Source organism: Nomascus leucogenys, chromosome 18, assembly GCF_006542625.1.
Source record: "Nomascus leucogenys isolate Asia chromosome 18, Asia_NLE_v1, whole genome shotgun sequence".
Lineage (NCBI taxonomy): Eukaryota > Metazoa > Chordata > Mammalia > Primates > Hylobatidae > Nomascus > Nomascus leucogenys.
Window position 1 is genome coordinate 1,603,387 of NC_044398.1, and position 72,089 is coordinate 1,675,475.

Here is a 72,089-nt window from a genome sequence, read left to right on the forward strand (position 1 = left end):
AACAGGTGCTGGAGAGGATGTGGAGAAATAGGAACACTTTTACACTGTTGGTGGGACTGTAAACTAGTTCAACCATTGTGGAAGTCAGTGTGGTGATTCCTCAGTCATCTAGAACTAGAAATACCATTTGACCCAGCCATCCCATTACTGGGTATATACCCAAAGGACTATAAATCATGCTGCTATAAAGACACATGCACACGTATGTTTATTGCGGCACTATTCACAATAGCAAAGACTTGGAACCAACCCAAATGTTCAACAACGATAGACTGGATTAAGAAAATGTGGCACATATACACCATGGAATACTATGCAGCCATAAAAAATGATGAGTTCATGTCCTTTGTAGGGACATGGATGAAACTGGAAACCATCATTCTCCGTAAACTGTCGCAAGGACAAAAAACCAAACACCGCATGTTCTCACTCATAGGTGGGAACTGAACAATGAGAACTCATGGACACAGGAAGGGGAACATCACACTCCGGGGACTGTTGTGGGGTGGGGGTGGGGGGGGAGGGACAGCATTAGGAGATATACCTAATGCTAAATGACGAGTTAATGGGTGCAGCAAACCAACATGGCACATGGATACATATGTAACAAACCTGCACATTGTGCACATGTACCCTAAAACCTAAAGTATAATAATAAAAAAAAGAAAGAAAAAAAGAAAAAGAAATTGCTCTCTCAATGATCACTGTCAAACTCTTAATTCCAAAGTCATTGACCTTAGTTTCTATGAAATTTGCCTCTTTGGTGGCATTTAATATAACTCACCAACATCTCATTCTTGGAACTCTGTTTTCTTGAACACATTTTTGTCTGGTCACCCCTTCTGAAACATCCTCTCACTAGTTTTCCTCTTTATTCCTAAAGGAGGAGATTCCCTAAGGTTCCTAAATTCTTTTTACCTCTGCTCATGATTGTTCATTTCACCAGCTCTCACAGCATTATACATATATCACTGACTTCCAAGTCCCATCTCCTCCTGAGAACTTTCAATTCGTAAATTGTTTTGTCATTAACACCATTTGTTAGGGACACTACAGGAAAAAAGGAAAACATGCCCTCAGGAGCAGATTATAGAAATTTACAAAACATTTGTATGACCATTAAACCTTCATGTTTTATGGGCATTATCTCAGCATTCCCCAAGTTGCTAAAATCACCTTTCTCCTTAAACTTTATTTGCTTTTTGAGTCCAGTATCAGTTAAAAGTACCATCATCTACATTGAAACTATCTGACTCCTCACTTTCCTTTATCGCCCATACCTGGCCAATATCCAAGTCTCTTTGTTTCTGTAAAAACATGTCTCACATGCATCTCCTTTCCTCACGGCCGATGCCTTGTGTCATGTTCTCATCTATGCTGTAGTAGATTGTAGTATATAATAGACTGCAGTATATTACTACCTGCTTTTCCATTCTTTTCTCCATCTATCTTTCACAGTGTTGTCTGACTTATTTCCTGATATTTAAGATTTAATATTTAAAGTCACAACATTACTCTGCTTAAAAACACTCAAATAAACAAATGAAACACTTTAATACTCCACAGTGCCCACAAAGACAAAATTCATAAATGAAACACTTAAAATTCTAAATGTAGCTTTACATTCACCTTTCCCACACATACGCTGGGCTGTGGTGGAAGGCATCAAGGCTCCATCTATCCTGTTGCTGTGCTTTACATGGCCTCCATTTCCAAGACAGCTAAACATAGGAAGCAATTATGTCCACTTTCCAGTTATTTTCCCTTCAGGAGGCTTCCCACAAGTTGTCACACTGAGGTAGCTTAGAGAGGGTGATCACAGCCTCCCTTAAAGGGGCACAAACTTGCCGTAATGATGGAGAGAGCAAACTGCTCAACAGTGCATAAACTGCACCCTGAGTTTGTGGCTAGAACATCCGCAACAAGGGAGTAAAAGAGCAGAAGGGAAATCCTCATATTCACGCAAGTACAGAAGTCCCTGATTAGTCTCCTTGGGCTGACCTATGCTCACTATAATAATAAAAAACACACCCCTGGGTGGAGAATTAAAATGTTAATGAGACATGTCATCTATGTACTAGTATGTACAGCAATATCACATGCACATCCAGGAGACCACCCACAATATGCTTAACAACAATGCCCATTTCCATCCCTTTATGAATAATCATGCAAGATTCCCATAAAGGAAGTTTCCTCAGTGCCAGATGGTATTGTCTCATTCTAGAACAGTCTGCTCTGACCAAACTATCAGAATGTATTTTCACTTTGCAATAAACTTCTTTACCTACCTTCACTTTGGACTTGCTCTCAAATTTTGTGTGGTGAAGAACCTGAACCAGGCCACTGAAAAAAGCACGTCTGCTAATATCCTATCGTCCAGAATTTAGTGCATGACTGCAGCAACTGCAAGGAATCTGAGAAATGTAATTTCTATTCCAGGAGTTATGAGTTCAGCTAAAGATTACAGGTTCCGATACTAAGGAAGAAGGAGGAATAAAAGGTGCAAGACCATCAGCATCCTCTTACCCAGTGTTTCAAGCTTCTATTCTCAGAGAAATTCCCTAATACACAGTCTCAGTCTCACTCTCCAACAATACATAAAGGAAGCATTTCTGTATTTGAAAGATAAGTGCCCCTCCCACATCAGCATTTTACTGTCAGAGTAGAAAATACCTTAGAGATCATCTCCAGAGATAGTCTACAAACGGTTTGTTACTAGTGCATAAAGAGGTAAGATCAAAAGTTGAGAATAAACACTTAAAAATTCACAGAAATTTTACATTTCTGTAACATCTAAGCTCATGATCAGTATACTTACCTCGTTGAATAGAGTACATACCAGTTTGAGTGTAATCTAATTCTCTCGGTAAATCATATGTGGCACAAGCTGTGTGTAAGTCATGTATACTAGGACCATGTATCAGTCCAAAAAGAATTGGAAATTTTTTAAATTAGTCCTTGACAGAGAGTTTGAGAAGCATGGATCTAAGCCAACTTAAGGGAAGATCTGGGGCCAGAACGTGGGGTTTCTGACTTCTGGACCAGCATTAGCTGTCAGGTTCTTAACTCTTCAGATTCTGGCATTGGTGCCACCAATCCACATCTCTGACCACCTGAGGGTTCCATAGCCATTCCTCATCAGAGCTCTAAACCTACTGTGGGTACTTCTGAAATTTGATTGGCTTCTTTATATCCAGACTTCAGTGCTCCTGGGATGGGTCTTGCACACCTGAGTTCTATGGGATACATTCCCCAGCATTTGCCTCCACTCCTATCTCTTACCTTCAACACCATTCTAGATCCTTCCCCAAATTGCATAAACTGTAGAAAATTACGACTCCCCTACCCAGCTTTACAAATTTCCACTGCCTAAATGACACCCCTGCAATATTCCCCCTTCCGTAACACACACACACACACACACACACACACACACGTGAAAAAAGCAGTTTGGACACAATCCACTCTCATTTGAATCAACAGTCACCCTTTACTGGTCTGACCAAGTTGTTAAGTAACTAATTCACTGAATTGTTATTGATTTTTTTCAAAATGTTAGTTTTAGTGATTGTTCACATCAGTAGTTTTCACAGATGATTTCATAGGTCTGTTCAGTTCAATGTCAATTTCCCATGTGATTCACATTTCAGATGCTGAAGCATTTTTCCAGGACTTAACATTTAAAACATGAGCAGACAAGCTTTCCTTTAAGTACAGTTTACAGCCTTCTCTTTTCCCAGTGGCATATGCCCCATCCTTGCCTCTATTTCTGCTAGTGAGAAGCCTTTTAAAGCTCTCTTCTTTCTGGTAAAAAGTATTTCCTGGATGGTTACCCTGCAATTGGTAATTTGGCAAATTGATTTTCAGACAAAACTGATCTAGAGCCACCACCAAGGGCTACCTCCTCTCATAGTTAAATTATGTCTTTATTCACAAAGCAAATGTTTTCAGCATCCTGGAAGCAAATGTTTGGTGGAAAAATTATTCACCAGAATTACTGTTTTTACATATATTCAGGATGCCAAATAGCATATCAAAAACTTCTCACCTCCATCCCACCTCCATAAAATGTGTTGCTTCCTGTTGGCTTCTTCCATGTGCTGAAATGAAGGGTCACAGCAGTTTGTGTGTGGATGTAGGGGTGTGGAGGGGGGAAAGGAGAAAGCAGAGAGGAGAGAATGACATGAAGTACAAGAGTAAGGCCTCTCCTTGCCTTTACTTTATGTGGCACTTTACCATCCTAAAGCACTTTCAAATAGAGTCTCATCCAACCTGCACAGTCAGTTAATGCATTTGCCAGGGCCCACATTACACTCTTCACTCTTCATTTGAGGAAATGGAGGCTCATAAAAGTTAAAGAACTTACCCAAAGTCATACAGGTAGTAAGTGAAAGAATCTGTACCAGAAATAACCTCTCAATTCTTATGGCTTGCTTTGCCCTGACTCCTACTTGGACACTTTTTGACATTTTTCCCTAAAAGAATATTAGCCAAATATTTTTACCTACATTTCCTCTAGGTATTATCATTGGTTTGCCTCTGACTATGCTTTCCTTGCTTTATTAGTAGAGTTAACTGATATTTTATTTACCATACAGTTTACTTGGCTATAAACTCCTGAAGGCCAAGGCCACATCTTCTCTGTGGTCAGTACAGTTTGTAACATGTATCTCCTGTCACTCGGTGGATCTCCATTAAATTATTTTATTTGGCTAGAGGTTTCCTTAGGTGCTTTCAATATGGCCAGTGAACATTAGCCAATCAAGCAATTTATAAGATTCTGGAGGACTTCTAAGACTCCCATACAAGTTCAGAAATAAGAATAATGTTAAGCTATTTTAAACAATAAATGCAATTGTTCTAAAAACAGACAACACAGATGTTTTTCTAGTCTCTTTGACCCAATACAGATTAGCTTGCAATGTCCATTTTCTCTCCTAGAATAGAAAGATTTCTAGTTTTCTTCTCTGCTGTCCTTATCATCTGGAAAATTTGATGGTACTGGTGTTGAACCAACTATCCTAAATGGTATTACAATATACTGTTCAGTGAGAAGGTAAAATGCAAGACTGCAATGGAAAAAAAAAACTCAACAAGAACACTGCAACCACTTTAGAAGTATAAAGCTCCTTCCACAGGGTAGTTGGGACACTAAAACTTCCATCAAAGCACATGACAATAACATCAGTGGTCTGTTATCCTCTCATAAATTAACCAGACCTGAGCAAAGACATTAGAGCAATGTCAGCCCTTGTCAAACCAATAACAAGATTTGACATTTGTTACATCATTAAAGATACAAATAAAGTGTTAACCAAGACAAAGTTTGAAGAGCAAGTGCTGATAGCATGTATTAGGACTAAAAGTAAAAGACCAGAAAAGAGGTGATCAAATCCTGGATTCTGGAATATCACTACAGCTTGTTGGCAAAACTTTCCCAAGTTTCAAGTCACTGGCAACTACTTTGGTAAGAAAAAGACTATGGGAATCTGTAATAAAATGGCTCTGGGGGCTTTTAACACTGATATGGCTGTTACCACAATAAGCGGGTATCCCTTAGTTCTTCACATCCGCATCTTCCTGCAGGCACTTTGTTTCAATTCCATGAAATATATTTCTCCCCGACCTCAAAGAGAACTTTGTCCTTGAACCAGTTCCATAAGTGCAAAGCCAAATAATGGCCTATAGCACTCCACCTAGTTTTTACACCTGATTCAACAGTAGATTCTACTTTCTCTGTCATTTGAGTCCAGGGGCATACTGGCCTTGGTGTTTCTCCAGCACAGAAAAGAGAAAAGTTTCCCTTTAAAACTTATAACAGACAGAAAGCTAGGTAATCATCGAATTGCTTTATTTCCTTTTTCCTGGGCACAAAGAAATGCTACATTTCTCCAGATTCTTCTGCAGGTACATGGGGCTTTGGGGATGACGTCTTGCCAGTAGAATGTGAACAGAAGTTACAATGTCACTTCCAGGCTGAGGTAATTAAGAACAGGTGCACTTTCTCTATACTCTTTCCTCCCTTTCCACTGCAAACATGGAAGTCAAGTTCCAAATGGCATAGCCACAAAAAGGAGTTAAGTTCTGGGTCCCTGAGTCACCAGTTGAAAGAAGGATGCACAGAAGAGCCACCTGATTCACTCGGCTCTTAAGTGAGAAGAAAACTATTGAGTTATTCCAGTTATTCAGGGATCATGTTATATTGCGGTTAGCATTAATTTTGATGACTAATAAATAACTGCTAGAATGTTGATAGTTTCTAAAATAAATAATCCTAAGATTTACAAGATAAATGTACTGAAAATCTACCATATAAAGATTTAGATGATACATGGATGGGAATAAACATACATCCAATTGAGCTCAAGGAAACCTAACTGGCCTGAAGGGGAACAGAGATCAGCTTCCATGTGTCAATACATTTAGATTCCTACAGCTACAAGGAGAGGTACAAAGGAAGTACTATTTCACATCATACCCCACCACACCCTTGGACCTGGCAGTCAAGGAAAGATCTTCAGCAAGAATAGCCAGAGTGTGTTAGCTCACTGAAAAGGACTTTCACTGCCGTGTGGGGATGGGGCTGGGAAGGGAGAAGCAGGAGAACCCAGAGCAGAAGAGAAAGGCAACAAAACTGGACCACTTTAGTGATGCCTCCAACATGCAAGATCCAAGCTCGAACCCAGGCTCAGCAATGGGAAATTGGTTTGACCATGGAGATGGCATCAGTAACAGAGGCAACTGCAAAGTTCAGCAACTTGGTAGCATTCAGCAGTAACAGCAGAAGCCCCAGAAGCACCAATCTTCTAGGGAAAAAGTGTGTGAATTCTGGGCCAGCTGGCCTAGGCTGAGGCTCTGGGTTGGCTACAGCATAAAAGGCTGCTTGGGGGAATTTCAGTTTAAGGTGAGTATAAGGGCCTGATGGAGGCAGGGCTGCAGTCCAAAAGACCTCACCAGTAGAAGCAGCAAAAAAAAAAAAAAAAAAAAAAAAAAAAAAAAAAAAAAAAAAAGACTCTTTATAGGGATTTATTGTAACTTCTCTTAGCAAGATTACTCTAAAGATCTAAAGAGCAGTCTACTGGTTATTCTGGAATCCATTACAGAAGAGGAATCTAGAGACATACATTTCAAACAGAGTAGAGCTGTCCATTTTAAATCTCCATTTCCCTGGGAGAGTTTTACAGAGTTGGCAAATATGGCCAAGGAAACCACGCCACAGGAATAGGCAGGCCTCTCTGTCTGCCCATACTGGGGACTAGGAAGACACAACTCAATACCCACTACCTATCTTCATCAGATGAGAAAAAGTTTCCCCCCATGTGTCTTTCTCCTTTCTGCCATCATAAAGCCTGCTTCTTTTCTACCACATTCTATACATTAGCTCAGGGAAAGAGCTGAATAATTGTTCTAGACCATTCGGCCTGTACCCTTCAAACAAAAATAACAAGCACAAGCATGACTGTATATACCCTGGCTGACACGGAGACAAGACAGTAATACTTGACAAAGAAGGAGCCTATGTATGCCAGTGCCCCCAAAGTCTAGCTGTCTCTGCCAAACAATGGGAGAGTGTTAGCTTGCTCTCTAATTATTTTTAATTTTTTGAAGCAGGGTCTTGCTCTGTCATACAGGATGAAGTGCACTGGTGCAGTCATGGTTCACTGCAGCCTCAACTTCCTCAGCTCAAGCGATCCTCCCACCTCAGCCTTCCGAGTAGTTGAAACTACAAATGCATGCCACCACAACCAGCTACTTTTTTGAAAAAACAGAGACAGGGTCTCACTATGTAGCCCAGGCAGATCTCCAACTCCTGGGCTCAAGCAATCTTCCTGCCTCAGGCTCTCAAAGTGCTGGGATTACAGGTGAGAGCCACTGTGCCCAGCCACTGCCCTCTTTTTATACCAAATTAGTGTATGTTATAAAGAGTCAGATTTTATTCACTCAAAACTACTTATTGAGCACAGTTGTGCAAAACACAGAGCTAACTCTTTTGGAAACACTGATGTAGACACCTGTCCTGAACTCATGGGGCTTATGCCTAACAGAGAAGATAAGAAATAGTTTGCAATCACTATAATACAAGGTAGGAGTGCTATATCCCTTAAAAGAGGAAGACAGAAAATGCCATGGCAGTTAATTCAGAGAAAGATGAAGTCACTCTCAGCTATAAAGTGGATTCAGGACCATAAAATGTTGGTGCTATGTGTCACCATTGAGATCATCTTGTCTAAATACTTCAGGTAGAAGCTCAGGATGTTGAGTAGTTACTCAAATTCATAGAGCCAGTGACACAGCCAACAAGCCTTGGGCACCCTCTTCTGACTCCAACTCCTTGTCCTCCCTGCTATGTCATGTGGCTTCTTGGAAGTTTAGTCATGGGGCTGCATCAAGCTGAAACAAATTATCTGCTGTTCTAGATTTGGCCAATCAGTACATAAACATCATGAGGTTTCTGACCTTAGGAAGCTTACAATCTACTAGAATACATCAAACATGCACATATACTTCTCCATACTTTTCTAAGATACCGCTAACCTTGGGAAATATAATATAGGGTCTTAGATACACTGGATTGATAGCTAATCTATTATCAACCCACAAGTTTTTGCAGGAAGAGAAGGTTAAGAGTTTAGTGGATGCTTAGCAGGTGAAAGAAGGGAAGACAGAAGAGGAACAAAAACAGAAGACCTCTCTGGAGGCCAATTGACTGGATAGTCTTAGGTGATAGATCCAGAACAGAGAACTTGTCTCCATAAAACCTAGCACCACTGCTGGGTCTTAGCAAGTACTCAGTTTAAAAGCACTACACAGGAAGTGGCAGGATGAGGAAGGATTGGGGGAAGAGAGTGTGACCTTTTTTAGGCTCCCCCAAATCCCCAGTACTGAATACTTTAAAAGAATATTGGCTTTCTGTAGTGACATGCAAAACCTCCCACTCCAAAATAATATTCTTTACCTTCTTTTGGATATACTTACCTCCTTTTGGAACTAATTCATGGCATGACCTATCCCAATATTAAGGTGATTCAGCCAGCTACCATCCCCACTGGCGACTAGGAGTGACTACAGAGAGCAGTCAGGGACTAGCCCACTCCTGTACTTGCTGATCTAAGGCACATCTTACCAGCACTCACTGCTCTCTCCCAGAAACTGTCTCCACTCTTTAACCACTACAGACAAGCAGGGAGGGTGAGGGAGCTCAGAGATCTTGCTCATCTGTACTGACAGGTCTTGGAGCTCAAATTTTAGCATTCTCTTTTGCTCTGAGGCCCAAAAGAAGAAGTACCCTTGAATGCAATGAAATTGTGAAAAAGGAGGAAGGAAATTAACATTTGTGGTACATTGATGACAATCAAAACAACAATAATAGCCTAACACTTATAAAAAGTTTCTGACATGTCAGGCTATAGAATAGTCTGTCTTTCAGCTAATAGGGGAGAGAGAGAGAGAGATTGAGAGAGAGAGATGAAGTGATTTGCCAAGGGTTACAGCAGAGCAGGAAGTTGGCATTCAATCCAGGTCTGTCTGATTCCAAAATTCAGACAGCAAACTGCCTCTCTATAGAGAAGCAGCTTTAATCTATGTGTAACAAAGTAAAAATAGCCCAGAAAGAACAGCTGTGTGTGTCGAGGTGAGGCAGGGACAGTTGGTTTCCCGAACAGAGCAGCATATTAAACATACTATTGCTACTGCAGCAAATATCATATCGTCCTCATCATCACCATCATCACCACCACCACCTTAGGGAATATATTGCTTTCTGTAAGTAACCGATATGATTTCTTCTTGTCTTTTGATAGGGTCATGTTTTGCTTTTTACTTTTGCTGCTAGGAAGCTCTGAGACAAATTTAAAGTTCCTCTTTAACAACTATCTAGTATTTTCCATGCATATCAGAGTTCTTATTTTCTTCTAATCTTGACTCTGGATTGTGATTTCAGTTTTACCCGGTTTTAATCATTTACTCACCATTTACATATTTATTGTATGTATTCTCCAGAGACTTCTCAAAACCTTAGTGGAATAAGGTAAGGTATGCATGACATTAAAAAGAAAAGTAATTTACCTGGGTAGGGCTTTCATCTGTAGCATCACACAGATTCTTTAATCCTTTGAATTCTATTGCTAAAAAAATTCTAAAGAAAAATCAAGACACCATCTGGCTGCCTTTGGAAAGACAGAGGTAATTCGGGTCTTTGATCTGTTCTGCACATGGATTGGGAGAGGGAGAGAGGACCAAATCTCCCTGACACAGACAATCGTTTGCTTTATTAAACAAGTGTCTTGTATTACACACAGAGAGTATGCATTATGTGGATGCACACAAAAAAATACGATGAAAAGTAGATACTGAGCATACTGAGTACTTTGGGTTTTGAATCATTAACATCACAGCTGTTTCTAATAATTTTTCCCTAAATGCAAGCTTATTTCCACAACATGTACTAATGTAACTGTAACTGCCCCAAAATGTTTCATTTTGTTAAAAATGAAGTCTTAGAAACAACTATGCAACTGAGAGTCCGTAAGCAGTTTAGATCACCACCCTATATGCCTTTATTTTGTTTTTTGTTTGTTTGTTTTTTGGTCAGCTATCATTCAAGATGGGGGCAGTTTGAAACAGTTATTCACTGATAAACTTGTGAAATGTGCCTTTCTAAACAAACAAACAAAAAAAGAGAGGGGGCAAAAATAACTTCACTAATGAGAGAAGTCAAAGTTACAGGGGGAGTGCCCTGGGATTTTAAATGGAAATGCAGTGGAGGAGTTGCTCATTCATCAACCACTATATGGAGCGATGATAACGGTAACGGGTCTTGGGCACTTGACTGGGAAATATCCCTCAGCTGGCCAGGGCTTGAGGCTACTTGGCATTTTTGTTTGTCGGTTGGTTCGTTTGTTCCATTAAAATTCTGAGGTTTAGACAGACCTCTTCATTCATAAAATAAAATCTGGGGTTGCCTCACACTGAAGCGCAAAGAGCATTTACGTTAATATTCCTTTCAGGTCCCTCCTCCTAATTACCTTTTATTTTTAATTGTTTCCCTCCATCCATGCGGTTGCTCGCTTTTCCAGATGGCTTCATATTTTTGTAAACCGTTGGGAGACTTAGAGTCTATCTCGCGGAGGTTCGGCACACAGAGGCCGGTGGTGCCTTTTTTAGGTCGCTTCTGGGCGACTCCAGACGGCCTCCCTCGAGTCCACAGACAGGGCTCCCCTTTCAGTCTGGGTTGCCATGGGGCACAGCTCCTGCTCCCGCCCAGAGTCTCCCAGGGCTGCTGCCTTCAGCCAGGTGGAGGGGTCGGCGCGGAGCCAGGTACAGAGCCTGAGGCGGCGGGAGGTGCCGGGCTAGGCTGCGCCTCCCCGGGCAGGACGCCAGGCAGTGCGGCGGACGGTCCCCAGAGGGCGCCACGTGCCCCCGCCCGCAGCCCGCGGAGTCCAGCGGAACCTAATTGCCCAGGAACCCCTTTCTGCGGGGTCTGGAGAGGGGGCGCAGGCCGGGGTCCGAATACCCCTCACCCCACCCCTAAATCTGGGCGGACTGTGAACAGCCACACAGCGGGGCAGTTAAGGGTCTCTGCCAAGCCCGGTCCTTCCCCTACCGGGATATATTACCCGCCACCATCCGACAGGCCGGCCGGGGATTATTATCCCCGTTGTAACGCAGAGGAAGTTACGGCCGGGACGCGGTCAGGGTCACGAAATAAAAACCTGTGGACCCACGTCGCGAGCGGAGCTCTGCCGGCCTACCCCGCCCCCGAATCCTGTCAAGCCGGACTGGCCGCCGGCCGGGGCGAGGCCGAGGCCAAGGCCGGGGCGTATTCGGGTTTACGTCTGCGGGAGAAGGCGGTGGGTGGTGCGGCTGGCGAAGTCAGTGAGGGACCGGAGACAGCCGGGCCCGGAGAGAGCCGGGACCGGAGAATCGGGGTGCGGGCGCCGCAGAGGCTCTCGGAGCCGCAAGGAGGCCCAGGCTCCCCGGGGCGCGGCCCCTGTACCTCCATAGCCAAAGCGGCGGGCGCCCAAGGCCAGAGCGCTAACGACGAGAAAGCCGGGGCCGCGCCGCCCGGGAACTAGAGCTCCTCGCGGGGACTTTTAAGTTTTCACTCAGTTGGCTCTGAACCTATTTTTAAAAAGCAATTCTTTATTCAACTATCTAGAAGACAATGCATGGCAGCTCCTTCTCCCCAACACCATTCCCGCCGGAGCTGCCCGGGTACGCCACACCTACCGCCTGGGGCGAATCTGCGGGGCACGCACGCACGCACGCCCGCCGCGCGCAGTCTCCGGGTCGGCCTCGCCTCACAGGCTGCCGGTGCAGTGCGGGAGCGCTGCCCGGGACACCGTTTGCGCGGTGGTGCGGTCTTATGGGTTCCAGGGTTTCTGAGGCTTTTGGTGAGCGTTACGAGTTCCCCTTAGAGGAGTCGGGCGCCTTGCGGGGCTAGTGGCGCGTGGTGGCCATGGCTGCGTGCCCTTCTCGCGCGCCCTTCTCGGCCGGCGCTCGGAGGCGGAGGCGCAGGCGCGGCGCGGACGCCGGCACTAAGCTATAACCCTTGACGGGCTCTGAAACGCAGGGGGCTGAGAGGCCTTTTCCAGACAGCCGCCCCGGGAGATGATGTATTTATTCTTCGCACTTACTGTGCACTTAGCACCGAGAGGGCTGTACTTTGCACTTATCAACAGAAACCCGCGTTCCGCGGTCCCTGACTCCCCGTGGCCGCCGAATGACGTGCCGCCGCCGCTGGCGCGGTTCTTGGACCTGAGCTTTCCAACAGGTGGAGAGAGCTGGAAGCGACCGGTCGGACGAGCCTCGCTTAGCCTGACACCCACGCCTCGGGGGTTCGGGGGCGCGGCCGGCCAGGTCTTTCCAGGGAAGGGGGCGCGGGCTGGGCTGGAGCCGGGATTCCGGAGCGGGGGCTTACACTGGAAAGTGAATGTGCAGGCGGCCTCAGAACTCCAGGAAGCCGCATTGTAGAGCTTCCCTAGGCGCCTTCTTTGATCTCTCTTAAAAAGGGTATCATTGTTAATCGCTGAGACGAATCTCCTTTTCTAGTGACTTAAGCAATCAGAGGGACTCCTCTGGGATCCAGAGAAGTTGGGAATTGTTTCGCCTTCCTCATTGTTCCCCACCCAAGTTTGCCTCCCAAGTCTTTTTTGGTTTTACACGCACACACACACACACACACCCCACTGGAGAATTCTCGATGATGAATTAATTAGGAGGTCGCTCCTGCGTGGGCTTGCCTTTCTCTCCCAACACGCCCTTTCCCCAGAAGACTCCGAACCCCTGGCAGAGTCCGATTCCTGCCCGGGCTCCCGCAGCGGAGCCCCGCTCTCTCGGACTGGGCGAACCCAGAGGCAGCTGAGTGCGCCTCCGAGCGCTCAGCTTCCCGACGCCACCGCGACGCTGATTTATGGTCCAGTCGCTCGCTTGAACCCCAACGTTTTGGCTGGGTTAATTTTTGTCGATTGTTCCTCATCACACTCAGATAGTTTGTAGCTTGAGACGGATTTTATTTATCACCCTGCACATGTGAAATACAGTCAGACATAAAAATAACTGACTCTGGGACTCTGGCACAATATTGGAGCCGTCGGGGAATAATTTGGCTAACCGATTTAGACGTTTCACCTTCTAAACAGAAATGCAACTCTCAGTCAAACTGTAAATCAGATTGTCTTCGGCAATGTAAAAAAAAAGCACCAAAACCAGAAAGAACAAAAACTAAATGAAAGAAAACGCAAATATTGCCCAAAACAATATGATCTTCAGAAACCCAGACTGGATTTTAATTTCAGGTGTGGAACTTCACCGGAAATACGAATTCCTTAGTATTTTACCAGTGGGAACCGCCCCCAGGGATTTTAGGCTGTCCCCGGAAACTGGACTGACTTCTTTCTTTTTACTTTATTGAGAGTTTTGTTACTAATATCAAGTAATAAATGCTACATAAAAAATTAATAATCCCGAACTAAGCTTACTCTCGGATGGAGTCAGGTTGGGGCCCCCTTACAAAGTCCTAATTATAAGGGGAAACAAGGGAACGTGGAATGGCCTGGACAGGGCCGGACAGGAGCTCAAGAAGCAAAAAAACTTGGAAAATAAAAAAATCAGAAATTTCTGCAGCGCTCTCCTTGTTTCCACCTTTCCGTAGGCAAATGGAAAAGAAGCTGATAGGTTTTTCTGCGCCTCATTCGTCTCCCTCATCTTTCTGGAAGCCCATAATATGAAACGCTCGATACCTCAGTGTCTCACAGAGACCGAGTGATCCAAAGCCTGGCCAGGGGGAGCCCTGGGCAAGGCAGGAACTGGGAAAGAAGAGAAAACCGATACAGGCGACAACTCGATTGATCGCAAAGGGGAAATTCAAAACACAACCAAATAAAACTGCCTGGGTGGGGAACTTCTGCTGTAATTTTACATTATTCTCACCGCAAATCCATTTCATTCTTCTACAACAAAGTGGAGACCAATCTTGCGTGTTTCCCTATGCCTCCACGATGGAAATCTAAAGATGGTTTTCTTGAAGCGAACTCACAGCAAACTTACCTGTAGGTACCTACCTACTTTCAGGGTATTTATTTGTTTGAACCCATTTTTGACCAAGACCATTTAGATAACTTGCTTCAAACATTTCTCCAAATAAACTGAAACAAGAGAGCTCTGACTCTTAAAATCTACAAAATTAAATATAAATTTAAAGATAACGGTGCCACAGGTAGAAAATTAGAGTGATTATTTTTTAATCACTTTGAAGGTGAAGGGAAGATGTCCTGGTAGTTGATAGTACTTGATATCCATTGATAATACTGAATATGTAGTATTACATTATTATTGCAATCAAAATGTGGTTTCAAACGTGTTAAATGAAATAATTAAATTGAATATTTTGATGGAAAATAAATCAGCAAGCACTTGGAATTTTTTCTCAAAAGCAAGTTTAATTGGTGTGTTTTTGACATTTGCATGGTCCAGATCTTAATCTGATGGTTTTTGTATCAGCCCCAAGCTGGCTTTCCTCAACTGATATCTCTGCTTCTTTGTATAGGGAACTCAATATACAGCACGCTCTGCTGACGGGTACCTCCCGTGTTGTGAGTAATTCTTTGCCAATAGATGGCCTGATGTCCTTTTCAGTATAACAAGCTGAGAAATAAAAGAAAAATGTTTGCCACTCCACATATTTATTTTTATTTGTTAGGGTTTTTTTCTTGATTTTTTAAAATACAACAAGATGAGTTCTTTATCTTAGAATCTCAAACCACAAATATCTCAAAAAACATATATTTCAAAAATTAAATCTACAGATGTAATACATACTGTGAACCCTATAAAATGCGTTTACAATGCTGACTTAAAGAAAGAAATTTATAACTTTCATATGTACCTTCCTTGTGCAATAGGCAACTGCCATATGTTTCCGACTTCCATAATTCAGTTTTCCTGGACATCTGTAGCAGGTAGTGAGTGCTTCTTAAAGTACATTTTATGTAATTTGAGAAGGAACCGGCACTGAAGACTAGAGGTGAACATTAAAAAGCACAAGACTTTCTAGAAATGCTAGTTATTCTAAATTTACATCACCTGTCATGCATGGCCTGCGGTAGTTTTTTTTTTTATTATTATTATTCCCTTTTCTTCATGTGACTGAATTTGGAAATTCCAAAACATGTAAGTGTGTTGGTAGAGTTCCTCTCATTACGACTACTCTTTAGCCTTTTACTTGAGCATTCTCGTTTGACTATTTCTGATAATTCAGCTTGGAAATATATTCCAGTATGATTATTGTATTTGAAATAAATTTTAAGAATTCTATATTGAAGTGGGAAAAAACCCTAAGCTCTTTCATTTTTTTCATTTTTTCTTAATTGTTTATGATACACTTTTTAAAGGACAGAAGAGTTTACACAATTTAAAGTGAAGACAAAAGCAAACCAAAAGTCATGCTGAAAAGTCATAACTTCTTGTCAAACTTTTGCTCGTGTGTTTAAATGCAGGGTTCATTCCTAATGCTAATACTATTTTTTAATTTTTCAATAGCATATTTCTTTTTGCATAATTCCAGTGCTGGCTTTAAATTAATCCATTAAAAATCCTTTCATTCAGCTGAAACTGAAATGCCTCATCTGTCAGTACAAAAATATGAATAAATTCCAGCCACGTTTTTCATTGTTTATACTTTCAGCAGATTATATGAATGTGCACAAAATTTCCACTGTTTAAGAACTGTCGGTATCTACAGATGTAAAATATGAGAACAGGACCTAATTTACAGCCAATTAGAGGGTGCAATAATTTTTATTAAAAGCTAAACACTAAATCTGGTGACTCTTAAATGGGGCCTAAACGGGAACATTTCGTTCCATTTTCAATTCATTTTGTAAAACCAGCAGACTCAAGGTAACTTTTTGTCTATAAGGAAAAATAACATTAAATATTTAATTCAAAGAATAGGAAGCTGTGTATTTTAAATATCAATTTAAACATGTTTTTATATAGCATAGACTATTAAAATGCTCATTATAACTAATTAGAGAATATTAGTTAGCTTCCCTATTCAATAGTTTGCTTTATGTCCAAATTGATCTGTTGCAATGTTGGTATTAGCAATGTCCAGCTACGCATCTTCGGGTATTCATTTACATCTGGGTGTTAATCTCAGTACCTCCTTCAAGCCGTCTTATATGTCACATATTAGTGTTAAAGACAAGTATGGCCTTCTCGGACATTTCTGTTACTGATCCCTCCACACTGTAGTTTCGTGGGAAGAGTGTGAGTCAATAAATGAGGGAGATAGGGCAGCGGTTTTTCACCCACGGGGTGAAAAAAAATAATTGCAGTAGTGTTTGGAGGTAGAGCAGGTACTGCAGGAGATACACCATGCATGAATACGGAAGCTCATTCTCCCAGAGGGTGAATTTTCTTCTGGACGCATCACAGATTCATTACTTCCTCAATGTCCCTCGACTTGGTGGACCAGAAGACCCCTACTCCCCTTCCTTTCTCCAAGCTGGAAAACTGGGGGGGTGAAGGGAGAGAGGAATGAAGACAAGCTTACCCTGGGAGTATACTCTCATTTGACACTCCAGAAACCGAGCACCTCCCTTGAGCCGCAATGAGAAATGATCACTGATTTTTAAAAAATCAACACTTAAAGAGAAACCCCGCGGGCTCAGACCTGATTCTGATTCTTCTACCTGAGAACTGCGGAGTTGTTCCGTAGGCTGCACAGGTCCTTTGTAGAGGGCCTCAGTCTCAGCTAATCGGAATTGAGAAGGACGAATTGTTGGGGGAAGAATGGAAAACAGTCGCCAACAAGTGAGGAGGCGATGTCTGTGTGTGCAAGTCAGCCACAGGAGTGAGCAGGGAGGAATTGCAGCTCCGGATCGCTTTCTTCACGGGGCCTGGGTTTGCATCTGCAGCACCAGACCCGGCAGAGAAATCCGCAAGAGTGCAGTCGTTGAGCTCTGGGACTCCTGAATTTACTCCCGTAGCCTTTATAAACTTGCACAAGTTAAAATATTTTCATTAACCCAGATCAGGAGAGGCGAGAAGAAGAGTATGTGCAAAGAGAAGAAAGAGAGTGGGAAGGAGTAGGGACAGGAATCGCGGAAAGAGGAAGCCCTAGCGCATTTGTGCGGCGCTGCCTGGTGACTCAGAGCGGAGGCTGATGTTCACGGTCTCCAATTAGGCTATGGCTCCTTCCCAGATTAAACTATAGAGGAACGCAGCCAAATAAGTACCCCTCTTGGTGTTTGGATTTGGCCCTTGCCCACCCCTACTCTCCCTCCCATTTCTGCTTCTAGCTCACTTAATCTTTTACTAATAATAAACTTCTCTAGGTGTGGCAAAGAAGTCTGGGTCCGGATTATTTGGAGACTCGGGGACCATTTGATGTGCCCTGAGATGGGGCAAAGAACAGACTCTTGTCTGAACAGACTCAGGGCTTACCTAATCGAGTCTGAGAAATCAAATATAGGGGTTAAATACAGCGAGTGTCAAGTGTAAAAGAAAAAAAAATCAGTCTTTCGAAAGAATGAAGACTGGACGCATAGAGCTTTAACAATTATAACTTAAAAAAGAAACAATTGTTTATAAATAAAAGGTAAGTATCTTACAAATCAGGTAAGATGAAATAGCAAACTATACACAACTGGCCATGTATCAATGCTATGTAAACAGGCTCCAGGTTAAAAAGCAGAGTGGAAGCCGACAGAGAATGAGTTTAAAACAATAACAACAAAAAAAACACTATTTCGGAACTGTCCAATTTTAAACTGCACCAAGAAAAATAAAGAAGAGACCGGATATGCTTTTTAAAAGTCCAACTCCCGCCCCTGCACGCCTCCTCCCACCAGTTAGTGTTGCTGTCCGGCAGGACGTGGATTCCACTGTATATCGTTGTCCCAGATGTGGGATCTCAAGGATCTTTTGCCCTTCCCTCTCTCCCCAAGTCCCTGAGACTGATTCATTCTGACAATATTCTCCTCTGACTGGCTTTTATTTAACATAGAATCCGGCTGGTCTTGAGAGAGGCCTGACAGTTTATTTCAGTTTTGTTTCTTCAATGTAGCTCAATACTGGGAAAAGACATTTTAATCTCCTAAAGCAACAGAAGACACACATTCTCAGGTACTTAGACCCCAACTGCCAACAGACACATTTACACTTGAGCAGGTGCACACGCTCACGCACACATGCACATACAGACACGTGCAGACGCGCGACCGGACGTTGCGATTACGCGCCCTGTCCCCGCTTTCTTTGCTGTCTTGACTTGCAAAGTGCCAGGGCCTGGCGCTCTCCTCGCAAGGGCATGCCGCGCTGTTGGTAAAAGGCCTTGCTAGGAGGAGGCTTTGCCGTCACTCGTCACTCTCAAGGCTGCCACTCTGCCCAGCCAACTCGGAATGTCTTTCCTCCTATGCCCAAGAGAGATTCGACGCCCCTTCTCCAGGAGCCGAGGTTGGAGTGGGCTGCAGTCTGTGACACACTGCCCCTCGGGACCTGGGTTAGCTGGTCCTGCTCAATCCAGTAGCCTGAGCCGAACTTAACGCAAGTCGGAGGCGGCGGCAGCAGCGGCGCGGCTCTACTGCTATGATTCTCCTTAGCCAGTACCAGGACTAGCGGGCAAACGCCTTGTCCTGTCCTTGGCGCCCCACTCACACTTGAATTATTTCTAAGGGCTACGTTCTAGAAACATCGTGGATGTCGACGAGGCTCTGCTTTCCAGCCTTTCGGCCATGCGGACACCAGTCCCCGGGTGTCCGCGCCTTCTGGGGTTTGCTGCCAAGGGTGAAGGCGAAAGACATAAAGAAGTGGCAGAGGAAAAGAGGAGGGCGTGAGGCTGTCTGATCCTGAGAGCGCCTTGCAGGCCTGTGTATCCCTTTCTAAATCAGTTTGAGCTGCAGGACATATACAGGGAGAACTCCTTTGCGGAATAGGCTTGGCGTCAGCAAACAGTGTTTGTCCCTGGCGGTTTCTCCGGCTCCCACTACCCCTGCTGAGCCCCAGCAGGCCCGAGGGCTCCGACGACTCCACCCCTGGGCAGCAGCGTCTACGAGTCTCCAAAGCTGTAAGGACCGCTCGGAGAAGCACCGGGTCGCTCCCTTCTTGGGGTCCCCGAGAGCCCGGGATTGGGAAGGGGCACCTTAGCTGAACAGAACTCCTTCGGGCGCCTACTCCTGCTAAGTTAGCTCCCGCCTTGTCCCACTCCCATTCCCGGCGCAAACTCTCTAGGCGGCCTCTCAGCTCTCCCCGCCGGCGCCCGCCTTCGGCTAAGCTTCAGAAATGGGATTTGCGCTTCTTTTTAAGGATGTAATACCGGCCTAGGGTACCCCGGAGCTTGGAGACCCACTAGGGACCACACAGCCCTAAACCGGTCCCAACCCAAAGCCTTCATTTTGTAAATGCAAAACACCTCCACCCAATTGAGTTTCTCAGGCGTCTAAAAGAGGCTTCCTCCACGAGGATATTACAAAATCATTTTTGACCTCAAGGCTGCCAGGTTTGGCTGGGCGGCTTGCTCGTGCCTCTGCTCATCGCCTGCCAGGTTCCTGCTCCCGCTGTGGCGTCCGGCCTCCAGGGACCGCGCGTTCTCTTCTGCAATAAAAGGATCAGTCTCAGTGGCGGATCTACCCCCAAATGCTACTCTACTGAAAGCTTACAGAGAAGTCAGAGATAAAAGGGCAGCCAACGGTAGCGGAGATTGAATTAAACGAGGGACGAAGGAGAGAAAAAAAACCCTTTGTCATATATATATATATGGAGAGAGAGAGAGAGAGACAGAGTCTTGCTCCGTCGCCAGGCTGGAGTGCAGTGGCGCGATCTGGGCTCACTGCAACCTCCGCCTCCCGAGTTCAAGGGATTCTCCTGCCTCAGCCTCCCGAGTAGCTGGGACTACAGGCGTGCACCACCACGCCCAGCTACTTTTTGTATTTATTTATTTATTTAGTAGAGACGGGGTTTCACCATATTGGCCAGGATGGTCTCGATCTCTTGACCTCGTGATCCGCCCGCCTAGGCCTCTCAAAGTGCTGGGAATACAGGCGTGAACCACCGCACCTGGCCTGCCGTGTATTTTATACTAAAGATGGAGTAATATGCACAATTTTATTCCACAAGAGATTCGCTCTATTTATACCAAACATATATATATATACATATATAGTTGTTGTTGTTAATCCTAACAAAAAGTCGAGTTGAAACCACAAAACAAATTGTACATGTATGCGTTTGGTGTCATTTAATTAAAAAGCACTGATTTTATTAAATTTGTCTTAAATAAATCAATGGACTCCTTAAAAGCCTGAAGTAACGATTGTAAATTGTCAAAAGTAGGACAAATATAAAGTTAGTTAAATCACAGAGAAGTTTTTCAAATGGGGAATTTTATTGCGTCTTCATACTTATTTCATTTTGCGAAGTTTTAAGGGGTTTTAAAGTTGTCCATATCGTTAAAGACATACAGAATGAAAATCCCATGACCTACATTTTAAAATAACTACCACTCTTTGAAAGAAAAGGGGGGCTGCGGAAAGCGCGTGCTTTTTCTGACATTTATATGAGGGACTGAGCGTTAACGTAACATTTTGCACTCCTAAAGAATTTACATATTTCTTAACCTGGTGTCCCCTAAGAAAAAAATCACGGAGTAAAATTTAAATAAGCCTAAGCCATATCTGGCGCAGACTGAGTGCAGGAACATTTAAATGAGAAAGGAGGGGACTGCGAATTCTTCCCAGCTTCCCAATATTCTGAGTTGTAGCAACATTAGTGATACGGAAGTGGGACGGCAATTTACGGAACCTTGAAAGATTCTCGATAGTCTAACTTGTCGAACGTCTAGTTTAAAGCCGGGAGCTTCCGCTTTTCCAGGTCCTGGTGAGGAAAGCTGGAGACTGCGGGGCTGGACTCAGCTACGGACGTCAGAGAGACAGAGTTCAGCGTCCGTGTGGCTGGCACATCCAAGCCAGACGGCGGCGCTTTCCACTCTTCGTTTTTCGCTACCTTGTAAGGAAGTGGGCGCGGGCGGCGCGGAGTCGGCGCCTCCTGATTGGCCGGCCGTCTGAGTGATGGACAGGGCCCCGGGCTCCGCCCCCGCCGCTTTATTGACACTAATGAGCAAGTTCTTCCCACCGCTCTCCTGCCTGGAAGTGCTGACAGATCAAGGCAACAAATTTCAATTACAATCCCTAATTTGTGTCCACAGAGTGTTTTTTACCCATGTTAGTCCTCTGGCGCATCAGTTGAGGCAGACCTCGGAGCAGCAGGAGGAGGTGGAAGGGGTGGGAGCAAAGGAGCGCATCAGTGAGAGAGCGCGCGAGACAGACCCAGGGAAGGAGACTTGGCCGGCGCGTCGCCGGTTCCTCGGATCCCAACACAAGCGAGAAAGCGGAAACGCCAAATCTGTTTTTTGCCCGCGGTGGGGAAGGGGGCAGATCTCGGGAGGCCCCGAGAGCCTTTTAGTTTTTGGTGGGGGAAGAGCGAGAGCGCGCGAGTGCCCGCGTGAGTGTATATGAGAGAGGGGCGGGTGGGCGCGGGGCGGGGGGGATGGCGGAGAAGCGAAGGGGCTCGCCGTGCAGCATGCTAAGCCTCAAGGCGCACGCCTTCTCGGTGGAGGCGCTGATCGGCGCCGAGAAGCAGCAACAGCTTCAGAAGAAGCGGCGAAAACTGGACGCCGAAGAGGCGGCGGGGGCAGTGGACGACGGAGGCTGCAGCCGCGGCGGCGGCGCGGGCGAAAAGGGTTCTTCTGAGGGAGACGAAGGCGCTGCGCTCCCGCCGCCGGCTGGGGCGGCGTCTGGGCCGGTTCGGAGTGGCGCAGACCTGGAGCGCGGAGCCGCGGGTGAGTGGGCCCCTTCCTGCCTGTAACTTCTCTCCGGCGCGAGCCCGAACTTCTGCGAGTCTGTGGGTGTGCGTGCGCGCCGCGTCCCTACGCGGCCAAGGCCACTCAGCCACTAGCGCATTGGCCGTGTCAGTCGCAAAGCTCGCGGCGCAACCCGGTCACCCTCCAGACGGTTCAGATGCTGCTTCCAGCCTCGCCTCGCTGGCGGCCGCCGCCCACTCGGCGACCCGCGCCTTCGGCCGCGGCTGTTTGCTGCGCCTAGCGGTGCAGCTCGGTGCGTCCTGCATCTGCCTCCCTTGGGGTTCCAGCCAATGGGTGCTCTTTTTTGTTTCCTAACTTTTAAAAGCACAGGGCGGGGAGGAGGGGAGCGACGGCATACCCCACCCTGAAACCGGAACGAATGCCCTAAACCGTTTGTGCAAACCAGGAAGAGGGCGGCGTATTTGTAAACTTGGTTTCCCGGAGGGTAGTTTAGCGGTTCCCTTCCCTTCTCCTCTTGATTTCTCTGCCAAGGCCGACGGCGACCTCGGGCTTGCTTTTGACACTTTTCTCTGCCGGGCTGGTAGCGCGGGGCGGCCGGGAGTTTGGCGAAAGCGGGGTCTGAAGAGCCTTCTAGAAGATGCCTGCGGCCCGGCCCAAAACGAGGCCCAAAACGAGGCGCCGCAGACGCCTATGGCTTGAGGAGGCCCAGGCTCTTGGGACCAGAGTCCGGGCGCTTTTGCAGCGTGCGCTTCGAGGCGCAGGTTGAGTCGGAGTTTGCACCGGGGACTCTGGACTCGGGAGCTCCTCTGACTCTGTCGGGCAAGCGTCCCAGACCCCGGCGGCGGCGTGAAACCTTTTCTGCTGGGGCCTTGGCCCTGCGGAGGCCCAGCGGGTGGCGTGGACACTGCCCGCGCGCCTCTCCCGGGCTCGGGACTTGGGGACCAAGCAGGCCACACTGGAGCTCCGAATGCGCCCCTTCGACGGGCAGAATGTGGGTGTCTATCGACTGGCTTGTTCTTTAGGAGGACCTGATGGCACCAAAGCTTCCCCTTTTCTCCCGGTCGTTTTCCTCTTCTCAGCCATCCGGTGGGCCCGTCTCCGCGGCTGGCTTCCCCTCTGTTTCCCTCACCAGTTCCCTCTCTTCTGTCCTTTGCTGTCCAGGCGGCTGTGAGGACGGCTTCCAGCAGGGAGCTTCCCCTCTGGCGTCACCGGGAGGCTCCCCGAAGGGGTCCCCGGCGCCCTCGCTGGCCCGGCCCGGGACCCCTCTGCCCTCGCCGCAGGCCCCGCGGGTGGATCTGCAGGGAGCCGAGCTCTGGAAGCGCTTTCATGAGATAGGCACTGAGATGATCATCACGAAGGCCGGCAGGTAAAGGGCAAGCTGGCGGGGACGCCGCACCCCACCCCAGACCCTGTCTTCACCCACCTCTAGCTCAATCAGGAAGAAGGGCCTGCAGCTCGGCGGGGGTTCTGGATAGCATTTTCGGTCAAAGGGGACCAGGCCCCAGACCGTGGTTCACTTTGGAGGCTAGCATTGGCTACCCACCAAGAGTGCAGTCGGTGCACAGTCCAACTGCCCTCTGGTTGAATGCCAGGGAGAAAATTACTGTCGCCGCTGATGCCACAGCTGTCGCGGTTGATGTTCTGCGTTCAGCGCGGTTATAAATTTGAGGTCATATTTACCCTTGTACAGGTATTTATTTAGGCTCTAGTTGTCAGTTCTGGAACTAGGGAACAAATTCTTTTTTTTTTTCCTTTCTCTTTTATTTTTAAACAGCAGTTTACTCCAGTAAACTATGATTTGCTTTTTCAGATTTGAAACTCCCAGGCAGATTGGTTCTTTATCAGAAGATATCCTGGCAATTTGATAAGATGATCTGTCCTGCTAATTAATATTAGACTAGGAGGAAAAGTCACTGGACTCACCCACAATACATGTTTAATCATCTGTAGGTGCAAGAATAATTACCCTGATTTTTAAAAAGCATCCTGTTTATAGATTGGGTACCTGTTTTTGTTTTTTTTTTTTTTTTTTTTTTGTCCTAAATGGAATCCAACACAGCCTGAATTTGCTGAGGAATACTTAAAAATTTTTTATAAAAAGTTACATCGGTTTTTTAAAAAGTGTGAAATTTTCCCATCCATTGGTTAGTAAAATAAATGGATTTGTTGGGCAGATCATATTAATTTGAGGTAGGCACTTGAATATTGGCATTTTAAAGTTTTCAGTTTATTTAGTGCAGTGAAATCTATGAATAATAAGCTTCCTTAAACGGAACTTTAAAAAGCACACACAACTCTTTCAGGGAGTACACATGGTAAAAACCTGGATAGCATAAAAAAGTATCCAAACTTATTAGAAATTACAAAAAAATATATTTTATTGAATCCATATGCTACTGTCTACGTTTTCACAGAGCTTTTATTAATGATCCAAATTCAGTCTTCACCAACACAAAGCAATAGTTGTCTTACAAAGGACGTAGTTAAAGACCTTTACTCTTTATCTTACAGGTGCACTGAAATAATACTAAAACAGCCAGCGTATTAAACTGTTCTTATACCTAGTTAGGAGTAATACACTTTATTTTTTTCTAGAAGTAGTCTTTCATGGTATTTTTGTTAAAGAAAAAAATTTGGTAAATAACTACTAAAATTTCTGTTATAAGGTTAAATTAACAAAAATTAGATTTCCTTGGAAGGGACTTAAACGTAAATCATTAGATGATTTTTTAAAAATCAAACTGCTGTATTTGTTTTTTATATACAATAATTTACTGTTGTATTCTTTGCTGCTGTGCCTATTTAAAAGGATGGGTGCATTTACTCTAGCATCTCCTTTGATATGCATCTTTGGGAAGCCAGGATAAATGCAAATTTTCATCTGTTTTAATTAGCAAAGTTTTAAGTGTGGTTAAGTAAGAAAACATTTTCATGGTATGGCGGGGGAAGAAATGATTTGGTAAATATACATTGTGTTTAGTTTCTGCTTTCAATAAAGAAGTTTTACTCTACCTTTCAAATTTAGAGCAACTTTTGCACTTCACCTTTACCGTGCTGCAGACAGGAAGTCCTGTCTCAATAAAGAACATATTGCTTGGTTATAGCATGGCACATTGGCTCCTTGTGGTTTTTTATAACCCTTTAAAAATTTCACATTATAATGTATTTTATCACTTTCAGGGATCCAAATTTTGTATTTCTACCATTTGTTACATTTTATTAGTTGTATTACTAAAGTAAATATGCTTATCGATTTTGTTTAAAAAATAAGATGCTTTCTTTTGTGCCATTACTCCCTCAGTGTAAAATTATTTTACTTTTAGCTATACTGACATTTCAGTAAACACAGAACACATGTACACAGGGCGCAACAAATTACATTTAAAAATCTCAGTTTTGATATGTTCTATGTCCTGACTCCTTGAATTACATTGGCAAAATGAATACTATAAATTTATCCATGTTAAAAATAGAGATCCAAGAGGTTTCTTTGCTTATTCACTCTCCATCCTTAGTCACAGACAAAAACCTCAAACCCTCTTTCTCTTCGCCTTTTTAAATAGGCGCATGTTTCCAGCAATGAGAGTGAAGATCTCTGGATTAGATCCTCACCAGCAATATTACATCGCCATGGATATTGTACCAGTGGACAACAAAAGATACAGGTACAGTGATTAGATACTGAACGATTAAAAAAAAAAAAAACACTAGGATTTTGCAGGCTAGTGCCTGTTTGATCTGTGAGGACTGTGATCTTTGTTTCCAGAAGTCTGTAGAATTTCCAGATCCATACTTTAACGCCCATGGGTGCCAGCGGCCCAGATGGTGCCTTTTCTTGCAGCAAATGTGGAAACTTAATTTTTGTTTTGTTTTTAATAGACACAGAAATGTTTTCAAATACTGAGAACTTTTAAAAGGGGATAATTTGGTGTTGCTAAACTAAATGTCTTTTATGTTGACTTACACTTCAATTCGAATTTTGAGAGGAAATGTTATGTAATGTTTATAGATATAAATTATATTAAATGGAAAGTCATAATTTCTTTGTGATCTTTTGGTCACGTAAATTTCCTTTATCTTGTTACATACAAAACCATCAATGTTTGTAGGCTTTTTTTTATTTCAGAAAATTATTTAGGATTTTCTACAAGTAAGAAAAATAAAAATCTTCTAATTTATGTGATATTAAGACATCACTAAACTGGTAATAAATTTTTACCTTTCTGTTGTTTTTTTGGTTTGTGTTATAACTTTTAAAAACTTTTAATATTTGGATTTTGAAAGAGAACATATTTATGTAAAGATCAAGTAAATTTTGAAAATATACACGTTCTTTAGTTTCAAACCAATCTTTACTCTTTTTTTTGCAAGAAAACAAATCAGCAATTTTCAGTGACAATGCTTTGTATTTTTCTGAAGAGCTCAAAACATTACCATTTAAATAAGGAAGTTTTGTGTGTTTGGAAGATTAGAAGATACTGTTTTAAATTTTGCTTGTCTTCGTTTCTTTCTTGCTTTTTGTTGTTGTTGTATGGGACAGAGCTTTTAATAAGTTTTTAAACAAAATCAGATTTGGTTTTTATCACTTCAACAATTTAAGGAGTCGCTTTTTTGAAATAGCCTATTGGTATCAAAAGTACACAGATTTTAATTAGTACATGGACATATGGAATACTACAAAAAGGAGTAATAAAAAAGACAGTCTTATTTGTTTTGTGTATAAGTTATATTATTTTAATTAAATAAGTCATTAGGGAGTTTTGCTAAAATGATCTACCACATGACAGAAGCTAGAAAACATTAAAGTTCATTCTTTAAATATACTTGATTTAAAACCCATATTCTAAATGGGGTTTTGAGCTGAGGAAGATAATATAATTCTTAATAAGCTTAATAATTATTCCTTTCTCTTCTAAGTTGGTCTCCTATTTATTTTCCCAATGTCTTCCCTACATTTTGGTTGGTTTATTTTACTTAATTGATTCAAATTTACTCTCATAGAAATAAAGAAATTTCAGAAATTTGTATTAAGATGCCAGGTTTTAAAAGATCAAATTGTAAAACATAATTTGTTTTCACTTATATTACTTCCCAGGAAGAAATTTATTTGTATTATTTGTATTTAGAATGTTTTACAAAGAATGTGTAACTTGTAACTTTTATTCTGTCAGTGGGTGTAGAGTTTTGACTATTCAAAATGCATACTTTTTCAAGGTTTTGTTAGAGCATATTACTCTATTTGTTTTGGCAGTAACTCAATTCATTTCCACAGTGTAATTTTTCTTGAATCTCTTAAGATTTTCATTTATCAATGTTTTCAGCAATATTAGGAAAAAATTTGGCTTATTTTCTAATGTTTGAGTGGTATTTACTCAAGTTAAAAATTATTGTCACTTATTAGAATGTAAAATTAATATTCACGAAAGCCCACAATTAGGAACTTACTGAAATTACATCATACCAATTAAAAGAAAAAGGTTTCTTTTTCTTTCTTTCTTTTTTTTTTTTTGAGATGGAGTCTTGCTCTGTTGCCCAGGCTGGAGTACAATGGTGTGATCTCGGCTCACTGCAACCTCTGCCTCACAGGTTCAAACCATTCTTCTGCCTCAGCCTCCCGAATAGCCGGGATTACAGGTGCTCGCCACCACACCCAGCTAATTTTTTGTATTTTTAGTAGAGACTGGGGTTTCACTATGTTGACCAGCCTGATCTCGAACTCCTGACCTCGTGATCCGCCTACCTGAGCCTCCCAAAGTGCTGGGATTACAGGCATGAGCCACCACTCCTGGCCTAAAGGAAGATTTCTAAAAGAGTATCCCTAATTTTATGATTGTATATTTTTTCCCAAGAAAAGAAATGAAAGACTAGAAGGCGTATTGAGCCCAAAATGAAATATGTGACAAAGAATTGAAACAAAGGGCCTCATCAGAGATGTTCTGAAAATATTTTATGCTCTTATAAAAAGAAATGTGTATATAACACAGGTAGACTTTTCTGAGACTATTTGCAAATTATGGCTTTAAATTGTATGCTAATCTTAACACACAAATGGAAGGAAAATATCTAAGTATAAATTTTATTTTATAATTTTTTCTTCATTGTTATACTAGTTTCTAGTTTTTTAATTAGCTTATTTTAAATTATTCATAAATGGTAATCTTAATATAGTTAAATATTAATATTTCTTACTTGAGGCATTTTCAAATGTATTATTCTTACTGAGTCAATATATTTGTCATGTAAAGAAATAGGATGTTTTGTTTCCTAATTAGAAAAGTAATATCAATTAGATATACCATTATTTTCAAAGTTTGATTTATTTTCGGGTTAGTAATATTTGAAAATGATTTGAAAGAATTTTTTATAAGGATCAAGAAAGAAATAGATGAATAAGGGGCTACATTTTATGATAATACAAAATTTTACAATTAAACTGAATACTTTGTCCTCAGTATATAGTATGATAGTATTAGGAAAAATAACAAATGATAACAGATAAAACATTTTTTCCTATTAAAAGTTTCTAGAACTTATATTTCCTCTTGCCGTTCTACTGTGTGTTCCATAAGCCTCTACATAGTCTAACATCGGAAATGATCTTGAAGGAAGCGGGGCACTTTAAAATGTAACTCTCAAGTATTTTTGAGATTTACTTAAAGGTGAGCTTGACAAGCTATTTGTTTTTTCATGTTGATGGAATATTCAGAGGAAAAGTGGAAAATATCAGAGATGGAATGCCTAGGGTGAGTAAGTGTCATTCATAAGAATGGATATACTTGCATTTATGGTGGTGATAGTATGCATATTTTTCACTAAGCCCTTAAGACGCCCCTTAATCTGAATTGTCAGTAGGCCACTGCTGCCTCAGAATGGTTTTGAAAAGCGCTTGAAGTCTTATTTTTAGTGTAAAGAGGAAATTGATTTATTTTAAACCTGAAACAAAATAGGCACACATTCTGTCTGATTGTACTGAGTTGGACATTCCAAGATACAAATAGTATACTGAACACCTGGTCATTGCCTTCTAGGTATGTTTACCACAGCTCGAAATGGATGGTGGCAGGTAATGCTGACTCCCCTGTGCCACCCCGGGTGTACATTCATCCAGACTCGCCTGCCTCGGGGGAGACTTGGATGAGACAAGTGATCAGCTTCGACAAGCTGAAGCTCACCAACAATGAACTGGATGACCAAGGCCATGTGAGTAGATGGCCTCTCTAATGCATCTGTAGATGGCACAGCCACATCTACACTGTGCCTGACTAAAGGAAATGGATGCTTCTAAGATCATAATGTTCATTGCCTGATTGATTAGTATGTACATAATCTGTGCAGAATCAAGTTTATATTTGCATAGACTGTGCCTGTTGCCAGAATTATCCTATGAGGCATTTAATAGGTTAAAACTAGATACTACATTTTTATTGGAATGAAAGTACTGGAAGCAGAGATGTTGTTAGGCAAAACATTTGTGTGAAATCTCATGAGGTGCTAATTATTATACTGTGAATATGAATACTTTGGAGTTGGGTTAATAAGGATAGTGATTTATTGTGTCCTGCCTGCATCCAGCTCTTTGTCAGCTGAGGCTCATTGCCTCTCAGTAATTGCCTAGGCTTATGCTGTTTGTGTGTTCCATCTGCAAGTTCCCAGTTGTTTTGTAATGACATCTAATGTGTCAAAATGTTACAACAATCATTCCTTTTATTCTTAAAACTGCTGAAACATGATACATAAGTCAAAGTTCAGCCATTCCAATAATGCAGTCATTTTTAACACCTTAGTAATTTTTATGCAGTATTGTTCCCAGGCAAGATTTCTACACTATTATTTTAATAAATAAGTAACTGGATACACGCTGATTTTTGTTCAAAGCCAGCATTTTTAAAATTAGGTTTCTGTTATTTAAGAGAGTTTTGATAGAGGCAGGATTAAAATGCCTTTCGAAGAATATATCATACATAAAAGAAATACCAACTTGTTTATTTCTCAAAGTAGTGATATAAAGATAGCATATTTATGAGAATATCTTTTAAGACAAAATGCAAGTTGTCATAAACTAATAATATAGTGATGACAGGATATGGTTTGGAAGTTGCTAAACAATATCTTAAGAAATTGACCTTAATGAGAACATTCCAGTGCAAATTTCACTGTAATACAAATGCAGTAGGTGGATTTTTAAGATGCAACTAGTAAGATCTCACACTGCCAGTGTTTTTGTTTCTTGATTGTTGCCTTTTATGATTTAAAATGGAAATAAAAAAGTAACATAGTAGATTTCTTTTCTGCACCCAACTTCATGTCCTGTATTTTAGTGCATTACTTCTTGGCTTTCCTTATTTTTATTCCTTATTTTTACAATTTAACACAGTCAAGTTGTAACAATTATTTTTCACAGGAATTCAGTGAAATAACACTGATTTCTTCTGTGTCGCTGAGGCAGCTGACTGTGAAATATGCTCAGCACCTTCATTGAAGGACTTTTTGTCAGAATAGAACATTTTAGACTTAATGTTTTTAGTGTTACTTGTTATCAAAACCTTAAGTACACTACCTTTATTCGTGAGTTCTACAGTTTAAAGGATATATGCTCTAAAGAGATAAGTGGGGATAAAAACTATATACCTTCATTTATAAGTTATAAACTTCTTAATAATTTAAATCAATATAATCATTTTACAGTTCTAATTCTTTCAGTTCAAATTACTGGTTTTCTATCTGATATCAAATGTACCAAATATTAGACATAGATCTAGTAATTTATCAACCTATATGATATTAACTTTATGATTTCAATAGACTTTGTTTAAAACAGCATTCTTCAGAAAATAGGGTGTGTATGTGTTTGTATGTGTGCATGTGTAGAGAGAGAGAGAGAAAGAAAGAGAGAAAAACAGAGACAGAGAGAACAATTTATTTTAAGGAACTTACCTAGGAAAATTTGGGTCCTGACAAGTCCGAAATCTGCACAGCCAGCTGGAGACCTAGGGAAGAAGTGATGTTGCAGCTTGAGTGTGAAGGTAGTTTTGTAATAGAATTCCCCCTTCCTCCAGGGATCTCAGTCTGTTTTCTTGTATGGCCTTCAACTGATTGGATGAAGCCTACCCACATTATGAAGGGTACTCCACCTTTCTCAAAGTCTGCTGATTTAAATGTTGATCTCATCTAAAAAGTACCTGGTGGCAACATCTAGACTGGTGTTTGACCAAATATCTGGGTACTGTGGCATAGCCAGTTTGACACATAAGATTAACTGTCACATAGCATTTGTTTAAAACACAAAATAAGAGATTACAAATGAAATTCAGTTACTTAAACCTAAATAATTATAGTATTTTACTATTAGGGAAATAAATAACATAGCGGGAAATAAATAACATAGCACAAAATAGGCAAAATATAGAGATGTATGTTGTCGAACTGCTGAAATTTTTCTTTTAAGGTTGTAGCAGAATGTACTAGTTGAATAAATAGAGGTACGTTAACATGTGGGGAGCAGGGAGAGAGATGTATCTGTACAATTTGGAAGCAATTGAATTGCCTTTGGTAATGGTAAAAATGTACGTACGTATTACTTGATACTAGAAGAGAACATAGGAGGGAAAGTGCTCTTTTCCATTATTCATTTAGAAAACATACTTCTGAAGATGTTATCCAATGTGCTAAAAGATGCAGAGCTGGGCACGGTGGCTTGGCCTGGGCATGGTCGCTCACGCCTGTAATCCCAGCGCTTTGGGAGGCCGAGGCAGGTGGATCACCTGAGATCAGGAGTTTGAGACCAGCCTGGCCAACATGATGAAACCCCGTCTCAACTGAAAATACAAAAATTAGCCAGGCGTGGTGGTGTTTGCCTGTACTTCCAGCTACTTGGGAGGCTGAGGCAGGAGAATCACTTGAACCCAGGAGGCGGAGGTTGTAGTGAGCTGAGATCATGCCACTGTACTGCAACCCAGATGACAGAGTGAGACTCTGCTTCAAAAAATAAAAGATAAGATAAAAGCCATGATCTCTGCTTTCTGTGAGTTTCTAGCCTGTGTGGGGAGAGAAGAAGCCATGCACACAGATTCTCATCCTGCCAGCTCAGAGAAGTACAGATGCCAGTGTCACCGTATTCCAGCCAGGAAAGATGGGAAAGGCTTTATGAAGAAAGAATCTGTTTATTTACTCAGCTTGATGACCCTAAACGAGGCTAGATTAAATATTAGGAATTTGTTTCTAATTCTATTGTTGATTGTGTTCAGGGTATAAGAAGACAGTAGTGTTGTTACAGTAGCATTTTCTAATTCACGTCCCTTTGCTGGTGCAGAGACCTCTTGGGAACTTACCCGTCTACCCTTACATAGTTGAGGTTCCTCCCATCTGCCCCTGCCCACCCTCAGCCCTCAATTCCAAAAGAAGTAACACTGATCTCTAATTAGTAAAGCTGTTGACTCAAATGAGAGGTGATTTTCTAGCTTGCTTTCTAAATTGCTTTTTTTTTTTTTTTTCTCTTCTCAGTTCCTAGTTTTACTCTGCTGAGTCTGTGCAAGTGTGTAGCATAGTGACTTGAGAACTCCTTAGAGACCTGGGACTTTATTCATTTAACACAAAATGATTGCAGGAATAAAATCTTTGCAGTGCTTTGACTGGACGTAGGAGTACATGAGACATGAGATGATGTGACATTGAGGTTTTCCCCAAAGTGACTTTTCAGTTGTTCAAATATCATGAATTATTTGGAGAGGTGTAGTGGTGAAATTCCAGAGTGGAAATGTTCCAGCACTTCACAGCTAATCTTTGAATGTTTTGAAGACCTTAATCTCTTCCTGATCCTTGGTGAATCCACAGGGAGCTTTATGCTGGCTTTTATACAAATGAAGACTGGTCCTTGAGCTACCCATATGCAGAAGGGTTAGTATGCTTGAGTAGGGTAATTCCTTCCCATCATGTATATGTTTCCCAATTCCTCTGGAATTTTCCATCTGAAGGAAAACATTTAGATGAGCATTTTTATTAAAAATTAGAAGACATTTAGCAGGTAGTGGTGTACCTTAAGCCTCAGAAGGATTTGTACCCACGGTGCTGTGGTGCTTTGGAAGGAAGCATGGCCAGACAGCCACAGTGGGGCCTGTGGGAGGACCTGTACTCCCAGCTGCTGAGGACTCAGTGATACTGATGCCTCCACTCTTTCTGTTTCTCCTTGAGAATCAGATGTGGAAGCAGCAAGTTATATGGGAGGTTGCTGAGGTCTCCCTGGTGGAAGGACCTTGCAATTGCTTAGAGGTATGACACATTTGTGTTTGTGGGCAAGTCACTTTCATTCTCTGAGGCTTGATTTTCTCATGGGTTATATTGGAATCAGAGAACTTCGGGTGAACCAAATGAGCTGATGAAGTCGAAAGGACGTATTTGTAAAGAGTCCATTATATACACCATCATGCGTAAAACAAAAAGAAGGCTACCTTGCTATGGAGTTTGTGATTCATTGTTATAGCCTTGATTCCTACCATTTAAAGGGAGTCAGTACGTGGTGTTTCCAAAAAATGTAGGGAGCAAGGTTTTTGTTATCTGTTTCTTGTTGGTCCTTTGATTGACTTACTACATCATGGGAATTTAGGTCATCTGGAAAATTTCCAGTCAGCAGGGAGTGTTTTCTTATTGAGCTATCCTGTAAGACTAGACACAGTTGCCTTTCTGTCAGATCTCAGGCTCTTTCGACTCATCAGATGAGAAATAAACAATATTATGCTTTTTTCTTTTTGACTCAAATCTAGGTGTCCTTAAAGTAGAAAAATGTGTGTTAGCCTGTACTGCGAATGCAGTCTGTATTTATGGACTTGTGTGACCGTAATACTAGCTAAACCCAAAAGTAAATAATCATTCTAAACAGATCAGAGAGCATTGAACATTACACATCACGTAGAATTATTTGTTTTGGAGATGGGCATCATATCATTGTGGTCTTCTTGTTTATACGACCAGTGGTTCTCCTGGTTCTATTTGCTCTATTAAATAAGCAAAATTTTATTGAGCATTCATGATTATAAGTTTGGTAGTTAATAATCAAATGGTTCATCCCCTGTGCCCCTGCCCACCCCAGAGCCCCCAATTCCAAAAGAAGTTAACACTGATTTGTATAGTTAGTAAAGCTGTAGACTCAAATGAGAGGTGATTTTCTAGCTTGCTGTCTAAATTGCTTTTGTTTCTCTCCTCAATTCCTACCTTTACTCTGCCAGATCTGTGCAAGTGTGTAGCATAGTGACTTGAGAACTCTATATAGACCTGAGACTTTTATTCATTTAGCACAAAATGATTGCAGGAATGAAATCCTTGCAGTGCTTTGACTGGACCCATGACCACATGAGACACTAAAAAGCACATAACGCTATCGTAAAAAGAAGAACTGAGGCTTGTTTCTCCATCCCTAAAACATTCCCGGGATACACAGAATTCTTGTAGATAATACTGAATACATATTATTTTTCTTGAGCAATCTTCAGATTACTATTGATAGTTGCTCCTTAACATGCAAACAAAGACATACATCAGCCATTTCTGTGTCCTACTCCAATATACCCCACTTGAAGTCTTTTTTGAAATATGGTAAGGATTTTTGAAAAGTAACCTTAAAATATATATAACTATATAGAGAAATCTGCTTGAGAGAACAGTCTTCATAAAACAAGAACCTGCTTTTCGTTGACTGGTAAAAAGAAACCCAAATGAATCTTTGTTTCTTTAATTATAACTCAGTCCAGTCTTCTGAAATTGGCTATGCATTTATTTTTGTTTGTTTAATGTAACTTTTCTCCAGCTTTTCTTCTGCTTAGAAATTTGTTTCTAAAAGATATGCTAATTCCCCCTGGGAGTTTATAAATGTCATTGTTTTGTCCCTTGTTGTTTGCTTACCAGTGGCATTTTGTTTCTTAGCTTGGAGAAGAGGAAGGGTTCTCCTTAAACTCCCCTACTCCCCAAAATATCAAGTGAATATCACTTTCTAATGAGATAAATTAATTAAGAAATAAAGAGAGAGGGGGAAAAGCAGAGTTAACATTAATGGTTGCTATGATATGATTGGTCATTTGCTGTTTTATATTTATATTAAAAGAGCATGTTAAAGAGTATGTTAACTGATGAGACACCAGGCAGGGCTTAATTAACTGCTTCTATAGGCTGAGACCCTTTTTTGTGTTTCCTTTGTTGGGCCTGGCCCTGTGATGATACCTGCCCAAAAAATATGAATTTATAATGAATGCACATGAACGTGGTGGTGGGAGGACAAGCATGGGCGTAGGGACCCAGCTTCCAGGTTCAGCCTTGAGGATTCAGAAGACTCTTGCTTGTGTAGACCTTAGTGTTCTATCTATAAATTGGAGTATTAATGTCAGTTTTTTCCGACTTAAATATATCTAATGTAATGTCACACAGAACCCTGCATATCAAACAGGGAAGGGAAGCACCTCTAATTGGAGGGTGGTAAACAGACCTCAGAATCCATCTTGCTTAGTCCTTTTTCCTAATATAGTTCTGAAAAAGAATATCTATTGGGTCCACATGTCTGCAAGATACCTTTCAACCCTGCTGAGATATTGTGCTTCCAAGAACATAAACTTAGATTTAGATTATGCTTTCTTTTTTTCTTTTTTTTTTTTTTTTTTTTTGAGATAGAATCTTGCTGTGTCACCAGGCTGGAGCGCAGTGGCGTGATCTCAGCTCACTGCAACCTCCGCCTCCCGGATTCAAGCTATCCTCCTGCCTCAGCTTCCCAAGTAGCTGGGGCTACAGGCACGTGCCACCACGCCCAGCTAATTTTTTGTATTTTTAGTAGAGACAGAGTTTCACGTGTTGGCCAGGATGGTCTCGATATCTTGACCTCGTGATCCACCCACCTTGGCCTCCCAAAGTGCTGGGATTACAGGCATGAGCCACCATGCTCGGCCGATTATACCTTTTTAAATGAGGATTAGTGAACATATTACTCAGGTAATATACAAAAGAAATGAGAATAAAAATATTCAGTATTCACTAAAAATCTGTAGAGTGTGCTGATCATTAGAACCATTAGAATTAAATGTTGCTTCTGTGTTTTTCAAACTTTCTACTTAACAGCAAGTTATACATTTTATTTTCTACTTTATTTTGTACTTTTATTTATTTAAAAAATTTCTGGTTGCAACCCTTCATGTTGATTTCATAAGTCACTAATGGAGCATTAAAATTCTTCCCTTTACATAGAGCAAACAGAAATTTCCAGAATTTCTGGAATTCTGGAAAGAGAATTTTCCTGAGATTGCAGATTTGCATGAGTCCTCAGGTGATGATGAGGTCTGTTTTCCCCTGTTGTCCTTTCCTCACACTCAGGCTTCCTCTCCTCGTGTGTCTGGTTGGCACGATCATGCGCTATCTAGGCATTTCTTTCACCAATAGAAGGAAAACTGCAGGGTAAAAAAAAAAAAAAAAATCTTAGCCACAGTGCTGGTTGCTGCCAGAAAGTAAAGAATCTTCTTGTGGCAGCAAACACACTTTCCAGATATAGGACAACTGTGTTTGGGCTGACCAGATATTCTGAAGGTGTCTTATTAAACTGCCCACATCCTAAACACAAGGCAGGCCAACCACTACATTTCCCTAAGACTTTTCTGTAAACATTTGTTCTATAAATTCATAATGGCTCAGAAATTGAGTTCAAATCTTATAGCTCAGGAAAGATACAGGTTTCTTAAGGAAACTCCTTAATGAATACCTGAATATGGAATCCCAGCAGCAATCAGAAAATCCCACTGGATGAAGCTGTTTCTTCACCCTACCCCATCAGCCTTGAAAGCATAGAACATATAAAGAAGAAGAAAAAATTCACTCACAATTCCATCATCTAGAGGCAATCACTGTTTATATCTTTCTATGGGTCATTTTTACTCTATTTTTATGTAGTTTTAACAAGCTCATAAACAATTCAGGTCATTTTTAAATTTAAGATTTTAAACGTATTATTTCACTATATGGTAAAAAAAAAATGCTGTATTTTATTGTGTAGATTTCATTCACCTAACTTCCTCATGTTGGATATGTAAGTGGTTTATAGTTTTTCTACTGTTATAAATAATGTGATGCCCGTCTTTGTACATGAAAAGCTTTTCTGAATTTGTAATATTTCCTTAGGATAAATTCTCAGATGTGGAATCGTTGGGTAGAAGGTAGTTGAACCATATTATCAGATTTCCCCAGCAGCATCTGAGAGGGCCAGCTTTTCTGTTCTCTGCAGTCTGAGTAATGGAAACCTCATTGTGATAGAGGCACAGACACTGGGCGCTCCCAGCAAACCAGAGACTTTGTGAGCCACACAAAAAACAGATGCTGGAGTGTCCTTAAAATTCCCTTTGCCCTTGAATAGACATATGTAGTCACGAATTGGGGAAACATTTCCTCTGAAAAAAACCTTGTCTGTGAATACTTATTTTTTAGGTGATGGGTGTGGTGCAATTTAAATGATGATTTCAGTCTCATTTGTAGTTTTATTGGTTTGGACTCTGTGTTCCATTGGGCTCATTATAAATAAAATGCTTATTAATTTATTCCTGTGCTTTTAGCAACAGACAATTTGATGTTAAGTTCACATGGTTGTACACAGGGTTTCACTAAAATAGTGCTTTTTATTTTGTATTTTTATGTACATTTTACAAATAACTTCTTAGCCTTCCTTCTCCAGTTCTGATTATTTCTTATTAAATTGACACCTCTGCATCCTTGGAAATGATTTCCGATCGGAATTGGTTGTACACATTAAATATTTAGTCATGGTGTTGAGATTGGGCAGAGGCTTCTGATAAATTTGGCTTTTCCTTCTTTGATTTAGATTATCCTTCATTCTATGCACAAATACCAACCGCGAGTGCACGTCATCCGTAAAGACTGTGGAGATGATCTTTCTCCCATCAAGCCTGTTCCATCCGGGGAGGGAGTAAAGGCATTCTCCTTTCCAGAAACTGTCTTCACAACTGTCACCGCCTATCAGAATCAGCAGGTATTGTTCTCAGAATTGGTATCTCTGTAGACTTTTCATTTCAGGTGAAGAGAGAAATTTAGCTATTCTTCTCACTCTAAATGTTATGAATTATCATAAAGCATTTGCCATATATGACATTCAGAGTGTATATATATGAATAACAGTTGTTTATCCGTGATTTTCCAAGTAAGCCTGCTCTAATGTTGACTTCTTTAGACAAACCATGTCTTGTAACCGACAGCGTAGGTTTACTTTCCATTTTGAGCTATCGAATTATGATATCATAATTAAAATTAGAATGTATTTTTATTGCCTAAAAAATAGACATGTAGAATATTAAAAATGAATTGTATCATTGAGCATGGGACTTGATGGCTCACATTATTTTTAGACTATATTCTAAAAATATTTCAGAAACATTTATCCTGTATAGTCATTTTGGTACATATACCAAAGGGCTATTTCTTTCAAGATATGCTTTCATTGTGATAGAGGATGATGAACTTGCTTATACTCTGAGAGATCAGCAGTGGTAGAATACTCATTTCATAAAGTTAGAAATAGTTTGAGAAGTGAAATATTTCCTTTCTGTGTGGGTAAACGTATATATTTCTCTAAGGCTATGTTTATATGTGTCAGTTCGGTAGAGAATTGAATCAGAGGCAATATGTAATCCATGCTGGAATTCCAGCTGGTTTTCATAAGAAATATCCACGTAATATAAGCCGATGTGGCCTGTGGTAGATTTTTTTTTTTTAATTTCAGTGGTCAGCAGAATTGTTTTAGGTCTCCATTTCTCTTTACGTTTATATACATTTCAATTACAAATTTAAGGCTTTTTAATCTCTCTGATGTGGTTTCTGTTGTTATAAAGCTTCTTAGAAGATTTGGATCCTATCCCATGTGTTCTTTGGGCTGAGAGGCTCAATAGCTCTTATCCGTATGGAGACATCAGTCTCACAACCGAAGCTGTCCTGTCCTCTCACACTCATGTTGCCACTCTTTTATAAGCTTTTAGGAAGGAAGATGAAATGTAATTTTTTAAAGATCCATAGATAATATATTTATTATCTATGCTAATAGATATAATTTATTATCTATGCTAATAGATATAATATAGGACCATGCTAATAATATAATTTTTTTATTATGTGTGCTAATAGATATAATATAGGACCATGCTAATAATAATAGGAGCATGCTAATCTTCTCTGTATTGTTTCAATTTTAGTATATGTGCTTCTGAAGGAAACATATTTAATATAGCATATTTAATGTATTATATATAACATATATAATATGTTTAATATAGTATATAATTATAATGTATTTATAATTTTAATATATTTAATATAATAAATATATAGGGTATATATACATATATACATAATATATAAAATATATTTATAATGTATATAATTATAAATAAATGTATTTATAATTTTAATATATTATATTATAATTTTAATATATTATATTAAATATATTAAAATTATAAATATCAATATAGCTATATAAATTGTATAATATACTGTATAATAATATATTATATAATATACTAAATATTATATAATATATAATTATACTTAATATATTATAATTATATTTAGTATATTATATGAGATATAATTATATATTTAATATATTAAAATATATTAGGGACAGAAAACGATTTTTTGGGAGAAAAAGTAATGCATGAGAAAATAGCAGAGGCATTTAGTATTCTTTTAACAATCTCAATTCATCGTCTCCTTTTCTGTCTCTCTTCCTCTCTTTTTGTCTCTCTCTCACACACAAATTAACTGTGCTCTTTGCATATTTTCTTCCACCCCTGTGGTACAGTAAGTGCAATGCAGTCAGCTTTTGGCACATGTTGTGACTAACAGAAATTAGTGAACAGTGAGAAGTTGATTAAGATGATGGACAGATTAGAGGGGAAATTGATAATGATAACATGCAATCACATTTACTTTTTAGTTTCCTGGCTACTATTTTTAAGAACTTCACGGAACATTGTAAGCAGGTTAGTGGTTAATAGCATGAGCTCTGCAGTCTGTGGTCCTGGCTTACTTAAGCTTCAGTTTAAAATAAAACACGAAGCTGAGATAATAGCTATACATAAGTTGCTCTAGTAATTAAATGAGTAGTATGCATAAAACTTAGCACAGTGTACATTTTATGCACTCAATACATATATTAGTAATAAAAATGATGATAGTAGCAATTGGGTTATGTCTCTGTTTTAACAAAGCACCATTATATAAATCTGTGCTTTTTAAAAAACAGTATTTTAAATGAACATTTACATTGCTTAATGTTTTTAAACATTATTAAAATAAACAGAAAATTGAACTATATTGATCTGTAAAGAAGAATTCCTTCAATGACAGAGTGGCAGACATGATGACTTCATTAGCAAACCCTTTCATTATATCATTTATAATGTCATTTTATCCACATACTAAGATAACATCATGTGGAACACATATGTCTTAAGTGTTGCGTGGCTGACTGGAGGGCACGCACAAGCAATGTAGGGGGACTGCAGATGACTTTTATGTAACAGTTTTTGTCCTTAGCCAAGATGGTGCACTTATAAGTATGTTCATTAACTTTGTAGAGTTCATTAAGCCCAGGAATTTAGAAGCCAAAACATGATGTGTCTCTTAGAAAATAGGCTGTAAATTCCTCTGGGCAAAGTAGAGCTCTGGTAATAAGCAGATGGGATGGTGTTTATTAGTGTCAAGTTCAGGATGGCATAACTAACAAAACTATTAATGGAGATGATTAAACCATTTGTAAAAAATTTCCCCCTAAATCTTGGTGTCTTAGTGGGCAAAAAGTTGGTTGTGGGTCAATAAATTAGAATTCTTATTAAAACTAAAATATCATATATAGGAACCATTTCACTACCTATACATATTTCGTAGTATGTTGTGTACCTCAATATAACACAATACAATTTATTTTGAAAGAAAGTGAAAGTGAAAACGTCATTTATTTTTACTCCATTTAGTATGAGGTTTGATGTCATTAGAACCTTCAAGTAGTGGTTACCTCTGGTTAGACATTCACTGTAGTGCTCTGACCAGGTTAGGACTCCACAGATAAAAGAATAAAACTTTCAGATAAACGCCACAAAGAATATTAAAGGAGAGACAAAGAAGAGTACAGAGACAGAAAATTAAAGAAATGTGTATATTATTACCTAATTTTAAAGAAGAGAAAGCTGTGTAGGAGCTTAACAACATTTAAATGGCTGTTAAATAGAAGTTGGATACGAATTATTCCTCATTACCTTTATTGAGAGAGAAACAGGATTAAACCACATCTCAGAGTTAAAGGGAAGAACTTCAGTTCAGAGGGAATTGTCAATTATAGGGCAGGTTACCAACAGATGATTCAGAATGTCCTTTTCCAGGAATATTAAAAAACAAAACTAACTTATATCTATTAATGCAGATTGAAAAGGAGTGAAGTATCTTTTTTAGAGCAGATGAATGTTGTAGATGATTTCTGAAATTTTCCTTAGCTTTACTGCTAGGATATTAAAATACTTGGGGAATAAAAGAGGCGTATACAATAGAGTACTCTAACAGTTAATTTTTGACTCATTGTAGTTTTGCAACCAAGTAAAAATCTTGCTTGACATTTATATAAGGTTTGATAATTTTTTTCCTACTCTGCAGATTACTCGCCTGAAGATAGATAGGAATCCATTTGCTAAAGGCTTCCGAGACTCTGGACGCAACAGGTGGGTCTTAGTGAAGACCATTCTGGTTATGATAAATATACTTGATATTTTATTATGAATTTTCTATTACAAAGTAAATGGCTAAATTTACTAATACGATATTGAAATCACTTCTGCTGAGGACCATTGTGCCTCAGAGATCACTTATTTTTGTAGTGTGATGGTGTGATATACCCTAAGGTGAATGTTCATGTGCGCTGCTGAGCTGAAAATGGAAGCTCTCAGGATGTACACTGCATGCTGTTTCTGCAGGGGCCTTGAAGAAACCTGCCCTTACAGGCACAGAGGCTTCAGTATCCTAATTAAATATCCTCTCTGCCTCTACTATTGGTGTAGAATTTCTTTGGTGATGATGCAACTATCTATTGATATTGTCTGTGGAGTATGATAGGGTCTTTCGTGAAGTCATATTTCCAGCTGGAATATGAAACTACTCTCCATTGCCAAGAGAGCTGATGTTCTTTAGTTTCCAAATTTGTCTTGGCTCTGCTGACAGCCACACACTTATTTTTTCTGTTTCATGTTTTGTGGTGTTTGTACTAAGTGGTAGAGCCACAATAATGAATTCCACTCTTACTTTTATCAAAAAGCAGATCACCTAGTCTGTGTGCCAAAGCGTTTTTGAATTTATTGATATGACTCTACTCCAATATAGTTCAGTACAACATTTTCTAAAGTAGCTGTTACTAAGTAGTAATAGAGAGTAATAGTAGACTACAGTTCTGCAAATGCCTTTTCAGAGTAAGGCTTCTATTTAAATGTTTTTAAAAGCAGCTTGTTTTTAAAAAGAAGTATTTGAACAATCTTTATGACTTTCTCCTGAAATTATTCTAATACTCCTTGAAAATCCCCAATTATTTTAGAGAGAGTTTCATTTGAAATTTTAGAGGGAAAACAATCCAGATTCTTAGTTCTTTCAGTTGATTAATTGGACAAGATGGGTGCCAGAGACCTTTTCTCAGAATACACTCAAATGCTTGCAGAGATGTGATGTCATTTTTATATGCAGTGGCATCATTGAAACACCATGCAACATGAGGACTGAAATGCAGCTAAAATGCACTGAGAGTAGAGTAGCCTTCAACTGAGTGCTGGTAGATCAGGAAGACTAATAGCAGGGCTTCCCTCTGAAATTTTTCACTCTGTAGGAAAGTTTGCAGATATTCCTAACACATGAAAGTCGTCTGCTGTATTGAAATTATTTTGTTTTTCAAATGTGTGTTTCAATGTAGAGAAAAAAATTGCTTGTCTTTTGTTTTGTTACATTAGCTCCTGGTTAACCTTGTTTTTCAGAGGTGTTTCTGAAAATTAAAATGCAAATTGAACCGTCATTTAATAACTGGAGATGGCCACTTAGTGAGGTGACTGAAGAGAACCTTTGGGATGACTCCTATTCTACCCTGGCAAATGCTTTGATAGAATTATTTTGTGATTTTTGTTATAGCAGAATAGTATTTGTCCATTTAAGGGTCTTGTATTACTTTCAGTTTTTTTTCTTAACCAGAAAAGGAATTTATTAAAACGCTGAAATTCCAGGAGAGAAATATTCAGGCTTGAAGAATATACAACTAGCAACTACTATATCCAAGCTATCAATTGCTCTAGCAAAGACTTCTCCACTACTGACTTAGGGGTCATATGCTTGTATATAGTCAGTTCATTTTTGAAGGGATAAATTTAAAATATTTTTAAAATATTTTATATTTTGAACAGATAATAGTGTACAAACCTCTACAAGAAGTGAGATGATAGATGCATATGACAAGTTTTCAGGAAGAATTATAGATAATGAAAATACATTTGGATACTTAAATTTGGTCAGTGAAAAAGACAGTGGTGTTGTTGAATATAAAATACTAGGTCTGTTGTTTGATATGGTGAGTTCAAAATGCTAGCTTTGATATGGATATTTCTATCCCTTTGGCTATTTCAGGAGTATGTAAGCCTGACATCCATGGTGCTTGTTACTATTTCTTCCCTGACTCTAAAACTTTAAAAATTTTGGAGGAACATACAGAAGACAGTAAATTATGTTTTAATGCTTTTAAGATTTTGTTAAAATTTAAAATTTTTATTTTGTTCTAAGTGTTTAAACAATATTATAGTACATGAAAAGCACATTGAGCCTATATATGGCTTTCTTGCTAGTAAAATAAAGTTTCAACTATTTTCCCTGCTGAAACTCTCTTGCTCATTATAGACAAGCTATTTACGAATACTTCTCACTTTGGAATGCTAAATATCTATAAATCATTATTCCTTTATTTAAAAATCTGATTGTAACATTTTCCATTGACAAATGCAAAAGACACATTTGGAGAAGAGATAATTCAGTCACCTGAATTACATAAGTGAACATTTCTAACTTGTGTATTAGTTTCCTTTAAAAAAAAAAAAAGACCAAGTTATATGTAAGATTTGGTGGAGGGCACAGTTGTTTGGAGAGCATGGGCATGAAGGGGCATGATTTTTTAAATAGTAGAGAAGTAAGGCTATGAGAAAAAGTTTAACATATTTCTTTATTACCCCTGGTTCTATTGTGCTGTTGTTAGTGTTTTTTAAAACAAATTCTATTTTTATTTCCCCGACCCTGTATATGAAATATACAAACTGACCAGGACAAGAAATAAACATAGACTTGTGATTGTTTAAACTTTATAAAACAATTTGCCTTAATTAAAAATTATCCTTTTCTGGCTATTTATGGCTCCACAGCCTATTTTACAGGAATCAGTAGCTTTGGCCCTTAAAAGCTCTCCTGCAAGACATTTGCTATGTGAGAGAGAATTTATGTGCTGAGAATAGTTTCATTCTTCAGTTAGGCCTTAGGTTTGACCCTATAAAATTTTTTTACTCAGGAAGGTACAAAAATTTCTTCTCTTTAAATACTTCAGGAAAAACATAACCATTTTACTAAATAAACTTGGCCATTTGATAGCATAAATTAGGGCAGTGATAAAATGTGGAAATTGTTCAAAGGCATCTTGTATAAATTATCGCCTTGGCTGCACTCCTGCAGGAGGTGCCTTTTATCTTTTCTTTAACTAGCCAGGAAAGGTCTCCATTACTGGAGAAAATGAAGGCTTTTTAAAAAATGTCCAGATTCAGCTAATAAATATTTTATAACTGTTTCCTGCAAAATATCTAAAATCCTTTCTGGAACTTGTAGTGTGAAACAGCAGCCTCAGGAAAAATATTGATTGCTCCAAATCAGATCACTTGTAGATACGTCGCCTTCAGAGCATCTCTTTAAAGCTTAAGGTTATAGATTTGTGATGATCAATAACTTCTCCCTAAGACTTTAGTTTATGGATTTGTATTTGAATCATAATAAAGTTTACACTGCTAAAGCAAATAATGCAGTAAGATACATCTCTGTAGTCAGTTTCTAAGTCCAGTGGTTGCTTGTTAATTATCTTAGTAAACTTCCCTCAAGCTGCTCTATAATCACTTTAGTATTTTTAATATTTAAAACTACAATTACTCAAACTCAACTATGTGGTAATAAGAAGCTGTTTTATGTTAAGCTGTGTCTTAACATTCTTTTGCATTTAAAATCATTGTATTTCTAGAAAGTCATAAAATTTAGTATTGGTATAAACTGAATAGAGGGTGATCAGCTAAACAGGACCCAGAGTTCATTAGTCCAGTGTTAAACACACCCACAGGCAACATGGGGTTTGGAACTGACTGCGTCTGCCAAACTGCCCAGAAATCAATACGCTAGTACAGAAAATACTATCCAGTGGCATGAAGTTGGATTTGGCTTGTAGTTTGGCCACAGATATGATGACTGGTTTGGAAAAAAAAAATCACTTAGAATGAAACAATGTTAGGATTAATAAGGGTTTCAGACCTTTTGTAATCTCATCCTCTCTTTGTGAGAAACTGAAGTCCAGGGAGATTAGCAAATTTACTTAAGGTCAGACAATGCGTTTTAGTGAGTCGCAGTGCCAGTGCAGTCTTTCTGACCCCAATCTAGTATCCTTACCACTAAATAATTCTCTCTGTGGCACACTGATTACATCAGAAGCCAGATTCTGTTCTCTCTCAGGGTAGGCCAGGTGGAGCAGCTGCAGTTCCCCTCTGTGCTCCACTTGTTTCTTTGGCAATGCTGCACTATCCCCTCTGGGGCTGCAGCCATCTCTTTGAAGTGCTCTCAGAGCTGCATCCCCAGAGCCTGTGACTTAAGAGATGATTCAGGCTCATGTGCAGCCTCATGAGGTGTGTTTGTGCATTCAAGCCTGTACATGTATACACATCAGCCTTCCACACATGCATAGCTACATCATTCTTTCACTAAGATGGGGTAGGCATATTCCTCGAGAGTGAGTACAGAAATCAATTAACAGAGACTATACCCTGAACACTCTAAGGAAGTAAATTCTGTGCGTGAAGCCTTGGAACAGATGGACAAGTAGTGTAAGATAGTTTTATCGGCACAAATCACTTACCTCTGGTGTTTAGAGAGCTTTCACCATATTGTGTATGTGGTATGACTCTCTGGGGTGGATTCCTCTAGTCTTAGTTTGCAGGTTGTGACTTCGGGTGCAGGGACTCCAGAGGTGGTAGCACCTTGAGTCAAACTATTAAAGGAGATGTCTATTATTGGACATACCAGGAAGCAAGTATTTTCTACAGTGGAGCTGCAGATTTCATAAAAAGTGTAGTGTTATCTAGATCAACAAATTACTTCGGGCTGAGGTGGTTGAAGGAAGAGTGATGAGGTCTCAGGTGTGGCTGCCTTGAGAATGATCTAGTTGAGTGAATGGCCTCATTCCCAGAACCCAGAGGACTTAGTCACTTGGTATACAGAGTGGAAGTCTCTGAATCATTCATGGTAGGAGATGGTTGATATATGTATTTAGAGTAGTTGCCCTTGTTTTAAAATATACGTATGTCATGTAAATAGTCTATATGAAACTTATCCTGTCTCTTTAAGTATCCATTCATTAAGTGTATTTCAGGGTTTTAAAATAATTTGTGATTTAATAGTAACTCCATATACTAGATAGCCCTGTGAGGTCACCTTCCTGCTCTCCTCCCACACACTGCAGGGAGAGGCCAGTGCCGTTTCTTCGTGGCCCTCCTGTTGCTGATGGGAGCCCAGCCTGGCTACACTGGGTGTGGTAGAGATTGTGCTCCTGAGAGAGAAGTCAGTCTTCTTTGGACGAGTGCTTCCCTGAGCTGGCTGCTGAGGCACCAAATGATGGGCAGTAATGCCTCTTAGAAAAGAGCTGGTTTTCTAGGAATGTGCTTTTGTGGCAATGCCTTCCTCACTTAGAGGGAGAAGTAACAGGACAAGGAGAGAGGATGTGTTCCAGATCACAGCAGAGCCTTGGACTCAATAGCAGCCAGGATGGACTCTCTTCATCTCAGCTCCTTAGCCCAAGGGAACAGCTTTTCACCCCTCAGGTCAGCTGAGTTTTCTTGAGAACATTAACAGGCATCTTGAGTGGATGATTTCAGTTCTCCCCTGCTGCTGGTACAGAATGTTGTTAGCCCATTGCTGAAGCATTTCTTCTTGCCAGTGGCAAGCTCCTAACTGGACAGTGTGGGGGTACTGTCAATACCAGTGTTGTTTTGAGATGCTTGCTGCTGGTGAAAGCTCCAAATGCTCCTAACTAGACTTCTTTTGTCCACGCCTATCCTGACTCCTTCCATTTAGAATGGGTTTGGAAGCCTTGGTGGAATCATATGCATTCTGGCGACCATCACTACGGACTCTGACCTTTGAAGATATCCCTGGAATTCCCAAGCAAGGTAACTCACAAAGTCTCCTGGGTCATATATACAGCCCGTTCCTGCCTAGAAACTCAGGCACTAAAAGTGTACAAGTCATTATTAATACTTAAAACAATGACCTCATCACCAACATTGTCCTACGGATTCCATCTGTCTTCTGCATGGTATGGGGATGGATCAGGAAAAAATGGCTCTCATGGTCACCGATTAAATCTTAGACGTCTTAGGCTGTTCATATGTTTCATGACCTTTACCTCATCCTGAAATCTCATATTAAAATTAGAGGTGCTCTGATGCCAAGTCCTCTTCACAAGAAATAGTTGATGGTGCCCCCAGTTCACCCTTTCTTCACATCTTGTTTGTTTTCTTTCTTCAGCAGAATTGCCTCTGGGCAGGGTTCTCCTGTTGGGTTAATAATGAGAAGGTCAGGCACATTCAGGCAGACCTTCCCGGGCTCATCTCTGAATATTTCTGAGCAGCCCAGAGCTGATTTCTCCTCAGAGGGAACTGCATGGAAAGCGATGTTGCTTCCTCTCTGGTCTGCTCCATAGGTAACACTCTCAGGTCACTCCTACATTCAGGCTTTTTACCACCATCCTGCCCAGATTCCAGTGAGAATTTACTATGCTGGGTTTCAGATAATTATCACTGGTTGGATTGGGCTTTTGGATTATTTTGAGACACTGTATAAAACACCATCAGTAGAGCAGTGAAGGTTTTACAACCTGTCCAGCTCTTTGGAATTCTGCTCTCCCCTTAAGTTCTGTCAAGTTTGCAAACATCAATCTGCCAGCAGATCCAGAGGGGGCACCATCGCTGCCGTTGGTTGGACACAGGGTTAACTACCCTCTCTAAGTTTCACAGGACTGTTGATTTGTTGGACCTCTGCTCTTGTATTAGCATGTGATTCAACAACTTGTTTTCTAATTGGAAATGAGATTTTTCAACCAGATAATTCGTTGAAAGCTGAGACCATCTCCTTTTCATCTCTGTAGCATTCCCCCAACCCTTGCCTTGTAACAAGCTGTGTCTACCTCATATTTACAAAATTGAAAGGAAAGGATGACTGTGGAGTCATTCTTTACATTTCAACTTCTTTTGTAGGCAATACAAGTTCCTCCACTTTGCTCCAAGGTACTGGGAATGGCGTTCCTGCCACTCACCCTCACCTTTTGTCTGGCTCCTCTTGCTCCTCTCCTGCCTTCCATCTGGGGCCCAACACCAGCCAGCTGTGTAGTCTGGCCCCTGCTGACTATTCTGCCTGTGCCCGCTCAGGCCTCACCCTCAACCGATACAGCACATCTTTGGCAGAGACCTACAACAGGCTCACCAACCAGGCTGGTGAGACCTTCGCCCCGCCCAGGACTCCCTCCTATGTGGGCGTGAGCAGCAGCACCTCCGTGAACATGTCCATGGGTGGCACTGACGGGGACACCTTCAGCTGCCCACAGACCAGCTTATCCATGCAGATTTCGGGAATGTCCCCCCAGCTCCAGTATATCATGCCATCACCCTCCAGCAACGCCTTTGCCACTAACCAGACCCATCAGGGTTCCTATAATACTTTTAGATTACACAGCCCCTGTGCACTATATGGATATAACTTCTCCACATCCCCCAAACTGGCTGCCAGTCCTGAGAAAATTGTTTCTTCCCAAGGAAGTTTCTTGGGGTCCTCACCGAGTGGGACCATGACGGATCGGCAGATGTTGCCCCCTGTGGAAGGAGTGCACCTGCTTAGCAGTGGGGGTCAGCAGAGTTTCTTTGACTCTAGGACCCTAGGAAGCTTAACTCTGTCATCATCTCAAGTATCTGCACATATGGTCTGATGAAACCTTTAAGTTAAATGACATTTGGATCTGTCTAATGTATTTTCTTTTTCTTTTTTAAAAGCTATGTGGAAAGAAATTCTCTGTGGTTTATAAAATGTACATATAATAGAAAATGAAGGCTCACTGGGTTTTTTGACTTTTATCATGGTGAGATTGTAATTATCTATGGTATATATGTATGCTCTATATACATAGCACATGGAGTATCACAGCCCCTATTGTTCCCCTGCTTCATCCAGTTGCACAGAGTATTGGCATGCGTGTAGTATGTTTAAGCAAAGTTCTCAGACTCTTTTAAAAACATGATGGTAAACTTAAAACTTGGCAATGATTCTATCCAGATGAACACTTATAACTTAATTTATCAGAAAAATGCTCTAAACGGTTTCATACTTGACGTGTTGATAACCAGCAGTAACCAGCATGTAGAGTCTTGTGATTTCTGTTATTCTTGGACACAGTGTGAGAATCTAAAATACAAAAGCCAGTTAAAGTCTTAGTTCTGAGGTATTTGTAATCATGAAGGATCAGCTTTTTCATTCCTGCTTATTATTTAGCACAGATACCATATGACCTTGGGTCTATAAAAAAATCATAACCCATAATAATTGTTATTTTCTTAAGGAAGGTAAAGGAGAGGCTTGTGATTATTTTTTTACACTTTCCATTGGGCACATATGAGGTTCTCACTCATCTGTAGAGAACAAATTTCCAGTATTTTCGATTTTTTGCTTATTTTAGTTATCAAATAGACCGTTAAAGAATGTTCTAGAAACATTTTTAAATTCCAGTTTTCACCAGGAGAGGAGTACGTGATATGAGTGGAATGGCAAAAGGAAAATAAATCCACCTCAAATTCATTGATTCCAATGAGAAATGTCTATCTTTTAAATCAAGAGTAATACTATTGTTAACTATGCCTTATGTTTTTGTATAGTTTGTTTTTAAATTTAGAATATTTTTTCCATCTTGCTCTGAGCTTCCTGACCCATAGTATATAAGTAAAAAAAATGCATTTATGCTACTTATTTATATCTTATAATTCCTACACATTGAACCCTTTCCCCCTTCTTAACCATGTCCGTCTGCCTGAGTCTTTCCCAAAACAGATAGTTCCTAGGTCTGTATGGTGTTAAATAACACGGTGAGGAATTTCAGTGGGTTATCTCCAGCAATCTGTCTTTTGGGAGCTATAGTGCAAAGGCCAAAGCCCATTACTATAAAGGCCCTCTTGGATGACTAAGAAGGAAGATACTAATTATGATAAAGGAACTATAAAACTTTTAACCGCAACAGAATTTTTAACGTCAGAACTGGAGAAATTAAAATCAGTATTAAATTTTTTAATTCCTAAAATAATATATGCATGATTGAAGAGTTAAAAACAAGTAACTCTGAGAGCACAGTATGAGATAAATAAAAAAGGCTAAGAATACATGATGAGGCACGTTCCCCTTCTGAGGAGAAAGTAAAATAACATGTCTGTGCATTGACCCATTCATTACGTTTCATGTATCTTAAGCAAAAGAGCATGATTTCCTCTCATTGCTAAAAAGAGCTGCTTTAACTCATCCCCGGATTTGGTGGGGAAAGGGTACAACTCCTGATTTGCTGTTTCACTTTGAAACAACACAATTTGTTAGATACTTAGGGAGATATACTGTTGAATTTGCACAGGATGTGACTGTTTATACATATTAACAAATTTCCTTTTGGATTCCTTAGTTCACCAAATTAGTATTAAATTTTTAAATTTAAAACTAGCATGAAGGGACATGAAGTATTTACAGTAGGTGGATCTAGGTAAGATGTTTGGGTATGGCATTAATAGCTTGACAAAGATTTGGGGAAAGGTGTTAAGAATGAGTCCATCTCAGCCATAGTGCTTGGTGTATAATTCAAGAACAGAGAGTTTTCCATCTTGAAAAAACATGTAAAGTAATGCTCTATACCCATATATATTAATAAGAGCATTTTCCTTCTTGCTGTTGATAATTTCAGATGATACCACAATATGAGTATAATTTTTTATTAATCTTTTTTTCTGGTAAAATTTTAGCAATATTTTATAAATGCTTTTTTTAGGTTTTACTGTAAATATTAATCACCATGTCACTTCAGAGACTAGCCTTTTATTGCTGAATTAAATGACATGCATACATTGATAATTATATATCTGTATTTTATTAAAAAGTACTTAAAATTATATTAAAGTGTGTTATTAAACCCTTTTATGATTTTGGAAGGTAATCATTTTAATGTCTAAAAATATTGTTCCAAGAATAAGCACACACATGCATACCCCAAACACAAATTCTGTACGTCTCAAATACATGGCAGAAAGAAATGGGCCTGCTGTTCATGTTTCGTGTGTTAAATATAATTTCTTGGTGTGTTGACCATGTCATTGAAGGTGAAGGCCCTGGCAAATGTTGAACACATGAAAATTTGAATGTGAGAGGAAAGGGATGGGGTGGCATGTTTTGTTTTGGGTCCAGGGGAGAAAGGCAAGGTTACAAGAATGAGTGGCTTGCACCACTGACTAGTGATGACAGATTACTTCTATGCCCCTTGACTAGTAAACATTCCAAGGGACATCGTGATGGGGTGAGGTTGCTGCTATCAAGACCAGTCACATTTGAAAATTAACACTTGCTTCCTTACAAGCTGCCTTCCAGAGGTCAACAGCTTTTCACAAGTGAGGCACCCAGTTGCTGACCCTTGATTTCTGGAATGTAGGGGGTCAGGAATCCTTGGTGGCCCCCAGAGAAGGTTGGGGCACAGGGTAACCTATATGAGGAAGGATCATACTTACTCTTTACATCAATTAGCAAAATTTTGAGGAAAAAGAACCTCACTTTTAAAATGTAAATAGCTCTTCATCACCCCTCCAGACTTAATCCTACCAGTAACTCACACCTTAGTGTGAAATTAATAAACAGCAGCTTTGGAGATAGCTGGAGGTTTGACTTAGAGGAAAAAAAAGGAGTAATTTTTGTAGCAGGACAATTCTGGGAAGATTTGTATGGGAAGGAGAAGGTGCAAGAAGAGAGATCCCTAACTGAACTCTGCAGTGTCCCGTGAAATCCGGGTACAGAGCATTAAAAATAATCATTTCATAAACTTCTTTCAGGAACCTTGGTAGAGGTGGCGGATGCTGTCTTATGCTCTCTCTAATTAGAGAGGTTTGTAAAGAATCCTTTGTTGCCAAGTGTAACACAGTGTTATTTCCTCCTGAGAAATCTATTGGCTCATCTACATGAAGGTTTTTCTAAGCTTTCCCTTAAGAACTAATTGTATTAAATTATTACCATGCTGTGTTTTAATCTCACTGTTTGTCCTTTCTAAAAAGAAATGCTCAGATAAGTTGAGAGTAAGGTTAAATATGTGAGCAGTTAAGTACGCATACATGATTACAGCATTCTAGGGGCTCAAACCTTAAAAATTATCATTGCTAGAAACTGACAAATATATTCAAGTATACAAACATTCAACAGATACATAAACTTAGTATCCCTCTACATGCTGATAGATTTTCAAATAATGTGCTTTCTTTTCATTGAACTTTGGTATGATGAGAATAACATTGCCTTGGGAATTAGAGAACTCAGTTTCAGACTATGGATTTCTCAATCATGATTTTGGGTAAAAAAATTAGCTGCTTTATGTCTCAGTTTTGGTATGTGTGAAAGGAATGGCTGGGATGATAATTGTTACTATTCCTTTTAGTTTCCAATTCATATGATCCTATTATATAAATATTTAGCTTAATATTGGGAAACTAGTTTTATAAAACTATTATATCTTTTGGAATATATTCCGTTTATTTTGGGATATATATATACTGTATCTGTGGCTTTACAAAGAATATAACACTATCAGTATTATTTCCAATTTGTTGAATTATGTGAAATTTATCCTTTAAATGGAACTGTGCTTTAGTTTTATAGGATAAATTTTAGTGTTTTAATATCAGAAGGAAGCTATGCTTAGTAACGTATTTGCTATTTTATAGTGAATAGTAAAAGACATTAATAAAATTTCCTTTTTGTGATGCTCTTAATTGCATGGCATTAAATTATTTTGTTTTGAAATAAGTATGGCAGTCTATTATAATATATGGAGATCATTCCAAGTCCATTCAAAATACATTTAAATCCTCGAGAAAACACTTGAACTTGTCTTTTTGAATAATTTTATCCCTACTGAGACTCAGATACAATAATATGGGGCAGTTTATTACTCTGCAAGTCACTGAGTTTATACAAGGCTGAATCAAAACACACATCCTATGTCCATATTTTTAAATCATATTAATTGCATCACTAGAATTACTTAATAAAAAGACCAAGAGATTTTTTTTTTTTTTTTTTTTTTTTTTGAAACGGAGTCTCGCTCTGTCGCCCAGGCTGGAGTGCAGTGGCGTGATCTCGGCTCACTGCAAGCTCCGCCTCCTGGGTTCACGCCATTCTCCTGCCTCAGCCTCTCCAAGTAGCTGGGACTACAGGCGCCCGCCACCACGCCTGGCTAATTTTTTGTATTTTTAGTAGAGACGGGGTTTCACCATGGTCTCGATCTCCTGACCTCGTGATCCGCCTGCCTCGGCCTCCCAAAGTGCTGGGATTACAAGCGTGAGCCACCGCGCCCGGCCTCCGAGATTTTTCTAAATAACACCTATATTGAGATACAATTAGCATGCCATATAATTCATCTATTTAAATTGAACAGTTCAGTGGTTTTAAATATGTTCACAGAGTTGTGTAACTATCACCAGAATCAATTTTAGAACATTTTTATCACTGTAAAAAAACTCCATGCCCATTATTAGTCACCTTCCTTTTCCTTCCCTTCCTTCCTTATCACCAACTCCTAGACAACCACTGATCTGCTTTCTGTCTTTATAGATTTGCCTGTTCTGGACATCTATGTCGAGGGAACTATACAATATGTGGTCTTTGGCACTGACTTCTTTCACTTAGCACAATGTTTTCAAGGTTCATTCATGTTGTGGCATGTATTAATATTTCATTCCTTTTTAATGCTGGATAATATTTTGTTGTGTCAATTTACCACAATTTGTTTATCTCTTCGTTAGTTAATGGACACTTGGGTTGTTTCCACTTTTTAGCTGTTATGAATAATGCTGCTATAAAAATTTATGTACAAGTTATTGTGTAGACATACATACACTTTGATTTCTCTTGGCTGTATAGCAGTGGAACTGGAAGGTTCTGAGGTCATCTTTTGAGGAACCACCAGACTGTTTTCCAAAGCACTTGCACCATTTCGCATGCTTACCAGCAATGTGTGAGGGTTCTAGTTTCCCCACATCCAACTGACGGTTGTTATTATCAGTCTGTTTTATTACAGCCAGCCTAGGGGGTGTAATGTCTCATTGTTGTTTTTATTTGCATTTCCCTGATGACTCATGACGTTGAACATATTTTTCTGTGCTTTATTGGCCATTTGTGTATCTTCTTTGGAGAAATATCTATATAGATCCTTTGACCGTTCTTTAACGGGTTGTCTTTTTATTATTGAGGTGTAATAATTCTTTATATATTCTAGATATAAGCTTCTTATCAGATATATGATTTGCAAATATTTTCTCCCATTCTTTGGGCTGTCTTTTCGTTGTATTGATGATGTCTTTTGCAGCACGGAAGCTTTTCATTTTGAAGAGGTCCAATTTATCTATTTTTTTTAAATTTTGTTGTTTATGTCTTTGGTGTGAGGACCAAAGCATTTTGATGAGCTCTTTCAATCAGCCTTTTGACATTCCTAGTAGTAGTAGTAGTAGTAATACAAATGTATTTTGAAGGTGCTTTTCAGGTGTATAAATTTAATAGTACTTGATAAATTACCCCCTTCCCAACACACCTGAATAGTTTTGGAGAAATAAATGATTCCTTCAGTATCTTAAAGGAAGACAGAAGGATTCCAAAGCATCAGAAACACTTTATTACCATAAGAAATGGTAGGCAATTTCAATATTTATTAAATTAATAAATATTAAGTATTGACTGTCTCCTTGGCATCATTTTAGTCATTTGGGATACAATAGTGAAGAACACTGTTGGTATAACCAAACATCTTGTAAAAGCTGATTTGCTGGCCAAAAAATATATGTATATATATATATATTTATACTGCAATATATCACAGTTGGCAGAAAAAAAAAATTAGTGCCTTTTGGCTTTTCTATGAGTTGGTGCCCTCACCCTTATTACTATGTTACATATCCCAGATGGTCACTGCAAAATGCTTGCTTCTGTGCCAGGGTACAACAGGGATGCATTATCCCCTTAACTCTGAGTTTGTTTTGTGGTTTTCTTTGGAAACCCGAACATCGTTTAAAATTCATTTTTTTGAATTTGGCTGTGTTTACAGCAATGTAATAAGATATTTCTCTATTAATAGCAGGAAGGGAAAACTGTGCTTGTTTAGGGCTTGGGAAAACTCCTGCACATTTTTCTTAAAGGTATTTGGTGAAATGGATTGCAGAGATTTGCAGATTCCTTTTTCTTAATTTGCCTAAATGAATTTCAAGGGAAAATTTGTTGAACCATATGTTTTTCAAACCAAATTGAAGCTCTCACTCAGCAATAATAAAGAGAATCTTAAAAAGCACTTCTATCTCCAAGCACAGTGGCTCATGCCTGTAATCTCATCACTTTGGGAGGCCGAGGTGGGTGGATCACCTGAGGTCAGGAGTTCGAGGCTAGCCTGGCCAACATGGTGAAACCCCATCTCTACTAAAAATACAAAAATTAGCCGGGCATCGTGGTGCAAGCCTGTAATCCCAGCTACTCAGGAGGCTGAGGCAGGAGAATCGCTTCAACCCAGGAGGCGGAGGTTGCAGTGAGCTGAGATCGTGCTATTGCACTCCAGCCTGGGCTACAAGAGCGAAACTCCGTCTCAAAAAAAAAAAAAAAAAAAAAAATGGCACTTCTATCAAGTAATGTACAAAGCCCTAGTAGTCCATTGCCTTGGGGAAGTTTGGCCAAGAATTAATGAACATTATGATGGACCCTTTGTAGCTTTTGTTCATTTTGTCTAAGTTTGTTAACCTTGGTGTATGGGGAAGAAAGGAACTAGAAATTGTGTATGTTTAAATATTTGCTGTCTACTCAGTTTTACCTTCAGGATACCAAGAAGACAGACAGACAAAAACATAAAAATATAGAACTGGAAGGTCCTTAGAGATCAAGTAGGAGATAGTTGTGTGGAGACCCATGTGACCTTCAGAGGTCACCATTGTGATCCATCTACAAGCTTCAGCAACTTCAGTCCCCTTGGCAGGCTTCATAAAGCATTTTCAAGCTTCCTTGTCTTTCTTCATATTTTTTTTTCTTAGTCCTGGATGTCCTTTCTCACCTACCTTCTTATTTTCAAGAACTTACTCAAGGACTTTTGTCCTCAGTGAAGACTTTCCCAATTTCTATTTCTCTCATCTACCTTTCCCCAGGAGAAATCAGCTTTCCGTCTAAAATATTGTCACAGCACACTGTGCCCTCTTGAAGAACGTACCTAAACATCGCCTTTTCATTTAGATCAACCAGCACAGCTATAATGGGAGTCCTCTGGGACAGGAGCTATATCTCATTTACGTATTTGCCGCAGGACCTAGCAACGATAAAATGATTAATAAAAGAGGGAGTACATAAATAAATACGTGATTAAGTGAGTAAAGCAATGAATTTTGTAGGCTTTGGAATAAAACCTCAAATTGGGAGGTCTGGAGGTTTTGCTTGGTCAGCTGCCCATTTGCCATATCAGAAGAGACAAAGAGGACTATAGATTCCTCACAAAAAGGCAGGAAAGGAAATGCTTCTTTTCTTTTTTTCTAAAATTTATTTTTTTCCCCCTGCTTGAGCAGAGTCTTATGAGCAGAGGGTTGGGGCTGACATCTAAATAAGATACTCCTCCTAAAATTGTAGGTATTTTATCATCAATATCTTCCAAAGCCATTAGGATGTTCTATGAATCTAACAGAGAACTACTCCTAAGGGAAGAAGGTAGTTCTCTGTATGCAACGTGGACATCATTCCATCGGGGAGAACGTCAGCTGTAGTTTCAGGAATTGACAATTTCTGTTGCAGGTACCCCCTAGAGTCTAGTTTAGGAATAACATCAGGAAAGTGAGGCTTTTTATGTCCTAGGGCATCCAGCTTGCCACAGATGTGTCGTTGATAGCAGTGAGATAGTTTATGTGGCAGAGAAGCCCAAGCTTCACAAGAGATGGGCATATTATATCCTGGTAAGTATGGGCCCAGGGTCTCTGAAGGGATTGATGTGTTAGGTTACTAACATGGTTACTTCTGTGTTACCTCTGCAAGTGAGTTGATATTGCAATAAATATTATTTCATCTAGAAAAAAGTGCTTGTTTTCTTATATAGAATAATAAGAGTATCTAGAGCACTCTCTAATACCCCGTAGATCAGAGGTGCTCTGTCAGACAAAACATTTTTTTCTCTCTAGGGAGGGATCCAAGACATTTTGGAGAAAACCTCTCTTCTGAGAAAAAGCCACATTGGTGGTTGTGGACCCAGAAACTGGTGCTGTTGGGGATAGGTCCTTTAGATGACTGAGGCATTCCATATTGGGGCATGCATGCTCATTCTCGCTGTCTGCCTCATTCCCTTTTCTCTGGAGCGCATGGGACTACTTTGGGTTAGTATTTGCTCAGGTTCTTATGGTAAGAGCACCTAAGAGAATGGGGATAAAATAGGCATAGACTGAGAAGAGGAGATACAGAATAGGCAGGAGGCCTTCCAGAGTTCCCTACCCCAGCCTTTACTATAGCTCTGTTTTGTGGGTACCAGATTTCTGCCCAGATTAATAAAACTGTATTTGGTTTCTACATTTTTTCCCTATTCTTCACGTGTGTGATGCATCTGTCAGAATTTCAGGGGGAGGGATATGAGTGACACCTTAAGTTCCTAACACATGTTTACTTGTTTATTCGAAGTTCCATCATTTGTTTATCCCTGCATTTAGCATTTGTTGAGTACTTGCTAAGTGCCATATTCTGTTGCTGGAGATGTGGTGATGAGCAAGGAAAGTTGTTCTTTCAGAAAATTTCAGACTCATCAGAAGGTCACATGTGCAAACACATAATCATAATACAATGTGATAAATGTACAAAGGTATTAGTTCCTTTTCTGTTCCTTATACAGAATACCTGAAACTGGGTAATTTATAAAGAAAATAAATTTATTTCTTACAGTTATGGAGGCTGAGAAGTCCAAGGTCAAGGGGCCACATTTAATAAGAGCCTCCTTGCTGGTGAGAGCTCTCTGAAGATTTCTGAGGCTTTGTAGGACATCACTTGGTGAGGAGGTTGAGTGTGTTCACATGCTAGCTAGGTGTCTCTTCCTCTTCTTATAAAGCCACCCATTTCCTTCTCATGATAACCCATTAATCTATTTATCCATGCATGGATTAATCCATTCATGAGGGCTTTGCCTTCACTTCTTTTTTTTTTTTGAGATAGTAACACATTTTTATTTTGTTGTGAACTTAGCAGAAATTTTATATTCGTAAATTTGACAGTCTTGGATTTTTTGCCATGATTTTTTTAAATTTTACTTTAAGTTCTGGGATACATGTGCTGAACGTGCAGGTTTGTTACATACGTATATATGTGCCATGGTGGCTTGCTATACTTAACCCGTCATCTAGGTTTTAAGCCCCACATACATTAGGTATTTGTCCTAATGCTCTGCCTCCCCTTTTCCCCCACCCCCAAGAGGCCCCAGTGTGTGATGTTCCCCTCCCTGCATCCATGTGTTCTCATTGTTCAACTCCCACTTATGAGTGAGAACGTGTGGTGTTTGTTTTTTGTTCCTGTGTTAGTTTGCTGAGGATGATGGTTTCCACCTTTGTCCATGTCCCTGCAAAGGACCATTAGCTCATTCCTCTTTATGGCTGCATAGTATTCCATGGTGCATATGTGCCACATTTTCTTTATCCAGTCTATCATTGACGTCTTCCCTCGCTTCTTAAAGGCCCCACCTCTCAATAATGCCACGTTGGTGATTAAATTTCAACATGAGTTTTGGAGGGGACATTCAAACCATAGTAAGAGGTATTTACAAAGAACAGTAGGAAAATTGGAGATTGTGACTTAGGTTATATGGGGGAGATGTGAGGGATCAGGGATCAAGGATCAAGGAGAGCTGTGAAGATGAGGGGCCATTTGCTCATAGCTAGGGAAGGGTGATGGAAATGGTAAGTGAATATTCTAGAACAGTGCTATTCAACAGAACTTTCTGCAAAGATGTAAATATTCTTTGTCTACACTGGCCAGGACAGTAGCCACTAGACCATGTGACTACTGGGCACTTGAAATGAGACTAGTCTGCCTGAGGGTCTAAATTTCAAATTTTATTAAATACTAATTAATTAAAATGTAAATGTAAGTTTAGCCTCATGTGGCTAGTGGCTACCATGTTGGGCAGTGAAGCTTTAGAAACTCTGCAAAGCAGAAAGTAATATGCACCCTAAAAGAAATATGAACAATGACAATGGGAGAACAGTTCCCTGAATGCACAGCTCACCGTCTGTGTGGATGATGTTTCTGGAGGGTTACTATGAGTAGTCATGACTCTGTGACTATATGAAAACTGACTGATGATGCTAGGTGACTCTGCCAGGCAACTGCTTCATGACAAATCAGTGTATTGAATGCCTAACCAGTTCCGTCCTCCATAGTTAGTCTTATCACACAATTGCCCAGAAATGACCCAGGACGCATGTCATTTCCTTTCTGTAAGGTAGTGGCCAAAAAGTTTCTTTGGGGGAGTTATACATTGTAATCTCCTTTGACAAGGTTGGTTTTGGGAAGAGCAGCTATTAATTCTGAAGAGGGGAGACTGACACAGAACATGTACAGTGTCTGACTGACCTCCTAGGTGAGGAGATGCTGATGCCCTGCTTTTTTCTCCGGGCCCTATGCTCATTATCTCCATATAATGCCCACTGTTGAACCACTGGAGAAAAGCTTCTCTGCTGTTGCTTCAGCCTCTTCCCTTCTCAGACCAGACCAAAACCCAGCTAATCATTTGCTGGTGAATGTGATTCTTTCTCTTGCCTTACCCCTATTAAATTAAATGCATTAAGAAGACAATGCCTCCCAGAGAAAGACAGAAAACAATTAATGCAGAGTTTTCCTCACATGAGGTACAAAAAAACCCCACTAGAATTTACACAGCATTTTATATTACACACCACAGATTCCCATGCATTATTTCATTTTGTCTTTCCAACAATCCTGTGAGATGATTTTATCCTAACTTTGTATGTAAGAAAACTGAGGCTCACAGAAGTTAAAGACACCCACAATCACTTGGCCATCAAGGGAAAAGTCAGGACTCAGCATAAGTCTTCTGATGCCTAAATGGCATCTGTAAACATGGAAGGAAGGAGATTAGGGCAATAATAATTATTAGGGAAATAGTTCTTACTGGGAGAGAAGGAGGGAGAAGAGAAGGGAAGGGAAGAGGAAAGAGAATGAAGGTTCTTTCTCCTTGCTGATTTTTTCTGTCTTGTTGGAGATCCAAGACACTTTAGGGAAACTCTGCTTTGCTCTGAAAAAAAGCCATGTGGATGGCTGTTGACCCAGCAGCTAGTGGGTGCCATCTTAGGGGTGAAGTTCCTGTCAGTGAAATAATTGATTGGTAGAAGCAATAACCAAAGCATATCCTTCAACAAAACTTCCCTTCCTCTAGCCACTTACTTCCATCCAGTAAAGAACACCCTACCATGAGTGGGGAGCTGAGGAATTCAGAGCTGGGGCACAGCCAGTGGGAAAGTCTTGGTGATTTTTTAAGAGTTTACCATTAAAGATTGGAAAGGGGGAAATGAAACTGTCAGCTTTTGCTCTTATGATGTTAGTTCCCCTAGAGATATATGTACAAAATTTCCAAATGCTATGATAAGTTATTTCTAATGGTGAGGTTTCCAGAGAAAACTCTTTTTTCCAGGCCTCTGTAAACATTTTTATTTTATTTTTTTGAGACAGAGTCTTACTCTTTCACCGATGCTGGAGTATAGTGGCACAATCATGGCTCACTGCAGCCTCCACCTCCTGGACTCAAGCAGTCCTCCTACCTTACCCTCCCAAATAGCTGGGAGTACCAGTGCAAGCCACTATGCCTGGCTAATTTTTGTAGTTTTGGTAGAGATGCTGTTTAAACATATTTTAAAAATATGTTGAGATAGTAAAGATAAAAATAATAATAATATAAACTTATTTCTGGGAGGGAAATCTTATGATTGTTGACATTAACTAATATTCATATAACATGAATTGTGACCCCAAAGCTACTTAATATATTTTAGTCCCCAAAACCTAAATAAGGAAGGTACTATTTAGTATGATTTTATAAATATGTGATTAAAACAAAAATAAGGGACTGACCTACCAGGGCTACCCAACTGGAAAGGAGCAAAATCAGGATTTGGACTCAAGTCCATCTGATCCCAGACTTGTTTTCACTGTGTTGTAAAACATAATGCTAGGTAACAAAAGAAAAAAAAACAGATAAATTGGACTTCAAATTTAAAATCTTCAATGCATCAAATGACACTATTAACAAAGTGAAAAGGTAACCCACAGAATGGGAGAAAATACTTGCAAATTATATATATGATATGAAATTAATATCTAGAATATATAAAGAACTACAACTCAACAACATCAAAAAATGAACAACCCTATTAAAAAATAGAGAAAAGACTTAAATAGACATTTCTCCAAAGAAGATATACAAATGGCTGGTAAGCACATAAAAAGATGCTCACGATCACTAATCACTGGGGAAATGCAGATCAAAATCACATTGAGATACCACTTTATACCCACTGGGATGATTAACATAAAAGCAAATAAAAAACCTAAAAAATAAGAACTTTTGGTGAGGATGTGGAGAAATTAGAACCATTGTGCATTGCTGCTGGGAATGTTAAATGATGCAGCCACTATGGGAAATGGTATGAGGGTATTTTTAAAAATGGAAAATAAAATTACCATATGATCCAGCAATTTTATTTCCAGGTATACACCCAAAAGCATTCAAAGAGGGACTTGAATCAATATTTATATATTCATGTTTATAGTAACTTTATTCTCAATAACCAAAATTTGAAGAGACTGAAGTGTCCATCAATGCATGTGTGAGTAAACAAAATGCAGTATTCATGTCTACGAATTCCTCATCCATGGATTCAACTAACAATGGATCAAAAATATTTGAAAAAAAATGGATGTTTGCAACTGTACAGAACATGTAGACCTTTTCCCTTATTATTCCCTAAACAATACAGTGTAATGACTACTTACATAGCATTTACATACATTGATTAAGTATTATATGTAAACTACAGATGATTTACAGTATATGGGAAAATGTGTACAGGTTCTGTGCAAATACCACACCATTTTTTATAAGGGACTTGAGTACCTGTGGATTTTGGTATTCAAGGAGAGTACTGGAACCAATTCCCCAGGGATACTGAGTGAAGGCTGTACATACCTTGGAATATTATTCAGCTTTAAAAGGAATGAAATTCTGACACATTACAACATAAATGAACTTTCAAAACATTATTCTAAATGAAATAAATCAGACACAAAATGACAAGTGTTGTGTAATTCCACTTACATATACCTACAGTAGTCAAATTCACAGAGACCCAAAGTAGAATGGTGGTTGTCAGGGGCTGGAAGGAGAGGGGAACTGGGAGTAAGTGTATAATGAGTACAGAGTTTGAGTTTGGGAAGATGAGAAAGTTCTGGAGATGGATGGTGGTGATAGCTACACATCAATAGGAAAGCACTTAATTCAATAGCACTGTACACTTAAAATGGTTAAAATGCTGGTACAATCAAAGCACTGTGCTAATTTTAGTAAGACAGACTTAAAATAATCCTCATGGCTTTCTGAAAGTCAATTGCACAATTATCTGCCTATTAATGTTTTCAATCATTAACAAATATTTATTGAACATCAACTGTGAATCAGGTATCATTCTAGGTATCAGGAATATTGTAGTGAACAAGACGTAGAACTTCTCTGCACACATACAGTATAAAATCTAGTGGAAGAAACTAATCAAATAATAACTCAAATAAATGTAAACTTACACAGTGTAAGTGTTCCCCATGAAAAGGGCATTGATGGTGCTATGAGAACAAATGCTAGGGAGAATGTGATTGATGGAAGAAACACTTTCTAGGTCTTGATTCTAAACAGAAGACATAAAAATGTACACGTGCATCCTGGACACACTATATTGCTGCCTCTAATACAATATGAATAACAGTGTTTTCTTGAGTGCCGCATTTTTGCAAGCCAAGTGTATTTGTGATATTGCTTTACTAAGAAGGCATGGGAAATGTTTCTTGTGTGACTGCCAAAGTATGGCGTTAAAAACAGAAGCCTGATACACAAATGCAAGTGGTATGTATTTGATCCTCACCTAACTAGCATTTAATTCTCCTGGCAATCAAAACAGGCTATCAACATTCTTTAGTAAATCTCTATAGTCATTTCTATTAGAACGTAAGTAAGCAGGAAAAGGCAATCATTTGATTTTATTTGTAGGTAACAAGACACAGGAAAATTCCATTATTTCTGTACTTAAATGTTGCTCACCTATAAAAGACCAAATGATTCGTATACATACATTTTTTCATTTTCAGCTTTTATTTTAGATACAGGTGGTACATATCTTAAAACAATCGTTTGAAAAAGTATATAAGGCTTGGGAGGGTGTATTTGTCAAGGAATTTATCCATTTCTTCTAGATTTTCTGGTTTATTTGCATAGAGGTGTTTGTAGTATTCTCTGATGGTAGATTGTATTTCTGTGGGATCAGTGGTGATATCCCCTTTTTCATTTTTTATTGCATCTATTTGATTCTTCTCCCTTTTCTTCTTTATTAGTCTTGCTAGCAGTCTATCAATTTTGTTGATCTTTTCAAAAAACCAGCTCCTGGATTCATTAATTGTTTGAAGGGTTTTTTGTGTCTCTATTTCCTTCAGTTCTGCTCTGATTTTAATTATTTCTAGCCTTCTGCTAGCTTTTGAATGTGTTTGCTCTTGCTTTTCTAGTTCTTTTAATTGTGATGTTAGGGTGTCAATTTTGGATCTTTCCTGCTTTCTCTTGTGGGCATTTAGTGCTATAAATTTCCCTCTACACACTGCTTTGAACGTGTCCCAGAGATTCTGGTATGTTGTGTCTTTGTTCTCCTTGGTTTCAAAGAACATCTTTATTTCTGCCTTCATGTCATTATGTACCCAATAGTCATTGAGGAGCAGGTTGTTCAGTTTCCATGTAGTTGAGCGGTTTTGAGTGAGTTTCTTAATCCTGAGTTCTAGTTTGATTGCACTGTGGTCTGAGAGACAGTTTGTTATAATTTCTGTTCTTTTACATTTGCTGAGGAGTGCTTTACTTCCAACTATGTGGTCAATTTTGGAATAGGTGTGGTGTGGTGCTGAAAAAATGTATATTCTGTTGATTTGGGGTGGAGAGTTCTATAGATGTCTATTAGGTCCACTTTGTGCAGAGCTGAGTTCAAATCCTGGATATCCTTGTTAACTTTCTGTCTCGTTGATCTGTCTAATGCTGACAGTGGGGTGTTAAAATCTCCCATTATTATTGTGTGGGAGTTTAAGTCCCTTTGTAGGTCACTCAGGACTTGCTTTATGAATCTGGGTGCTCCTGTGTTGGGTGCATATATATTTAGGATAGTTAGCTCTTCCTGTTGAATTGATCCCTTTACCATTATGTAATGGCCTTCTTTGTCTCTTTTGATCTTTGTTGGTTTAAAGTCTATTTTATCAGAGACTAAGATGTTGAATCTCTGAATAGACCAATAACATGTTCTGAAATTGTGGCAATAATCAATAGCTTACCAACCAAAAAGAGTCCAGGACCTGATGGATTAACAGCCAAATTCTACCAGAGGTACAAGGAGGAACTGGTACCATTCCTTCTGAAACTATTCCAATCGATAGAAAAAGAGGGAATCCTCCCTAACACATTTTATGAAGCCAGCATCGTCCTGATACCAAAGCCGGGCAGAGACATAACCAAAAAAGAGAATTTCAGACCAATATCCTTGATGAACATTAATATAAAAATCCTCAATAAAATACTGGCAAACCGAATCCAGCAGCACATCAAAAAGCTTATCCACCATGATCAAGTGGGCTTAATCCCTGGGATGCAAGGCTGGTTCAACATACACAAATCAATAAATGTAATCCAGCATATAAACAGAACCAAAGACAAAAACCACATGATTATCTCAATAGATGCAGAAAAGGCCTTTGACAAAATTCAACAACACTTCATGCTAAAAACTCTCAATAAATTAGGTATTGATGGGACGTATCTCAAAATAATAAGAGCTATCTATGACAAACCCACAGCCAATATCATACTGAATGGACAAAAACTGGAAGCATTCCCTTTGAAAACTGGCACAAGACAGGGATGCCCTCTCTCACCACTCCTATTCAACATAGTGCTGGAAGTTCTGGCCAGAGCAATCAGGCAGGAGAAGGAAATAAAGGATATTCAATTAGGAAAAGAGGAAGTCAAATTGTCCCTGTTTGCAGATGACATGATTGTATATCTAGAAAACCCCATCGTCTCAGCCCAAAGTCTCCTTAAGCTGATTAGCAACTTCAGCAAAGTCTCAGGATACAAAATCAATGTACAAAAATCACAAGCATTCTTGTACACCAATCACAGACAAACAGAGAGCCAAATCATGAGTGAACTCCCATTCACAATTGCTTCAAAGAGAAAAAATACCTAGGAATCCACTTACAAGGGATGTGAAGGACCTCTTCAAGGAGAACTACAAACCACTGCTCAATGAAATAAAAGAGGATACAAACAAATGGAAGAATATTCCATGCTCATGGGTTGGAAGAATCAATATCGTGAAAATGGCCATACTGCCCAAGGTAATTTATAGATTCAATGCCATCCCCATCAAGCTACCAATGACTTTCTTCACAGAATTGGAAAAAACTACTTTAAAGTTCATATGGAACCAAAAAAGAGCCCGCATCACCAAGTCAATCCTAAGCCAAAAGAACAAAGCTGGAGGCATCACGCTACCTGACTTCAAACTATACTACAAGGCTACAGTAACCAAAACAGCATGGTACTGGTACCACAACAGAGACATAGATCAATGGAACAGAACAGAGTCCTCAGAAATGATGCCGCATATCTACAACTATCTGATCTTTGACAAACCTGACAAAAAAAGAAATGGGGAAAGGATTCCCTATTTAATAAATGGTGCTAGGAAAACTGGCTAGCCATATGTAGAAAGATGAAACTGGATCCCTTCCTTACACCTTATACAAAAATTAATTCAAGATGGATTAAAGACTTAAATGTTAGACCTAAAACCATTAAAATCCTACAAGAAAACCTAGGCAATACCATTCAGGACATAGGCGTGGGCAAGGACTTCATGTCTAAAACACCAAAAGCAATGGCAACAAAAGCCAAAATTGACAAATGGGATCTAATTAAACTAAAGAGCTTCTGCACAGCAAGAAATTACCATCAGAGTGAACAGGCAACCTACAGAGTGGGAGAAAATTTTTGCAACTTACTCATCTGACAAAGGGCTAATATCCAGAATCTACAATGAACTCAAACAAATTTACAAGAAAAAAACAAACAACCCCATCAAAAAGTGGGCAAAGGACATGAACAGACACTTCTCAAAAGAAGACATTTATGCAGCCAAAAAACACATGAAAAAATGCTCATCATCACTGGCCATCAGAGAAATGGAAATCAAAACCACAATGAGATACCATCTCACACCAGTTAGAATGGCCATCATTAAAAAGTCAGGAAACAACAGGTGCTGGAGAGGATGTGGAGAAATAGGAACACTTTTTACACTGTTGGTGGGACTGTAAACTAGTTCAACCATTGTGGAAGTCAGTGTGGCAATTCTTCAGGGATGTAGAACTAGAAATACCATTTGATCCAGCCATCCCATTACTGGGTATATACTCAAAGGATTATAAATCATGCTGCTATAAAGACACATGCACACGTATGTTTATTGCGGCACTATTCACAATAGCAAAGACTTGGAACCAACCCAAATGTCCAACAATGATAGACTGGATTAAGAAAATGTGGCACATATACACCATGGAATACTATGCAGCCATAAAAAATGATGAGTTCATGTCCTTTGTAGGGACATGGATGAAACTGGTAAACGTCATTCTCAGTAAACTATCACAAGGACAAAAAACCAAACACCGCATGTTCTCACTCATAGGTGGGAATTGAACAATGAGAACTCATGGATACAAGAATGGGAACATCACACTCCAGGGACTGTTGTGGGGTGGGGGGAGGGGGAGGGCAGCATTAGGAGATATACCTAATGCTAAATGACGAGTTGGTGGGTGCAGCAAGACAACATGGCACATAGATACATATGTAACAAACCTGCACATTGTGCACATGTACCCTAAAACCTAAAGTATAATAATAAAAAAAGAAAAAAAAAGAAAAAGTATATAAGGAGATATGTAAACTTTATCCAAACATTCCCTATGTTAGAAAGGAGAGCAGGAGACAACTTATTATTTATCAAAGGAAAATTAAGTCCTTTATAAATGGATCACTGTAGCCCCCCAAAAAACTGAGGTCACAAACTCTTTCACTAGTCTCCATTTACCTGTTTACTTATGTATTTAAATTTGTGAAATCTAAGATGTGTCATTAGTTATTGAACCAGGAAGAAAACATGGTGCCAATTAAACTTGATGCAATGCCTTATCCATAGTCCTGTGCAGCATGTAATCAGTCACATCAGTCCCTCATTGCTTTGAAGCCTTCTGCTTTCCATTGCATTGTTTGGAATGCAATAGTCTATCCTTTTGCGTATGTCTCAAACAAACTCTAAGTTGATTTCTACTAGTTTGGTTCCATAAAATGCTTTATTGTTGCTGTAAGAAAATGTGGAATTGACACCATTCCTTCTGTGACCTTCATTAATGTCAAGTTTATGCCGCACCTTTTTCTTTCTAAGCCTTATGTGCACAGTAGTCTTTTGTTTCAATGCTGCTTCCTAATGTAACCTTGTTGAAGACATTTTATTTGTTAAACTCAATCCTTGCTGTCCCAGCAGTGCAAAGAACTCAATGAAAGTGATTAAAATTGAACAAGCATGCTGCCTGCCCTGCAGTGATTGTAAGATGCCATCAACTCTGAAAAGCATTCCTATTTGGAAGATTTTTGAAATTAATAAAAAATTACATAGCCTGAGGCTGGGCATGGTGGCTCATGCCTCTAATCCTAGCACTTTGGGAGGCCGAGGCAGGTGGATTGCCTGAGCTTAGGAGTTTGAGACCAGCCTAGGCAACATGGTGAAACCCTGTCTCTACTAAAATACAAAAAATTATCTGGGTGTGGTCGCATGTGCCTGTAGTCCTAGCTACCTGGGAGGCTGAGGCAGGAGAATTGGTTGAATCTGGAAGGCAGACAGTGCAGTGAGCTGAGATCACACTGAGAGACAGGACTGGCTGGATTTCCTAGGCCAACTAAGAATTCCTAAGCCTAGCTGGGAAAGGTGACAGCACCTACCTTTAAACATGGGACTTGTGACTCAGCTCACACCCAGCCAATCAGGTGGTAAAGAGGGGTCACTAAAATACAAATTAGGCTAAAAGCAAGAGGTAAAGAAATAGTCGAATGATTTCGCTTGAGAGCACAGGGGGAAGGAAAATGATTGGGATATAAACCCAGGCATTCAAGCAGGGAGCAGCAACCCCCTTTGGGTCCCTCCCATTGTATCAGAGCTCTGTTTTCACTCTGTTAAATCTTGCAGCTGCACACTCTTCTGGTCCGTGTTTGTTCTGGCTCGAGCTGAGCTTTTGCTCACCATCCACCACTGCTGTTCACTGCTGTCACAGACACACCATTGACTTCCACCCCTCTGGATCTGGCAGGGTGTCTGCTGCATTTCTGATCCAGTGAGGCATCCATTGATGCTCCCATTTGGCTAGAGGCTTGCCATTGTTCCTGCATGGCTAAGTGCCCGGGTTCGTCCTAATCGAGCTGAACACTAGTCGCTGGGTTCCATGGTTCTCTTCTGTGACCCATGGCTTCTAATAGAGCTATAACACTCACCGCATGGCTAAAGATTCCATTCCTTGGAATCCATGAGGCCAAGAACCCCAGGTCAGAGAACAAAAGGCTTGCTGCCCCATCTTGGGAGCTCTAAGAACAAAGACCCACCGGGTAACATTTGGTGGCCTTGTATGGGGATTCTCCAAAGTGGTGAGTAATATTGGACCACTTTTGCTTGCTATTCTGTCCTATCCTTCCTTAGAATCAGAGAAAATACCAGGCACCTGTCGGCCAGTTAAAAAAAATTGGCATGGTTGCTGGACTTAAGACTCAGGTGTGAGGCTTCCTGGGAAAATGCTTTCTAACAACCCCCAACCCTTCTGGGTTGGGAGCATTGGTCTGCCTGGAACCAGCTTCTGCTTTCACAATTTTCCTGGGGAAGCTGAGGGCCTACTAGAGGCAGAAAGCTGTCATCCCGAACTCCCGGCATTGGCCAAGATCATGGTGCAGCCAGAAGTCCCTACTCAACAGTCGCCCATGTGTGCGCCCCTACCTCTCCTTCTGAGCCTTACCTCCTGGGTCCTGACCATGACTTCCTTGAAAGTGTAGCCCCAAAATTCTCCTTACCTTTGAATCTACGTCCTCCAATCCCTGCCTCCTAGATACTAATGCTTCAGACTTTCAATTCCTCTCCCAAATATTAGAGCAAGTTGTATCCCCAAAGGGATCTAAGGAAGCCCTACGCTGTGTCCTTGGGCAACTAGGCTATGAACCCAGGGAGTCTTGCCCCTGGTGTCCCTCCCAATTTAGGTATACAGCTCTCAAATGGCAAGTTATGTGGGACCCATTCCCCACCACCCTTGTCAGGGCCCCAAGTTTGTAAATGGCTAGGAGGATTGCTCTCCCATTGTGTAAGACGCTCTCCTCCCCCATTTCTACCCAGCTTAACACCCCGCCCCCTCCCCAACCCTGGCAATGCAATCTCCAAGCCTTGGCTCCTTGGCCGGGGCCTTAGAACTGATGACCCAGTACTTTAATAACTGGAACTGGGTCTACAACAACATAATAGATCAGGCTGAAAATGAATTGAGTAAATTTAAGGGAGGCGCATATTCCTATAGTGGCAAATGGGGGCAACGAGCAAATGTCCTTCTGCTGTGTTCCCAAAATCCATCTACAAAAAGAGAGAGAGAGAGGAAAGAGGGGGAAGAGAGAGAGAGAGGAAGGAGAGAGAGAGGAATGAGAGAGAGAGGAACAAGAGAGAGAGGAAAGAGAGAGAGAGGGGAAAGAGAAGGGCAGAGAGAGAAAGAGAGAGAGAGAAGTAGTAAAGAAAAAAACAGTGTGCCCTATTCCTTTAAAAGCCAGGGTAAATTTAAAACCTATAATTGGTAATGGAAGGTCTTCTCCAGGACCCTATAACACTCCAATACCAAACGAGGTCATAGCCCGAAAGCACTGAGACCACAGACAACCAGTAGCCTTCCTATCAAAAATCCTTAACCCAGTAACCCGCGGATGGCCCAAATGCATTCAATCTGTAGCAGTAACTGCTTTGCTAACAGAAGAAAGTAGAAAAAATAACTTTTAGAGGAAACCTCATTGCGAGCACACCTCACCAGTTCAGAGCTATCCTAAGTCAAAAAAGCAAAAAGTAGCTTACTAATTCAAAAATCTTAAAGTATGGGGCTATTCTGTTAGAAAAAGGTGATTTAACACTAACCACTGATAATTCCTTTAACCCAGCAGATTTCATAACAGGGGATCTAAATCTTAATTACCACACAAAGGTCCGAACAGACCTAGGAGGAACCCCCTTCAGGACAGGACGACAGATGGTTCCTCTCACGTGATTGAAGGGAAAAAAACCACAATGGATATTCAGATATTGACAGGGAAACTCTTGCAGAAGCAGAGTTAGGAAAATTGCCTAATAATTGGTCTTCTCAAACGTGGGAGCTGTTTGCACTCAGCCAAGCCTTAAAATACAAAACCAGAAAGGAACCATCTATACCAATTCTAAGTTAATTTAGACTAAACAAGGTCTTATTAATAGCAAAGGATAATTGAAATTCCAGACTTACAAGGTTTTCAACAAAAGTAAATTTTGCTAAAAGTTCACAGTGTAACCTGTATTATCCTAACTTCTAATCTTGTGGCCTTAGACAGTTTAATCCACACACATAAAGGAAATTTGCTTTGGAAAAAAATGGTTATCATCTTCAAAAAAAACTCTATCTCAATCCTGACTCAGAAGGTTACCTACACCCTCTCTGAAATGAATTTGCATAAGAACTGTTGTTTACGGGAATG

At 40.0% G+C, this 72,089-nt stretch overlaps 1 protein-coding gene across 1 annotated transcript; it reads left to right on the forward strand.

The window, feature by feature from the left end:
• The first annotated feature begins 21,634 nt into the window (after window positions 1–21,634).
• TBX18 (T-box transcription factor 18) lies at window positions 21,635–53,809 on the forward strand. The gene is made up of 8 exons (XM_003258296.4): window positions 21,635–22,342; window positions 23,486–23,690; window positions 25,888–25,989; window positions 29,353–29,524; window positions 38,160–38,327; window positions 41,999–42,063; window positions 47,732–47,826; window positions 48,913–53,809. The coding sequence occupies exons 1-8, from the start codon at window positions 22,051–22,053 to the stop codon at window positions 49,635–49,637; spliced, it is 1,824 nt and encodes a 607-aa protein (XP_003258344.1). The 5' UTR covers window positions 21,635–22,050; the 3' UTR covers window positions 49,638–53,809.
• Window positions 53,810–72,089: the final 18,280 nt, after the last annotated feature.

What these genes read in the sequence shown, in the direction of transcription:
- TBX18 (XM_003258296.4), top strand. Translation starts at nt 22,051, where the DNA reads ATGGCGGAGAAGCGAAGGGGCTCGCCGTGCAGCATGCTAAGCCTCAAG. An exon ending in ATCATCACGAAGGCCGGCAG is followed by an intron (nt 23,691 to 25,887) that starts GTAAAGGGCAAG and finishes CTTTTTAAATAG; the next exon opens with GCGCATGTTTCCAGCAATGA. An exon ending in CGAGACTCTGGACGCAACAG is followed by an intron (nt 42,064 to 47,731) that starts GTGGGTCTTAGT and finishes CCTTCCATTTAG; the next exon opens with AATGGGTTTGGAAGCCTTGG.